This window comes from Phalangium opilio, unplaced genomic scaffold, assembly GCF_054372755.1.
Source record: "Phalangium opilio isolate 3A_F unplaced genomic scaffold, DU_Popi_V2 ptg000246l_1, whole genome shotgun sequence".
Classification (NCBI taxonomy): Eukaryota; Metazoa; Arthropoda; class Arachnida; order Opiliones; family Phalangiidae; genus Phalangium; species Phalangium opilio.
The window spans coordinates 1,986,617-2,058,705 of NW_028324225.1; the positions used below are offsets into that span (position 1 = coordinate 1,986,617).

Here is a 72,089-nt window from a genome sequence, read left to right on the forward strand (position 1 = left end):
AGCCACCAGCGGCAGGTGATGAAATCCCAGATATTAGAAGCCACCAACCGCAGGTGATCAAATCCCAGATATTAGAAGCCACCAACGGCACGTTTCAAATCCCAGATAATAGCAGCCCAGATGGCACGTTTCGAATCCCAGATATTTGCATTCCCCAATGGCAGGTTTCAAATCCCAGATATTAGCAGCCCCCAATTTCACGTTTCAAATCCCAGATACAAGTAGCCCCCAACGCCACGTTTCAAATAGCAGATATTAGAAGACACCAACCGTAGGTGATCAAATACCAGATATTAGAAGCCACCAACCGTAGGTGATCAAATCCCAGATATTAGAAGCCACCAACGGCAGGTGATCAAATCCCAGATATTAGAAGCCACCAACCGTAGGTGATCAAATCACAGATATTTGAAGCCACCAACCGTAGGTGATCAAATCCCAGATATTAGAAGCCACCAACGGCAGGTGATCAAATCCTAGATATTAGAAGCAACCAACGGCAGGTTTGAAATCCCAGATATTAGAAGCAACCAACCGCGGGTGATCAAATCCCAGATATTAGAAGCAACCAACCGCGGGTGATCAAATCCCAGATATTAGAAGCAACCAACCGCGGGTTATCAAATCCCAGATATTAGAAGCAACCAACCGCGGGTTATCAAATCCCAGATATTGGTAGCCACCAACCGCGGGTGATCAAATCCCAGATATTAGAAGCAACCAACGGCAGGTTTGAAATCCCAGATATTAGAAGCAAAACACCGCGTGTGATCAAATCCCAGATATTAGAAGCCAGCAATGGCAGGTGATTAAATCCCAGATATTCAAAGCCCTTAACGGCAGGAATCAAATCCCAAATTTTAGAAGTGCCCAACGGCAGGAATCAAATCCCAGATATACCCAGCCACCAACGGCAGGTGATCAAATCCCAGATATTAGAAGCCACCAACGGCAGGTTTCAAATCCCAGATATTAGAAGCCACCAATCGTAGGTTATCAAATCACAGATATTAGAAGCCACCAACGGTAGGTGATAAAATCCCAGATATTAGAAGCCACCAACGGCAGGATTCAAACCCCAGATATTAGAAGCCATCAACGACTGGTTTCATATCCCAGATATTTGCAGCCCCCAACGGCACGTTTCAAATCCCAGATAATAGCAGCCCCAACGGCACGTTTCAAATCCCAGATACATGCAGCCCCCAACGGCAGGTTTCAAATACCAAATGTATGCAGCCCCCAACGGAAGTTTCAAATCCCAGATATTAGCAGCCCCCAACGGCACGTTTCAAATCCCAGATATATTAGAAGCCACCAACGGCAGGTGATCAAATCCTAGATATTAGAAGCAACAAACGGCAGCTGATGAAATCCCAGATATTAGAAGCAACCAACTGCAGGTGATGAAATCCCAGGTATTAGAAGCAACCAACCGCGGGTGATCAAATCCCAGATATTAGAAGCCACCAACGGCAGGTGATGAAATCCCAGATATTAGAAGCCACCAACGGCAGGTGATGAAATCCCAGATATTAGAAGCCACCAGCGGCAGGTGATGAAATCCCAGATATTAGAAGCCACCAACCGCAGGTGATCAAATCCCAGATATTAGAAGCCACCAACGGCACGTTTCAAATCCCAGATAATAGCAGCCCAGATGGCACGTTTCGAATCCCAGATATTTGCATTCCCCAATGGCAGGTTTCAAATCCCAGATATTAGCAGCCCCCAATTTCACGTTTCAAATCCCAGATACAAGTAGCCCCCAACGCCACGTTTCAAATAGCAGATATTAGAAGCCACCAACCGTAGGTGATCAAATACCAGATATTAGAAGCCACCAACCGTAGGTGATCAAATCCCAGATATTAGAAGCCACCAACCGTAGGTGATCAAATCCCAGATATTAGAAGCCACCAACCGTAGGTGATCAAATCCCAGATATTAGAAGCCACCAACGGCAGGTGATCAAATCCTAGATATTAGAAGCCACCAACCGTAGGTGATCAAATCCCAGATATTTGAAGCCACCAACCGTAGGTGATCAAATCCCAGATATTAGAAGCCACCAACGGCAGGTGATCAAATCCTAGATATTAGAAGCAACCAACGGCAGGTTTGAAATCCCAGATATTAGAAGCAACCAACCGCGGGTGATCAAATCCCAGATATTAGAAGCAACCAACCGCGGGTGATCAAATCCCAGATATTAGAAGCAACCAACCGCGGGTTATCAAATCCCAGATATTAGAAGCAACCAACCGCGGGTTATCAAATCCCAGATATTGGTAGCCACCAACCGCGGGTGATCAAATCCCAGATATTAGAAGCAACCAACGGCAGGTTTGAAATCCCAGATATTAGAAGCAACCAACCGCGTGTGATCAAATCCCAGATATTAGAAGCCAGCAATGGCAGGTGATTAAATCCCAGATATTCAAAGCCCTTAACGGCAGGAATCAAATCCCAAATTTTAGAAGTGCCCAACGGCAGGAATCAAATCCCAGATATACCCAGCCACCAACGGCAGGTGATCAAATCCCAGATATTAGAAGCCACCAACGGCAGGTTTCAAATCCCAGATATTAGAAGCCACCAATCGTAGGTTATCAAATCACAGATATTAGAAGCCACCAACGGTAGGTGATAAAATCCCAGATATTAGAAGCCACCAACGGCAGGATTCAAACCCCAGATATTAGAAGCCATCAACGACTGGTTTCATATCCCAGATATTTGCAGCCCCCAACGGCACGTTTCAAATCCCAGATAATAGCAGCCCCAACGGCACGTTTCAAATCCCAGATACATGCAGCCCCCAACGGCAGGTTTCAAATACCAAATGTATGCAGCCCCCAACGGAAGTTTCAAATCCCAGATATTAGCAGCCCCCAACGGCACGTTTCAAATCCCAGATATATTAGAAGCCACCAACGGCAGGTGATCAAATCCTAGATATTAGAAGCAACAAACGGCAGCTGATGAAATCCCAGATATTAGAAGCAACCAACTGCAGGTGATGAAATCCCAGGTATTAGAAGCAACCAACCGCGGGTGATCAAATCCCAGATATTAGAAGCCACCAACGGCAGGTGATAAAATCCCAGATATTAGAAGCCACCAACGGCAGGTGATGAAATCCCAGATATTAGAAGCCACCAGCGGCAGGTGATGAAATCCCAGATATTAGAAACCACCAACCGCAGGTGATCAAATCCCAGATATTAGAAGCCACCAACGGCACGTTTCAAATCCCAGATAATAGCAGCCCAGATGGCACGTTTCGAATCCCAGATATTTGCATTCCCCAATGGCAGGTTTCAAATCCCAGATATTAGCAGCCCCCAATTTCACGTTTCAAATCCCAGATACAAGTAGCCCCCAACGCCACGTTTCAAATAGCAGATATTAGAAGCCGCCAACCGTAGGTGATCAAATACCAGATATTAGAAGCCACCAACCGTAGGTGATCAAATCCCAGATATTAGAAGCCACCAACCGTAGGTGATCAAATCCCAGATATTAGAAGCCACCAACCGTAGGTGATCAAATCCCAGATATTAGAAGCCACCAACGGCAGGTGATCAAATCCCAGATATTAGAAGCCACCAACCGTAGGTGATCAAATCACAGATATTTGAAGCCACCAACCGTAGGTGATCAAATCCCAGATATTAGAAGCCACCAACGGCAGGTGATCAAATCCTAGATATTAGAAGCAACCAACGGCAGGTTTGAAATCCCAGATATTAGAAGCAACCAACCGCGGGTGATCAAATCCCAGATATTAGAAGCAACCAACCGCGGGTGATCAAATCCCAGATATTAGAAGCAACCAACCGCGGGTTATCAAATCCCAGATATTAGAAGCAACCAACCGCGGGTTATCAAATCCCAGATATTGGTAGCCACCAACCGCGGGTGATCAAATCCCAGATATTAGAAGCAACCAACGGCAGGTTTGAAATCCCAGATATTAGAAGCAACCAACGGCAGGTTTGAAATCCCAGATATTAGAAGCAACCAACCGCGTGTGATCAAATCCCAGATATTAGAAGCCAGCAATGGCAGGTGATTAAATCCCAGATATTCAAAGCCCTTAACGGCAGGAATCAAATCCCAAATTTTAGAAGTGCCCAACGGCAGGAATCAAATCCCAGATATACCCAGCCACCAACGGCAGGTGATCAAATCCCAGATATTAGAAGCCACCAACGGCAGGTTTCAAATCCCAGATATTAGAAGCCACCAATCGTAGGTTATCAAATCACAGATATTAGAAGCCACCAACGGTAGGTGATAAAATCCCAGATATTAGAAGCCACCAACGGCAGGATTCAAACCCCAGATATTAGAAGCCATCAACGACTGGTTTCATATCCCAGATATTTGCAGCCCCCAACGGCACGTTTCAAATCCCAGATAATAGCAGCCCCAACGGCACGTTTCAAATCCCAGATACATGCAGCCCCCAACGGCAGGTTTCAAATACCAAATGTATGCAGCCCCCAACGGAAGTTTCAAATCCCAGATATTAGCAGCCCCTAACGGCACGTTTCAAATCCCAGATATATTAGAAGCCACCAACGGCAGGTGATCAAATCCTAGATATTAGAAGCAACAAACGGCAGCTGATGAAATCCCAGATATTAGAAGCAACCAACTGCAGGTGATGAAATCCCAGGTATTAGAAGCAACCAACCGCGGGTGATCAAATCCCAGATATTAGAAGCCACCAACGGCAGGTGATGAAATCCCAGATATTAGAAGCCACCAACGGCAGGTGATGAAATCCCAGATATTAGAAGCCACCAGCGGCAGGTGATGAAATCCCAGATATTAGAAGCCACCAACCGCAGGTGATCAAATCCCAGATATTAGAAGCCACCAACGGCACGTTTCAAATCCCAGATAATAGCAGCCCAGATGGCACGTTTCGAATCCCAGATATTTGCATTCCCCAATGGCAGGTTTCAAATCCCAGATATTAGCAGCCCCCAATTTCACGTTTCAAATCCCAGATACAAGTAGCCCCCAACGCCACGTTTCAAATAGCAGATATTAGAAGCCACCAACCGTAGGTGATCAAATACCAGATATTAGAAGCCACCAACCGTAGGTGATCAAATCCCAGATATTAGAAGCCACCAACCGTAGGTGATCAAATCCCAGATATTAGAAGCCACCAACCGTAGGTGATCAAATCCCAGATATTAGAAGCCACCAACGGCAGGTGATCAAATCCCAGATATTAGAAGCCACCAACCGTAGGTGATCAAATCACAGATATTTGAAGCCACCAACCGTAGGTGATCAAATCCCAGATATTAGAAGCCACCAACGGCAGGTGATCAAATCCTAGATATTAGAAGCAACCAACGGCAGGTTTGAAATCCCAGATATTAGAAGCAACCAACCGCGGGTGATCAAATCCCAGATATTAGAAGCAACCAACCGCGGGTGATCAAATCCCAGATATTAGAAGCAACCAACCGCGGGTTATCAAATCCCAGATATTAGAAGCAACCAACCGCGGGTTATCAAATCCCAGATATTGGTAGCCACCAACCGCGGGTGATCAAATCCCAGATATTAGAAGCAACCAACGGCAGGTTTGAAATCCCAGATATTAGAAGCAACCAACCGCGTGTGATCAAATCCCAGATATTAGAAGCCAGCAATGGCAGGTGATTAAATCCCAGATATTCAAAGCCCTTAACGGCAGGAATCAAATCCCAAATTTTAGAAGTGCCCAACGGCAGGAATCAAATCCCAGATATACCCAGCCACCAACGGCAGGTGATCAAATCCCAGATATTAGAAGCCACCAACGGCAGGTTTCAAATCCCAGATATTAGAAGCCACCAATCGTAGGTTATCAAATCACAGATATTAGAAGCCACCAACGGTAGGTGATAAAATCCCAGATATTAGAAGCCACCAACGGCAGGATTCAAACCCCAGATATTAGAAGCCATCAACGACTGGTTTCATATCCCAGATATTTGCAGCCCCCAACGGCACGTTTCAAATCCCAGATAATAGCAGCCCCAACGGCACGTTTCAAATCCCAGATACATGCAGCCCCCAACGGCAGGTTTCAAATACCAAATGTATGCAGCCCCCAACGGAAGTTTCAAATCCCAGATATTAGCAGCCCCCAACGGCACGTTTCAAATCCCAGATATATTAGAAGCCACCAACGGCAGGTGATCAAATCCTAGATATTAGAAGCAACAAACGGCAGCTGATGAAATCCCTGATATTAGAAGCAACCAACTGCAGGTGATGAAATCCCAGGTATTAGAAGCAACCAACCGCGGGTGATCAAATCCCAGATATTAGAAGCCACCAACGGCAGGTGATGAAATCCCAGATATTAGAAGCCACCAACGGCAGGTGATGAAATCCCAGATATTAGAAGCCACCAGCGGCAGGTGATGAAATCCCAGATATTAGAAGCCACCAACCGCAGGTGATCAAATCCCAGATATTAGAAGCCACCAACGGCACGTTTCAAATCCCAGATAATAGCAGCCCAGATGGCACGTTTCGAATCCCAGATATTTGCATTCCCCAATGGCAGGTTTCAAATCCCAGATATTAGCAGCCCCCAATTTCACGTTTCAAATCCCAGATACAAGTAGCCCCCAACGCCACGTTTCAAATAGCAGATATTAGAAGCCACCAACCGTAGGTGATCAAATACCAGATATTAGAAGCCACCAACCGTAGGTGATCAAATCCCAGATATTAGAAGCCACCAACCGTAGGTGATCAAATCCCAGATATTAGAAGCCACCAACCGTAGGTGATCAAATCCCAGATATTAGAAGCCACCAACGGCAGGTGATCAAATCCCAGATATTAGAAGCCACCAACCGTAGGTGATCAAATCCCAGATATTAGAAGCCACCAACGGCAGGTGATCAAATCCTAGATATTAGAAGCAACCAACGGCAGGTTTGAAATCCCAGATATTAGAAGCAACCAACCGCGGGTGATCAAATCCCAGATATTAGAAGCAACCAACCGCGGGTGATCAAATCCCAGATATTAGAAGCAACCAACCGCGGGTTATCAAATCCCAGATATTAGAAGCAACCAACCGCGGGTTATCAAATCCCAGATATTGGTAGCCACCAACCGCGGGTGATCAAATCCCAGATATTAGAAGCAACCAACGGCAGGTTTGAAATCCCAGATATTAGAAGCAACCAACCGCGTGTGATCAAATCCCAGATATTAGAAGCCAGCAACGGCAGGTGATTAAATCCCAGATATTCAAAGCCCTTAACGGCAGGAATCAAATCCCAAATTTTAGAAGTGCCCAACGGCAGGAATCAAATCCCAGATATACCCAGCCACCAACGGCAGGTGATCAAATCCCAGATATTAGAAGCCACCAACGGCAGGTTTCAAATCCCAGATATTAGAAGCCACCAATCGTAGGTTATCAAATCACAGATATTAGAAGCCACCAACGGTAGGTGATAAAATCCCAGATATTAGAAGCCACCAACGGCAGGATTCAAACCCCAGATATTAGAAGCCATCAACGACTGGTTTCATATCCCAGATATTTGCAGCCCCCAACGGCACGTTTCAAATCCCAGATAATAGCAGCCCCAACGGCACGTTTCAAATCCCAGATACATGCAGCCCCCAACGGCAGGTTTCAAATACCAAATGTATGCAGCCCCCAACGGAAGTTTCAAATCCCAGATATTAGCAGCCCCCAACGGCACGTTTCAAATCCCAGATATATTAGAAGCCACCAACGGCAGGTGATCAAATCCTAGATATTAGAAGCAACAAACGGCAGTTGATGAAATCCCAGATATTAGAAGCAACCAACGGCAGGTGATGAAATCCCAGGTATTAGAAGCAACCAACCGCGGGTGATCAAATCCCAGATATTAGAAGCCACCAACGGCAGGTGATGAAATCCCAGATATTAGAAGCCACCAACGGCAGGTGATGAAATCCCAGATATTAGAAGCCACCAGCGGCAGGTGATGAAATCCCAGATATTAGAAGCCACCAACCGCAGGTGATCAAATCCCAGATATTAGAAGCCACCAACGGCACGTTTCAAATCCCAGATAATAGCAGCCCAGATGGCACGTTTCGAATCCCAGATATTTGCATTCCCCAATGGCAGGTTTCAAATCCCAGATATTAGCAGCCCCCAATTTCACGTTTCAAATCCCAGATACAAGTAGCCCCCAACGCCACGTTTCAAATAGCAGATATTAGAAGCCACCAACCGTAGGTGATCAAATACCAGATATTAGAAGCCACCAACCGTAGGTGATCAAATCCCAGATATTAGAAGCCACCAACCGTAGGTGATCAAATCCCAGATATTAGAAGCCACCAACCGTAGGTGATCAAATCCCAGATATTAGAAGCCACCAACGGCAGGTGATCAAATCCCAGATATTAGAAGCCACCAACCGTAGGTGATCAAATCCCAGATATTTGAAGCCACCAACCGTAGGTGATCAAATCCCAGATATTAGAAGCCACCAACGGCAGGTGATCAAATCCTAGATATTAGAAGCAACCAACGGCAGGTTTGAAATCCCAGATATTAGAAGCAACCAACCGCGGGTGATCAAATCCCAGATATTAGAAGCAACCAACCGCGGGTGATCAAATCCCAGATATTAGAAGCAACCAACCGCGGGTTATCAAATCCCAGATATTAGAAGCAACCAACCGCGGGTTATCAAATCCCAGATATTGGTAGCCACCAACCGCGGGTGATCAAATCCCAGATATTAGAAGCAACCAACGGCAGGTTTGAAATCCCAGATATTAGAAGCAACCAACCGCGGGTGATCAAATCCCAGATATTAGAAGCCAGCAACGGCAGGTGATTAAATCCCAGATATTCAAAGCCCTTAACGGCAGGAATCAAATCCCAAATTTTAGAAGTGCCCAACGGCAGGAATCAAATCCCAGATATACCCAGCCACCAACGGCAGGTGATCAAATCCTAGATATTAGAAGCAACAAACGGCAGTTGATGAAATCCCAGATATTAGAAGCAACCAACGGCAGGTGATGAAATCCCAGGTATTAGAAGCAACCAACCGCGGGTGATCAAATCCCAGATATTAGAAGCCACCAACGGCAGGTGATGAAATCCCAGATATTAGAAGCCACCAACGGCAGGTGATGAAATCCCAGATATTAGAAGCCACCAACGGCAGGTGATGAAATCCCAGATATTAGAAGCCACCAACCGCAGGTGATCAAATCCCAGATATTAGAAGCCACCAACGGCACGTTTCAAATCCCAGATAATAGCAGCCCAGATGGCACGTTTCGAATCCCAGATATTTGCATTCCCCAATGGCAGGTTTCAAATCCCAGATATTAGCAGCCCCCAATTTCACGTTTCAAATCCCAGATACAAGTAGCCCCCAACGCCACGTTTCAAATAGCAGATATTAGAAGCCACCAACCGTAGGTGATCAAATACCAGATATTAGAAGCCACCAACCGTAGGTGATCAAATCCCAGATATTAGAAGCCACCAACCGTAGGTGATCAAATCCCAGATATTAGAAGCCACCAACCGTAGGTGATCAAATTCCAGATATTAGAAGCCACCAACGGCAGGTGATCAAATCCCAGATATTAGAAGCCACCAACCGTAGGTGATCAAATCCCAGATATTTGAAGCCACCAACCGTAGGTGATCAAATCCCAGATATTAGAAGCCACCAACGGCAGGTGATCAAATCCTAGATATTAGAAGCAACCAACGGCAGGTTTGAAATCCCAGATATTAGAAGCAACCAACCGCGGGTGATCAAATCCCAGATATTAGAAGCAACCAACCGCGGGTGATCAAATCCCAGATATTAGAAGCAACCAACCGCGGGTTATCAAATCCCAGATATTAGAAGCAACCAACCGCGGGTTATCAAATCCCAGATATTGGTAGCCACCAACCGCGGGTGATCAAATCCCAGATATTAGAAGCAACCAACGGCAGGTTTGAAATCCCAGATATTAGAAGCAACCAACCGCGGGTGATCAAATCCCAGATATTAGAAGCCAGCAACGGCAGGTGATTAAATCCCAGATATTCAAAGCCCTTAACGGCAGGAATCAAATCCCAAATTTTAGAAGTGCCCAACGGCAGGAATCAAATCCCAGATATACCCAGCCACCAACGGCAGGTGATCAAATCCCAGATATTAGAAGCCACCAACGGCAGGTTTCAAATCCCAGATATTAGAAGCCACCAATCGTAGGTTATCAAATCACAGATATTAGAAGCCACCAACGGTAGGTGATAAAATCCCAGATATTAGAAGCCACCAACGGCAGGATTCAAACCCCAGATATTAGAAGCCATCAACGACTGGTTTCATATCCCAGATATTTGCAGCCCCCAACGGCACGTTTCAAATCCCAGATAATAGCAGCCCCAACGGCACGTTTCCAGGGGCGCCGATCACTATTTCTCCCAGGGGGGGCTGGGGCCCGAGGCAACACCAGGAAGCTCAGCCAAAATTTTTAATTCAATATGAATTATGATTTTATAGGAGAAAAATTGTGTTTTTATACTAAATATAGTACTAAAATTATCATAGGTAATCCTATTTTTGCTTAAAGTATGTAGAAAATTCTCAAAAAAAAGTCGGATTTTACTTTCAAAAGAAAAATCTAATGAAAATAGTATGGATTAAAAATCCAGAGCGAGCGAAGCGAGCTCCGCAATTTTCGCTGTCAATAAATTTGATCCCGATGAAAGCGCTCAATTTTGATAAACTTGGCGCATAACTATAAGAAAACATCGACTAAGTCGAGAGTATAGATTGTATTAGAACCATTCATGGAATTAAAAGATAATATAGGAAAGGTTCAAATATGTAGCATTTTATAGTAATTAGAGAGCTGCAACTCCGTGGAAGAACTCCGAAACCCGCTGGGTTCCGCGTTTAAGCGATGGGAACTCCAGGAGTTGGAAATGTTTTTCTGAGATAAAATTGGAGTTGGGTGGCAGTGGAAGTTTTCGTGTGCGGAGTTGGGAGGCACTGGGAATAATGATATTTATAATTTCGGAGTTGGGAGGCACTGGGAATAATGATATTTATAATTGCGGAGTTGGGAGGCAATGGAAAATTATCTTAAAACATGGAAATCTACAGAGTTGGAAAACTTAAGTCTGCCAAGTTGCAGGGCTCCAATTTAAAAGCGGACCTTAGCGTTGTTTGTCTTTTGAAGCTTCGTACGAAATTCTTTTTTCACCCTTAACCCCACGTGACACGCCCCCTCAGTGAGTCTCTCACACAATGGGGCCGCGGGCGCTTTCCTTTTCTCTTAAACCCATTGACAAGAGTCTCCTTTCTAGCTTTGAGGCATATTAAAGTAAGGCAGTAGGCATATTAGCAGGCACAACTTATAACAGAATGAACTCTAGTGTTAGTATTTCTTGATTCGTGATGTTCGTGCCCTTGTCCTTCAAAATAGCATTTGAGAAGCGAATCAGTCCGATTTTAATTAAGTAGCTAATTTAAGAAACTAAGCGTAAAATATGACTCAACGACAACGCGTAGCGCCTTTTTCCCCAAATCTTAAGTTTTAAAGTCTAGAAGAATTTTATGAGTAAATATTATTCCTTATTTGAAAATCATAATTTATAAGCACTCGTGATATCAATCTCAGGCCTAGTTTGAAAGAAAACTAATGAGCTACACGTTTTACTTGAACTTTCTATTTTTCCAATTCTAAAGAGTAAAGAAATCTTCCAAAGACTAGAAACTAGAAAGGTTTTAATGGACGAAGTTAGAAGGAGTTGGGAGGAGTTTAAGAAATTTTAATTTCCATGGAAGGAATTGGGAGGTGTTTAAGAAATTTTATTTTTCATGGAAGGAGTTGGGAGGAGTTTAATAAATTTTAATTTTCATGGAAGGAGTTGGGAGGAGTTTAAGAAATTTTAATTTTCATGGATGGAGTTGGGAGGAGTTTAAGAAATTTTAATTTTCATGGATGGAGTTGGGAGGAGTTTAAGAAATTTTAATTTTCATGGAAGGAGTTGGGAGGAGTTTTACATTTCGCTTGGCGGAGTTCTGCGGAGTTGAAACTTTTGATTATGGCATTGGGAGGAATTGGAGTCATTGTTGTGTATCGCCTTGGAGTTGGAAGGAGTTGGAGGTTAATATTTTCATTTTGCAGCTCTCTAATAGTAATAGCTGGGCTCCCTGAAACACCCAAAGAGTCCGTCTGGTATTACCAGCCCCAAGACTCCATGGAAAGCCATTCGTGTCACATGCAAAGAGGAGAGAGAAACGCGCTTTATAAAATCAGACGAAAAATGGGAAAATAGGTGGTAGTAAAAACAATTTTTGGTACGTTTAGTTTTAGGACGCACATCCTTTGCGCATGGGGAGATTGACCTCCTCGTCTTATCTCTGTGATCCCCTACGTCAACTATGCGCGAGAAAGCTTCGCTCAGGCGCCGCGGTGTACCGTAGATTTACCCCCGTTTTCACCACGCATGGATCACGGCTGCCTATTCTCTCTCCGTCTTTCTCTCCTCTTTCGAAATTATCGTCACATGAAGATTTTGTCGCGTTAATTTGTGTAGCATATGGCACGATTGGCGATCTTAACGCTTTAAAAGTGAAATTCAACGCGACAAAAAAATTCATCGCGTTAAAATATTTTCAACAAATATTATTATTATATTATTATTTTGTCGCGTTAATATTTAAAGACACGCCCTCCAGAATTCCGTTATATGATTCACAGAAATATTTTCAGCGGAAATATCCGTGGATTGATTGGTTTAAAATTTTGACACGACCGAAAATTTTTGTTGCCTTCAATTTAAATTTGAACGCGTTGATTTGAGTTGCCTGAAAACATTGAGCACCTACGTTCTGAATATAATCTTGCTACTTCCATAATAAGTAGAAAATGATTATTAGGAATCGTAAATAGTGAATTAGACTAAAATAACTCGATTATTTCAACTAGAAAAGGCCATTATTATTTTCCTTATACTGTCAAAAAAGGGAGCGTGGGGGACCAATCTCGGCGAACTCACAGTGTCACCCAAATTAAACGAGGCTTCCCAGAGGGGGCTCAGCCCCCTCTGATTTTTCCCCGTGGGGGCTCGGGCCCCCACTGCCCCCACATGATCGGCGCCCCTGCACGTTTCAAATCCTAGATACATGCAGCCCCCAACGGCAGGTTTCAAATACCAAATGTATGCAGCCCCCAACGGAAGTTTCAAATCCCAGATATTAGCAGCCCCCAACGGCACGTTTCAAATCCCAGATATATTAGAAGCCACCAACGGCAGGTGATCAAATCCTAGATATTAGAAGCAACAAACGGCAGGTGATGAAATCCCAGATATTAGAAGCAACCAACGGCAGGTGATGAAATCCCAGGTATTAGAAGCTACCAACCGCGGGTGATCAAATCCCAGATATTAGAAGCCACCAACGGCAGGTGATGAAATCCCAGATATTAGAAGCCACCAACGGCAGGTGATCAAATCCCAGATATTAGAAGCCACCAGCGGCAGGTGATGAAATCCCAGATATTAGAAGCCACCAACCGCAGGTGATCAAATCCCAGATATTAGAAGCCACCAACAGCACGTTTCAAATCCCAGATAATAGCAGCCCAGATGGCACGTTTCGAATCCCAGATATTTGCATTCCCCAATGGCAGGTTTCAAATCCAAGATATTAGCAGCCCCCAATTTCACGTTTCAAATCCCAGATACAAGTAGCCCCCAACGCCACGTTTCAAATAGCAGATATTAGAAGCCACCAACCGTAGGTGATCAAATACCAGATATTAGAAGCCACCAACCGTAGGTGATCAAATACCAGATATTAGAAGCCACCAACCGTAGGTGATCAAATCCCAGATATTAGAAGCCACCAACCGTAGGTGATCAAATCCCAGATATTAGAAGCCACCAACCGTAGGTGATCAAATCCCAGATATTAGAAGCCACCAACGGCAGGTGATCAAATCCCAGATATTAGAAGCCACCAACCGTAGGTGATCAAATCCCAGATATTTGAAGCCACCAACCGTAGGTGATCAAATCCCAGATATTAGAAGCCACCAACGGCAGGTGATCAAATCCTAGATATTAGAAGCAACCAACGGCAGGTTTGAAATCCCAGATGTTAGAAGCAACCAACCGCGGGTGATCAAATCCCAGATATTAGAAGCAACCAACCGCGGGTGATCAAATCCCAGATATTAGAAGCAACCAACCGCGGGTTATCAAATCCCAGATATTAGAAGCAACCAACCGCGGGTTATCAAATCCCAGATATTAGAAGCAACCAACGGCAGGTTTGAAATCCCAGATATTAGAAGCAACCAACCGCGGGTGATCAAATCCCAGATATTAGAAGCCAGCAACGGCAGGTGATTAAATCCCAGATATTCAAAGCCCTTAACGGCAGGAATCAAATCCCAAATTTTAGAAGTGCCCAACGGCAGGAATCAAATCCCAGATATACCCAGCCACCAACGGCAGGTGATCAAATCCCAGATATTAGAAGCCACCAACGGCAGGTTTCAAATCCCAGATATTAGAAGCCACCAATCGTAGGTTATCAAATCACAGATATTAGAAGCCACCAACGGTAGGTGATAAAATCCCAGATATTAGAAGCCACCAACGGCAGGATTCAAACTCCAGATATTAGAAGCCATCAACGACTGGTTTCATATCCCAGATATTTGCAGCCCCCAACGGCACGTTTCAAATCCCAGATAATAGCAGCCCCAACGGCACGTTTCAAATCCTAGATACATGCAGCCCCCAACGGCAGGTTTCAAATACCAAATGTATGCAGCCCCCAACGGAAGTTTCAAATCCCAGATATTAGCAGCCCCCAACGGCACGTTTCAAATCCCAGATATATTAGAAGCCACCAACGGCAGGTGATAAAATCCTAGATATTAGAAGCAACAAACGGCAGGTGATGAAATCCCAGATATTAGAAGCAACCAACGGCAGGTGATGAAATCCCAGGTATTAGAAGCAACCAACCGCGGGTGATCAAATCCCAGATATTAGAAGCCACCAACGGCAGGTGATGAAATCCCAGATATTAGAAGCCACCAACGGCAGGTGATCAAATCCCAGATATTCAAAGCCCTTAACGGCAGGAATCAAATCCCAGATTTTAGTAGCCTCCAAAGGCAGGAATCAAATAACAGATTTTAGTAGCCCCCAACGGCAGGAATCAAATCCCAGATATTTGCAGCCCCCAACGGCACGTTTCAAATCCCAGATTATAGCAACCCCAACGGCACGTTTCAAATCGCAGATACATGCAGCCCCCAAGGGCAGGTTTCAAATCCCAGATATGTGCAGCCACCAACGGAAGTTTCAAATCCCAGATATTAGCAGCCCCCAATGGCACGTTTCAAATCCCAGATACTAGCAGCCCCCAAAGGCACGTATCAAATCCCAGATATTAGAGGCCCCAAAGGAACGTTTCAAATCCCAGATATTCACAGATATTAGAAGCCACCAACGGCAGGTGATGAAATCCCAGATATTAGAAGCCACCAACGGCAGGTGATGAAATCCCAGATATTAGAAGCCACCAACGGCAGGTGATGAAATCCCAGATATTAGAAGCCACCAACGGCAGGTGATGAAATCCCAGATATTAGAAGCCGCCAACGGCAGGTGATGAAATCCCAGATATTAGAAGCCACCAACGGCAGGTGATGAAATCCCAGATATTAGAAGCCACCAACGGAACGTTTCAAATCCCAGATATTAGAAGCCCCCAACAGCAGGATTCAAACCCCAGATATTAGAAGCCATCAACGACAGGTTTCATATACCAGATATTTGCAGCCCCCAACGGCACGTTTCAAATCCCAGATAATAGCAGCTCCAACGTCACGTTTCAAATCCCAGATACATGCAGCCCCCAAAGGCACGTTTCAAATCCCAGATATTCACAGATATTAGAAACCATCAACGATAGGTTTCATTTCCCAGATATTTGCAGCCCCAACGGAACGTTTAAAATCCCAGATATTCACAGCCCTTAACAGCAGGTTTTAAATCCCAGATATATTAGAAGCCACCAACGGCAGGTGATCAAATCCCAGATATTAGAAGCAACCAACCGCGGGTGATCAAATCCCAGATATTAGAAGCCACCAACGGCAGGAATCAAATCCCAGATATTCAAAGCCCTTAACGGCAGGAATCAAATCCCAGATTTTAATAGCCTCCAACGGCAGGAATCAAATCCCATATATTAGAAGCCACCAACCGCAGGTGATCAAATCCCAGATATTAAAAGCCCCCAACGGCAGAATTCAAACCTCAGATATTAGAAGCCATCAACGATAGGTTTCATTTCCCAGATATTTGCAGCCCCAACGGCATGTTTCAAATCCCAGATATTTGCAGCCCCCATGGCACGTTTCAAATCCCAGTTACTAGCAGCCCCAAAGGCCCTTTTTCAAATCCCAGATATTAGCAGTGCCCAACGGAACGTTTCAAATCCCAGATATTCACAGCCCCCAACGGCAGGTTTCAAATGATTTGCTCATCATTAGTAATTGGTGGAACAGTCTTTTGTTTCAGGACACAGGATTTCTTAGAGTTATTACCCTGAAGACTAGCATCATTCTCTTTAGGTTCTTCTAAAATTGTATCTAGTCGTGTTTTTTTCCCTAATGCATATTTGAGATTCATTTTGGTAATCTCGGAATAAGAAGGTTGTTTCGTACCAGGTACTGACCAGTAAGCCGCTACACCAGTGACAGTTTTGATTTCTCTGTAGCGAACTGCATATTCCATATAAAATAGCAGCGCAGCTACATGAGTGCAAGACTCGGCAAGGCCTGCCATACACGTACAATGGGCTGAAATAATTTTTCCCTTTTCAGAGATGATAACCCATGGTTTAAGGGGAGTTTCCCTTAATCGCATGACCTAAGAAGAAAATTATAATTCTTAATCGATACCTTTTAATAGAAACTTAGTACTTAAAGTAGTTAGTACGAGCATTTTATTGACGAATGTGTTGACTAAAAGGTCCCTCACGTACCCACAAACAAATAGATAATAAGCGTAAATACCCTTATAGTTTTTAAATTGTTCTTTAGTAAAAGGGGAAATACCCTCAACAAGATACAAATATATATCAGGGAATGAAGTTGAAGGTAAATATTGAAATGTTTCAATTTCACTTGGGTTCACTCTTATACATGCATTTGCTTTTAAAACATATGGATCAACATTGTCAATTACCAAAATCTTCGATTTGTATCTTTCTTTGGCACTTTGATCATTTAAATTATCAAAATATGTGGAAAACTGTGCCATTTTTATCACAAACAGCACAACTAAGATAATATTACAACGCTCTTAATGGCCTAGGCTTAGAAAAACTGCACAAAATGGCGACCTGCAAGCTATTACTAAAAATTTAAAATGTATACTCCTTGGTTTTTTCTAGGCAGACGAAAAATTTCAAACTCCTTTCCCCCACTGAAATAACTCTATTGTAAAAATAACTTTATACTTAAGTGAAGCACCACAGGGTGCAACATATTTTTCCGCGATTGACAATACGCTTTGAATAGTCACACCAAAACCCAAGATGGCCGTTTTCCTAACACTATTAAATATCAAGTTTTCTTCTATATCCGTTAAATTAAATAAGTTTTTTGTTTTAATGAGACCTTTTTCTGTTATTTCTAGGTTTGAAAGACGAATCGGTGCTTTGAAACCTTTGGACATTGGGTTTCTAGAGTTTAAAAACATCAAACATTCTGTACAAGGGAAAGTGAGAAAATTTTAAATGATGTATCTAAAAAAAGTAACTTGTGGCTATTTCCAAGAATAGGACCCACTTCTCGGATTTTCTTCTGGTTTGGTTTTTTTGATAGATTATGAGGCGAAAAAAATTATGCCGTAAAAAGTTTTCCCCGGAAATGATTAGTTAAAAAGTTATCGCAAAAAGAAAATTGGCATATATTAGCGTATATGTGGAGGGTCCCGGCGAAGCCGGCAGCCGATAAAATGTGAACCGCGCATGCGCGCTTGTATACAAAAAATAGAGATATATATTGCCTCAAGCACTCCAGATTTCAGCGATGTGGAAGCATGGTGGTTATAGCGGTTGAACTGTCAAGCGGAGGAACTTTGTCTAGGCGTTAATTTTAAATGTCTTTTTCCATTGGCACCAGGCAGTTTTCCTACCATTTCGTCTTCACTTCTCAGATAAGAAAATATCGGTTTCTATGATCGCCCTTTTTGCCCGTTTCTCACCAAAAATTCACTGATAACGGCTGGTTTTCATTTTCAACAATTTTAAAGACTTCACTCCTATTTGTTATTTCCTGCGAATTTTAGGGCAGAAGATGGTTTCTATTTTCTTCTCCAATATTCGCACCTATTTGCTATTTCCTGCCAAATGTACCTTTCTTATTTCACTGAGAGTTTCATTTGTATCCAAATTTTCGTGCTTGCCAGTTCTGCTTTTTCGTATTCCATATTTTATTTTGCAATAATGTCCAGTTCGAGTTCAAGTTCATCTTCGGAATATGATGGTGATGAACAATTTTATCAAGATGTCGATGAAGAAAGCGTTTTCTCTCTTTTTGAATTGCACGACATGTGCAAAGACAAGCTAGGTACTATTCCTTGGCTGCAAGAAAAGAATATCTTAGCTAAAAGCCAAACATGCCCAGCTTGTGATACTGAAATGCAGTTATACGCAAGAGAAACGGCGATTGATGGTTATGAGTGGCGGTGTCGAAAAAAAAGGAAAATGGCCAAATCGAAGTCGAAGAAGGCTTGTGACACAGTGAAAACTGTCAGGGTGAATTCGTTCTTTGCGAGATAAAAACTTGCATTCCGGGAGATTTTGCTCATAACGTACTTTTACGTGTATATTATTCGACCGCAATCATTCGTCTCTCGTCAGCTCTATGTTTCTCAAAACATCCTTGTGGATTGGCACATGTTTTGCCGCGAAGTTGCCTTCAACACGATCCAAAAGTCAGAGCATAGGGGGCGTCGGCAAAACGGTCGAAATTTGGAAAAAGGATATACCACCGAGGAAAACGTATGGAGGGTCAATGGGTTTTGGGCGGCGTTGAACGCGAAAGTGGCAAATTTTTTATGGTGCCCGTTGAAAAACGCGATTCGAACACGCTGCTTCCAATTATTGAGAACTGGATTTTACCTGGGACGACAATTTTGACTGATTTCTGGAAAGCTTACGATGGGCTCGACGAGGCAAAATTCCAGCATCTCAAGGTTAATCACTCTTTGCACTTCAAAGACCCTGAAACACTGGTTCACACGAACCGCATAGCCCAAATCCGCGAGTATATTACTGATGGCGGCTGGCCAAAATACCGAAATCAATTGCTTCCAGTGGCCATGACATTCTGGCAATATCAAACAGAACTCCACGAAGAAGATGGGTTATTATACAGAGGGACAAATCTGTTGGTGCCTAAAGCTCTTCAGCAAGACTTATTAACCCGAGTTCATGGCGCCCATCACGGGATTAACTCGTCTATTGCTAGGGCTAAACAAAATGTTTTCTGGCCAAACATGGTTGCAGATATTACATCATATGTTCAAAACTGCACTATCTGTCGCAGTAGAGACCCGATGAAGACGAAACAGCCACTAACACCTCATAGCATACCACAATATCCCTGGCAAACTGTAGGGACTGATCTCTTTCAAATCAATTCCAAGCTTATAATCTTAATGATTGACTTTTATTCAAAATATATCGAAGCTAAAGAACTAAAACTGACCAATGCACAAGCCATCATAAATTTCATGAATCCACTATTCGCAAGGCATGGAGCACCTCAACGTTTGGTATCTGATAACGGGCCACCCTTTAATTCTCTAAAATTCAAAGAATTTCTTCAACAATGGCATATCGATCACGTTACATCAAGTCCACACTTCCCACAATCTAATGGGATGTCCGAAAGAGCCGTACAAACCATAAAAAATTCTCTTTACTACAAGGCACAACAAGAAGGGAAAGATTTACTCTATGTCCTAATGGAGTGCCGGACAACTCCTAAAAGTAATGGTTTTTCTCCGGCAGAAATGTTGATGGGGTCGTTTCACACCATTAACAACGCATAAAGACAATTTGAAATCACACTATCCTACAAGACGCATCGATGAAGGGCTGAGAGACAACAACGCAATCATGATACGCCGATCAAGTCATCGTTCATCATTGCCACCTTTATATATTGGTCAGAAGGTTCGCTACTACGCGGCACATCGTACATGGTTACCCGCAAGAATAACAGCACATGCTCAAGAACCACAATCATATCACATTCTGACAGCGAAAGGTCAAAACTTTCGCCGAAACAGAATACATCTGCGTCCGGATTATAGTCAAACGAAAACTAACCCCGCTATAACACCAATAGCTGCAGAATTCAGACACTAATATACCATAACGCCACAGCAAGGATTGGACAATTTCCAGGACAGAACCAACAATTAACGCATCAGAATCGTGTCCAGCAACAATATCAAAATCTACAATCAAAACAAACGCAACTACCAAGTTCAGCACAGAACCACACAACTCTGATAACACTACCACAACCTGAACCAACTCAAGATGAAGTAGCGGTTACAATTCAAAATATCCCGGAACCTCAACAATTACCCACTGTTTCGAAGAAATTCCAGATTCATAATCGCATTCAACAACAAGCTGCGCTTACATCAAGAATTAAACCAATCAGAACACAATTTACCAGAAATACAATACCCGGGAACTCGCCTTGTGTTCCCTACCGGCAACCTTTCCCGCAACAGCCCATGCGAGAAGATACTATGCCTAAACAAATAAACAATCAACAAGAAAGAAAACATGACTCAGTATCAAGAATACGTCGACCTCCACAAAGATAATCGCTAAATTAAAGAAAAAATTATTATGAGATTCCTAATGACAGAAAAAGTGTTAAATATAGTTAGTGTTTAGTTTGAAAACAGGGAGGCTATTCTCTAAAAATCGAAAATCATTCGGATCACTCCGAATCCTTATGATTCGGATCGGGCTCATTCGGAGTGGACCGAAAAAACCGTATTCTCTAACCCCAATCCTTATCGTCATTCGGATACTTCGAAAATTTTCTCTCAATCCAAATGGACGTCACTTCCTCTTAAGCCACGTGGTACTTTTTGACGCCCACTTTTTCTTTATTGGACAATTTTATTTGGCGCGCTTTCAAATTGAAGGGATGGAAACTTTGGTTTTTCCCATGGAGTGGAAATTTTGGGAAATGGTCTTGGAACACATTCAATACAAAGCAAATTTTCTCTTTTTCGATTTCTTTTCTTAAGATAGAAACAAGTGTTTTTTTCCCTTTTTTATTTATTTATTTATTATTTTTCTTTGATAAAAATTTATTTATTCTTAAATTGCTTCATAATATTCTTTTAAAATGGGTATTAAAGAAGAAGCTAAACAACAGTTAATAAACGTTGAATTTTGAATGAAACTTAGCGCAAGTTTTAGTAGGGTTAAATATGAGGCAATGAGAACCTAGAATAACAACGTTTATTAATCGCAAATTATAATCCAATTGTGTGTATCTCGTGAGATTACGATAAATTCATTAATGTAGATCATTAGCTCTCTATCAATGGTTACACACCTACCAAAATTTAATAATTTAAATAAATTCTAAACGAAATAACCGAATTTAATCTAGCAATTATTAATAATTGATGCAATTGGTCAAAAATACGTGGCTCTAACTTACAAGCCCCGGCAGAAAAAATATTAAAATGAACAATTAAATCTGTGTTAAGTAATTGGATCTAGCGAAATTATCCCTTAAATGTAGGATAAATTCAACGACGTTTTTTTACCTAAAAACCGTCGATCTACCTTGTAGATTTCGCCAAGGCCCGCCAAGGCCTAAAGCCATTTCCCGCTTTAACCTAAAATTTTGCCCACGCTTGATTTTAAGTCTCGAAAAACCTTTTGAACTCGTAAATCGCGACGGGCAATGCAATTACCATGTTCAAATCGAAAACAATGAAGCTTGAGCTGAAAAAACAAAGCAGCCATACTAAATAAAAATATGAACCGCTGCTAAGGTGCCAGCAAAAAGGTACGGGGAAAAATACTAGAAAACTCCGGCGAAAGTTCCGCAAATCTAAGATTGATGGAGGGAAGAGAGGCGGTAAAATGTCCGAATGCGCGATTCGGCCATCTCTTTCGGCTGCCGAATGATTCGGAGAAGTTATCACCGTATGATTAGGATAAGGTTCTTACAGAATAAGAGAAATTGACTCCGAATGAAAAGATTTGGATCGAAATTCCTCCAAAAGGACCTTGGAGAATAGGGTCCCAGTGACTGTTAAAAAATTTTATTTTTGTTAAATTTTTACAATTATTATTAGAAAAGAAGGACGTTATAATGAGGTCAAAGGTCAGAATCAAGTAAGCCAATGGGGAGCTGTGACGTAATAAAGGACCTTGATCTCAGGAGGTAACCTCATAGAGCATAGGGGCATAAGGTAGTCAGTCACGAGCTAGCCAACATGCTGTATAGTCGAGTAAAGAAATATTTAATCTCAAGTTAGTAGCACAACTTAACACTGATATTTTAAATTCAAACCAAAAGCATAGGCAACTCAATCACGCGCATACTGGGAAGAGGCGCGTACTTGAAGACTCTTGTAAACATGATTTTTGATCTTTATTATCCATTAATTGTAATCTTAACTCTTGGTTACGTTGTAGAGTTAGTATGATAGCAATTTTTCCAAATTGTTACAGGTGAAAGTCCCACATTTTTAATACTATTTTGGCTAAGGCTTAGGTTCCACGTATGATAATGGCATTGGATTATTTTAGCCTAATGGCCCTAATCTATGCGGCACACTTCCTTTATAGCTCTCATACTAGTTATCTTTTCATTAGTAGCCAAAAGATTGACTTAGTTTGCATGGCTTTTATCTGATTTTGAATATTTTGCTTTTTAATTAATTTTAAATTTTTTGGTTATATTTTTTTCTTTTATTTTGCTTTTAGGTACCAGGCCAAGAAGCGCCGCTAGAGGCAGCGCGAGTCGGCGTGTACTGAACTCGAGACTCCGTCTGGCATCAAAGAGGGTAGAAAGAGGGGGAGTAGAAGGCTTGGCTGGAGTGTTCTCGCTTTGAAAATTTACCTCTAAGCTTCCGGTGTGCGCGGCTGCGCGCATCTTTCTCTGCCCTCTTATTGGTTGAAATACGGTGAACCGGATATTAGGAGGGAAATATAACAAATAAATAAAAAAGAAAAGCGAGAACATCCAAAATGCCTTGCCAAAGCCGCTAGCTTCAACTCCCCCTCTTTCTACCCTCTTTGCTGGCATTGCCTCTTTGTTGGCGCCAGAAGAAATAACCTAAGGCGGTCTGTCGCCTTTGTATTGATATCTCTGAACAGTGTTTAATGGAATAGTTTATTATAAAACAAGAACGGGATTTTATAAAACATATTTTATTGCAAAGTCAAATCCACCACTAGTTTATTCGCCGGAGTCGCATCTCGCTACAGGGATGTTAATCATGTTGCCAAGTCTTTTGTAAATAGGAGTAGGACCAATTTTTTTTAAACCGAAAGTCATTTTTTATTATCGCTACCACGACAAAAAAAAAAGAAAAATCATATTATTTTTGTAAAATGTCCAAATGAATTTATGTATAATTAATAACATTGCTCACTGCGTTTGCGATTTCGAAATCCCCCTGCCTATCGGCTACTATGATTTCTAAGAGTGATTCTAATAATAAGCAATAAAGTGTCATTTAAAAAATAGAAATGTTATGTAATTTTAATTGAGTAAAACTATGTTTTATTCAAAATTAATACGTTAATTAGCTTTAATTGCTCATATTTATTTTATCGCCTATTTATTATAAATTACTCTAGGCTCTAGAGTAGGCAACTGACGTGATTGTAAAATGCCGGAAGTGTTGATACACTAAATTACTGCCTGTTTTGGACAGGTATTTTTCTAATGATTTGTTTTACGGCGCTGGGGTTGCCATATAAGCTCTAGAGTAGGTAGCTTGTCGAAAGTGTTCATACACTATTTTAACGCCTGTTTTGGACAGCCATAATTTTGTAGCGGGTTATTGGAATGAAATAAATCGTAACGAAGTCATTTAAGTATGATTAACTTTGGTAATTAATGATTAAAGGTATGTGAAGGCGTTTGCATTAGAGGATGATGCAACTTAATCGGTATTAAGGGAATTCTCAACTGAATTGATGTTTAAATTAGAATATTAATAAATATGGACTAGAAATGGGGGTAAATATGGACTTGAAATGGGGGTAAATATGGACTTGAAATGGGGGTAAATATAGTCTTGAAATGGGGGTAAATATGGACTTGAAATGGGGGTAAATATGGACTTGAAATGGGGGTAAATATGGACTTGAAATGGGGGTAAATATGGACATGAAATGGGGGTAAATATGGACTTGAAATGGGGGTAAATATGGACTTGAAATGGGGGTAAATATGGACTTGAAATGGGGGTAAATATGGACTTGAAATGGGGGTAAATATGGACTTGAAATTGGGGTAAATATGGACTTGAAATTGGGGTAAATATGGACTTGAAACGGGGGTAAATATGGACTTAAAACGGGGGTAAATATGGACTTGAAATGGGGGTAAATATGGACTTGAAATGGGGGTAAATATGGACTTGAAATGGGGGTAAATATGGACATGAAATGGGGGTAAATATGGACTTGAAATGGGGGTAAATATGGACTTGAAATGGGGGTAAATATGGACTTGAAATGGGGGTAAATATGGACTTGAAATTGGGGTAAATATAGTCTTGAAATGGTGGTAAATATGGACTTGAAATGGGGGTAAATATGGACTTGAAATGGGGGTAAATATGGACTTGAAATGGGGGTAAATATGGACTTGAAATGGGGGTAAATATGGACATGAAATGGGGGTAAATATGGACTTGAAATGGGGGTAAATATGGACTTGAAATGGGGGTAAATATGGACTTGAAATTAGGGTAAATATAGTCTTGAAATGGGGTAAATATGGACTTGAAACGGGGGTCAATATGAACTTGAAATTGGTGTAAATATGGACTTGAAACGGGGGTAAATATGGACTTGAAATGGGGGTAAATATGAACTTGAAATTGGTGTAAATATGGACTTGAAACGGGGGTAAATATGAACTTGAGTGCTCATTTAATTGTAAAGATAAGGTTTATCTTGATTAAGTTTAGTTTTTAGGTTTATCTCGATTAAGTTTAGTTTTTAGGTTTATCTCGATTAAGTTTAGTTTTTAGGTTTATCTCGATTAAGTTTAGTTTTTAGGTTTATCTCGATTAAGTTTAGTTTTTATGTTTATCTCTATTTAGTTTAGTTTAAAGGTTTATCTTGATTAAATTTAATTTAAAGGTTTATCTTGATTAAGTTTAATTTAAAGGTACATCTTGATTCAGTTTAATTTAAAGGTATATCTCGATTTAGTTTAGTTTAAAGGTTTATCTTGATTAAGTTTAATTTAAAGGTTTATCTTGATTAAGTTTAATTTAAAGGTATATCTCGATTCAGTTTAATTTAAAGGTATATCTCGATTAAGTTTAATTTAAAGGTATATCACGATTAAGTTTTTTTAAAGGTTTATCTCGATTAAGTTTAGTTTAAAGGTTTATCTCGATTAAGTTTAGTTTAAAGGTATATCTTGATTAAGTTTAATTTAAAGGTTTATCTTGATTAAGTTTAATTTAAAGGTTTATCTTTATTTGGCTCTAAAATAATGTCAATAAATAATTCATCTTAATAGCATTTTTAGTGGAGTTTTTGATTCTTATATTACTATAAACTTTTGAATTTCGAGCCTATTAATGTACTTTGAAGATAATTGAAATTAACTTAAGTGTGAAATAGAAATATGGGGCTTTATCAACAGCTATACAGTTTTAATATTAATTAAGTAGTTCATTTAAAAGTTATTCGAGTTTTTATCCAAAATATGTATATATTATGTTTAAATTCACCCTAATTATACTTAATTGAGTTGAAATTAATGAAGGATTGTGGTTTGGCAATATTGATTTAGCTTAGAAATTGATCTTGTTTAGATGAGTTTTTGATTAGTTCCAATTTGCGTTAACGTGAAGATTAACAATAAAATATGTTGTAACGGGGAGCCTGCTACAAGGGATCACTACAAAGATTACAATGTTAATGAATGATGTGATTTCATAGTTTCGCTTAAATACCAGTAATTAAATCAAATACCTAAACAATTCATAGCAATTCTGACAAATAAACAAATAGCAATGAGGACTGTGGAAATAGCGAACGTAACCCTCTGTTTCCCACATGGTTACGTTGAAAAAATCTCCACATGTAATTTATTTGACTAATTAAATTACGTAAAGACAATGTTCTCCTGGATTAACCAGCACCTCTGTTACTTATATTTCTGAATTAAACAATCCACTCTTGGTAACAAATAAGTTATAAAACGAAATATCATATACGGACTGTTGCAACAGGAAAAAATTGTTTTAACGAATGATGTCGTCCTCTACATTGGTTGAGTTTCAGGAATTATACCACACACCTTCACAATTAGTAGCATTTTAGTGAGATTAACAAATAATAAAACCTGTATACCTCAAAGGAATGTTGAATTAACTGCTATGGAAACAGTTATTGTAACGGTTGCGGAGCTTCTGAAATTTTAATAATACTTCTAAAATAAAATAAAGATAAGTCCTTCAAGCAGCAGCAGCTCTTTTTCTACAACATGCTGTTACTATCCTAAAGAGTAAAGATCAAGAAGCATCACTATTATTAAAATTATCCAAGTCTGTAAACCAAAAACGTTGCAACATAACCTTCAGCTTAAAAACACGAGAGCATAAGCCAAACTAGACGACACTGGAGGCTCGGAAGCTGGGTAACTGGGTTCTCCCGAGTCCCGACCATAGACGTATTAAAAGGACTCATATATTGTTCTATTTCTATGGTCCCGACTCCCGACTCCCGAGAATCAAGAATATATACAAATACAATACATAAGAAACCTAAGCCTTGGTCTTAAAGAACATCCAAAAACCAATATCTTATAATATAATGAAATCAATTACCTTTAGTTTTATACCTGGATTGCTTTATTAAACAAAATTTTGACCTGATAGCAAAGTGTTTCTTAGCAAGAGTGTTACAGAAAATTTATAAAATGAAATAAAAACTTTGAGCCGGTAAAATACTAAACAAGCGTCGACTGCTCAAAACAGGTTCAACCATGGAGCCTGTATCTTTTTAAGATTCAGGCTCCATGGTTCAACTTCCACAGAATGAATCAAACTGAAAATGTCAACTTAACTTGTTATTACGCACAAACCTAGGCCCTCCCTTGTTCTCAATATGCTTGATGATTGAAGAAATGGGTATCAGCGCGCTAACAGGTTAACCTGACGTTTAACTCAAGAGCCGTACTTCAGTAATTAACTAAAATTAACATACTTAGACTTAATTGTTTCTGATTAGACTAGCCGATCGCACACCCTGAATACTTAATTGTTAAATTAAGAGTATTCCGAAAAGTAACTTCGCTCTAGTTTTTCAGTTAGAGGGAGTTAAATATCACGAAAAACCCCATGTTAATCTCCATAGAAAAATTGGTAAAAGCATGTGAGTTTTGCTTTAACGTTACAAAAGAGTATCAAGTCATATCTACAAGGGCCTACCAGCCCTGTAGAATAAAATTTTAACTTTAATTGCAATTACCCTAAAATTTTAATGTACGCGCTTTTGATTTATTTTTAATGATCATTTAAATTAATTTGAAAGTGGAATAGGAAACTACTGTGGCTGTACGAAAAACTTGTGATGTTTTAATCTTATTTTGAGCGTGGTTCATGAGAGTGGATTAAGCTTAAAATTTATTTGAATGTTTTACCCTAATTGCAATTTTTAGTGCAGTTTAATATTTTTGCCATATATTCTCCATTATGGCACCCTAAATTTTTGAATTTCGCGGCAATGTACTTTAAAGATAGGTTAAATTATCTTAAGTGTGAAATTGAAAATATTGGGCTTGGGTAGTTTTAATCATAATTGAAGAGTTTATTTAAAACTTATTTGAGCTTTTATCCAAAAATGTATATTTTGGTTTAATTTCACGTTAATTATATTTAATTGAGTCAGGAATAGATAGACTTTTTTAAGACGGAATTGGTAACAGGGTTATTCGGGTGCGCGTCCTAGTCCATGACCCCCTTACCCGTGACGGAGGGGTATGAAAGAAGAGGCGGGTCTTATTTTTGTTATGGCGTTGTATGTATATCCGGGTCAAATAAACGTCGTCTGCCCCTTCGTCTGCCAAGTTGGAATGGGCTCGGATTGTAATTTTTGAAATAACATTGTTTAAAAATGGAAGTTACACAAGACATAGGGCTTGCAACTGAAAAAAAACGGGGAAGACCCAAGAAAATTAAAAGTGAGTTAGAATTGAGTAAAAGTCTTCATAGATATTACAGCACGAACAGGTTTTAACCAATAATAAATGAGACACTTAATAATTTATGCTGGGAAACTTTTTTTTTTGAATCTATAAGTTTAATCATTCATAATTACGGTTTTGGTTTTTGTCGAGTGCGGTCGCTACTTTTCTCGCTCCCGTGAATAGATATTAAGCCTCGGTTGCTTAAAACCAATTTTTTTCGGTCGGCTGTTTTGCCGCGATTAAAATGGCAGCATCAATTTGCTCAAGTTGCCAAGGCGCGATAACTACCTGAACCAGACAAGCACTTGTCGAATGTAAGGAATGCGAACAGGAATTTCACGCGAAATGCGTTAAATTATCAAGTGATCAATCGACTTCCTATTGGGACAAGCAAAAGAATTGCTCGTTCGTGTGTGCATCATGCAAACAACCTTCAGGAAATCACCGAAGAACCCCATCAAGATCAAAGGTTGGTTCAAGCGATACGCATATATCAACCGAATTATATCTGGATATTCTAAACGAATATCACCAGACCAACAGTTTAACTAGAGCCAAGAGGAACATTTTAGATGCCATTTTATCTGCACTAGAGCTACATACTGATAAAGTGACATTACTGGAAACCGAGGTAGCCAAACTAAATTTAGACAATGAGCGACTTAGATCGCAAAGGCCATCATTAGCTCCAAGACCTGGACTACCCAATCTTTTACTCCAAAATATACCGGATCCCAATTTTTTACAAACAATTACTTAAGTGGCTTGACAACTAATTTATCTAAAGGGGGTAATCTATCTACAGGTCAAAGAGTTATAAATACCAAAGTAACTGATAAGAGTACGCGCAATAGGCATAAACAGTCAAACGGAACCAATACAAGGCCTACTGTACTAAAAGAAAAAACACTGACTGGCGGAAAGCAGAACAAAAAACTTAAAGCCATAATGCCGTTAAACAAAGGTAACCATAAAAAAGCTATCTTTGTCTCCCGCCTGCCAATATGCACAACAAATGAGGACCTGCGAGACTATTATAGAAGACTCTAGTTTCAAAACTGTAACTTGTCTACGAATTAACTCTAAACATCCAGATAAGTACGCGTCATTCTATGTCACGGCGGATGATGACGAAATCGAGCTGCTATATGACCCCGTAAACTTTCCTGAAGGCAGTTTTGTCAAAATGTTTAGGGGTCCATTGCACGACAGCATGATCTATAATTTCGAGTCTGATGTGACCACAGTCAAGCATCATACTTCACTCATGGTTTCAAACACACACATCACTTTTTATTATCAAAATGTACGAGGTCTTAGGACCAAACAAGAAGAATTTTATGCCAACTGTTTATTTCAAAACTACGATATAATTGCTCTAACTGAAACCTGGCTTAGTTCCTCACATTCTTCATCGGATTATTTTACCACAAACTACAATGTCCTCCGTACAGATAGAGCGGAGTCATCTAGAGGCAGTGGGGTCCTCGTAGCAATATCTAAACACATAAAATTTTTAACGAGAACAGACTTAGAACAGAACTTTGAGGCAGTCTGGGTGGAAATAGTTAGTGCAAATAACAAGAAACTCTTATGTGGAACCACATATATATCCCCAAATAGTCCCGCTTCACTGTATAACGACTTGGAAACACACCTTTCATCAAAGTTCTTAGAACATCAGGGCGATATCTTATTTATGGGCGACTTTAATGTACCAAACGTCGACTGGAACTTAGGTACAATATCGGTTTGTAGACCGTCTGTTAAACCTAAAGCAAGACACTTACTAGACCTGACATCTGCGAGCAATTTATCTCAGCTTAACCAAACTCCTAACCATCGAGGAGAAATATTAGATCTCTTTTTTAGTAATTCACCGAACATTCGGATACCAGTTAATGCGGCTCCACTTTTACCCATTGACAAATATCATCCGCCATTACAACTAGCTTACCAAAACTTTAAACTCATGCCGGTGTCCCCTCGCGGTAGAGCTACTTTTATCTACAAAAGAGGCGATTACTTTAACCTTTATACTATGTTAAAGAACAGTAATTGGGACCTGTTGGAGGAAATAGATGATATTCCGGAACTAATTTCAGTAGTCACTTCAAACATTATCAGCGCTATGGAAAAGACAATTCTCATTAGTAAATCGGGGAAAACTGGTCCCACTAATAACAGGAAGAACTACCCTACTTGGTACTCAAACGATCTACGTATCGCAATAAGACGGAAAAAGTACTTTCACGGGAAAGATAAAAGACAGGCAAGACCACAGGATTTTCTAAACTAAAAAAATACAGACTGGAAGTCAGGCGCCTTTTGAAACGAGACAAGGCGACTTACGCCAAGACGATCCATGACTCAATTAAGAAAGATCCTAAGTTATTTTGGTCGTACATAAATTCTACAAAGGATTCGGCTACTGGAACTATACTCCTAAAATAATTACGGACAACCATGACATCGCGCAACATTTCGCGGATAGCTTTTCTTCCATCGCGTACGATAATACCAATCCCAACTATGCTATAAAGGACAATGACAATGCTCGACATCTATCTTCTTTGACAATATCTCAGAAGGACGTTCTAAGTGCTTTTGGAAAACTTAAACCAAAAACGACATCCGGACATGACGGAATTCCAAACTTCTTAATCAAAGGTTGCAAAGAAATATTATGCGGTCCACTAACGCGTATATTCAACTTGTCTTTAAAACAAGGCATTTTCCCGGAACTGTGGAAAACTGTGGTGGTTTCACCTATATAAAAATATGGCTACAAGGGAAACCCTAAAAATTATAGACCTGTATCTCTATTATGTTCGCTCGCCTTGGTGTTTGACTATATTGTCCAAGGATATTTATACAAATAGTTTTCTCCAAATATCAGCGTTTCGCAACACGGCTTTGTAAAAGGACGGTCGGTCGACACTAACCATTTAACATTCTTAAACTATATTGAGCCGATAGTAAAATCACGTGGACAAATAGACGCAATTTACATGGACCTATCTAAAGCGTTTGATAGGGTGTCCCATCACATTTTATTAAAAAAATTAGCCTCATTCGGGCTAACTGGGTCTACTTAAATGGTTTCATAGCTATTTAACAAACAGGAAAAACGTATTGAAATGTAACAATGTGTTGACTGAGGTATCCTTCAACATATATATTTCCGACTTACCAAATCAAATAATAAATTCAAAATTGCTTCAGTTTGCCGATGATCACAAGGTAGCGAGATCCATAACTACCACAACAGACTGTAAACTACTACAGGAAGATCTACACAATTTTCATAAATGGTGTACAGAAAATAATATACCTATAAATGAAGATAAAACTAAAATAATGACGTTCACGCACAAACATATAACAATTGATTTCGATTACAAGATTAATAATGAATCCTTGGTAAAAGTGGACAGTATATATGACCAAGGTCTAGTTTTTGATTCTAAATTACTCTATAATGAGCAAATAAATTATGCATCGACGAGAGCCCGCAGAACACTTGGTGGAGCGCTAAACATATCTAGGAAATTAAATTCCCCATTGTGTTTCATCAACCTCTACCAAACTATTACGAGACCCACCCTACTCTACGGATCATTGAGTTTCTCTCAAACATGTAAGACAAACCTAGCGAAGTTAGAAGCCGTCCAGAGGAAATTCATATATTATTATAAAAATTATTTTACACGATTAAAATCTTATCATTATAATGAGTTACTAATGACTATCAACTTGGATACAATTAGTAACATTCTTATAAAATTGGATATTCTATTTTTATCAAAATTAATAGGAAACCGTATTGATTCCTCAGAATTATTATTGGATATACACTTTAACATCCCGCTCAAATGTACGCGAAAACATAACACATTTTATAATTGTATAACAAAACCTACTCCCTTAGGTCGCATAACGAGAAATTTTAATAACCACGGCTCACATATAGACATTTTTACGCAATTCTTAAAATTAAAAGATTTAGAACTGTAATATTTTATTTTTTTAATGATTTATATATATTAATATATATATTTATATATTATATAATGTAGATATTATCATTGTATTCATCACTTTTGTATTTAACTGACTCGGGCAGAATCCAACCCCAAACTATTTTAACATGTGCACTACCTTGTAGTTACTTTCCTGTAATGTTGTAGTTCACAATAAACAATAGTTCAATTCAAATTCAATTCAAACACTAAGCTCACAAAACTCCTGACCATTCACTAAGCCTTTGTTAACTTCATCAAATTGGTTTACAAAATCATGAGGATAGTAGAAATGATTGGCTTAAGAAAGAATTAGCGAACACTTTTCACCTTCACAGATGAACTCCAAATCCAAAACATCGGAACCAAATTCACTAACTACCTTCTTAATTGCTATTAAAAACAATTCCCGAATAATTTCCGGACCCTCGCATTTAGACGGCTCCATTTTGAACCCCTGTGAAGACGCTTATCTGTACAACCATAGCCCACTCGATCCGCGCTCTATAGCTATAGCGCGAGCAGCTTGCGTCGTGACGCGCGTGATCGAGTGGGCTATGGTACAACGCAAGAGGGGTCGTAGTCATGGCGACAGAGGTAAACAGGAATTACGTATTTTTGGCCCTCCCCGTCAGCAACGTCACCAATACGTAGTTTTTGTGGGCCAATAAGATAATTTTATTTTTTGGTTACGTGTTGAAGGAAGGGACTATATGATAGTCTATGAGTCGGACTGAAGTAAAGGCCAAACATTGCTTATTCCGTCTTAAAAAAGTCTATCTATCCCTGATTGAGTTAAAATTAACGTAGGTTTGTGTATTGGCAGTGTACATTTAGGTTATAAAATGAGTTTAAATGTATAGTTCACCTTAATTGCAAGTTTTCGATTCTCATTTTACCCTAAACTTTTGAATTTCGCGCCCATTAAGGTACTTTGGAGATAATTTAAATTAGCTTAAAAGCCGGTTTTCACGGGGCGAAAATCGGGGCGAAAACCTGCCGCCACCGAAAAAACTTCAGCGCGCCGAAACGAAAAGTCTCTTTTCGCCGGAGTAGAGTGGAGCTCTAGTTTTTTGGCCGCCGAATATTGTCGCAGCCAATAATAGGGCCGTATGATCGTACGTCACTCGGACGTCATTTCTCGATCTTTTGGGGTTTTTTTTTGGTAAAATTAAAATGGCGGCCGCGATGAAGTTGAGAATTTCAAAAAAGGATGTGAACAATGAAGATTTTATCGAAGAAGTTCGAAAACATCCATTTCTTTACGATGGAAGTAGTAAAGACTACAAGGATAATGTCAAGAAAGACAATTGTTGGAGATCTATAGGGGAAAAATTTGGGCTATCTAGTAAGTAGTTTTCATTGAGTGAATAGAAATCATATTTCCAACCGCTTCTCGTGTGTCTTTTTAAATTTATGTTGCTAATTAGCTTTGTCTAAAAATAGGAGATGATGCAGCTTCAAAATGGAAGGGTTTGATAGACAGGTATATGAAAGAGAGAAGGGTTTTCCTTTTGAAACTCAAGAGTGGTAGCGGCTCGAAAGATGTTGTTACACCTAAATGGAGGCTCTATGTGATTTTGGAAGGGTTCTTGGAAACCTCTGTCGCCCACAGAGAGTATGATTGAAATTGTACATAATTAAAGTGAATTCAAAATTATAATACTATAATTTTAGAACTACGAGTAATTTTGAAGAGCAAGCAATAATAATTGACGAAAGCGAAATTGTCATCCAAGAAAACCAAGATTGTTCTTTGTAGGTTTTTATTACCTACCGATATATCGGTGCATCCCTATATACATTGCCAATTATTTCTTAGAAGAGATAAACTCGGGAAGGAGGGAATGAAAAGGGGGAAGTTACGATTTTTCAAAGCACTCTCTTTAAGATTATAGGACCCTTCCATACACCCTTCTTCCATGTTTTAACAGGGTTCAAATTTTTCATGTTGTTCGAAATTCAGCTTCAAGTGACCATATCTATGGCCTAGGCCTGCTATCTGAGAAGAATATTGGAACACCGTTAAATATAACTGAGCCAATGGTAGAAAATGAAGAATCTTCTGAAAATAGTGCAGTTTGGGCTACAACTGCTACATTACCGCTAAGTGGAACAACACCAGTTTTAGATCAACCTTCAAATTTCACAAATACAGAAACTGCATCATTTTTGATAAATGAGCGCACCTCGGAATCAGAGTGCCTTACACTTGAAATGGAAGTATATTCTCAGAAAAACTAGCCCAAGAATTTTTAAGTTATCAGATGGAAAACTTAGATACATGTGATTGGTCCTTGGAAATTTTGCACGAATCTGAAGTCAATGTACATGGTTTAAAATGCCTAAGATTTAGAAGAAGTGGGAATAGTTTATATGTAGTTGAATTATCGAAAAATCTTACACCAAACATTTTTTGGCAATACAATAATTCCTGCCGATCATTTGGTTTTCTCGTCGAGTTCTGTAAAATTCAGCAACTCCATTACGTGTTTCAAAGATCTGCTGGATGTCTTACTTGAAATTGAAAATTGGCAAACTTGCCAAGGCATTGATGGAGAATTGTTTACGTATTTTAAAGACAAAAATCTATAGCCTGTATATGTTTGCATGGTAACCCAATCAATTCGATCCCAAAATTGTGAGAAATTATTTTTTAGCCAATTTTCAAGACTTTGCCGGTCTTGCCGGAAAACGAAGATTGTTTTAGAGAATCGAAACTGAAAAGTAAAATTCTTTGGAAAACGTGCCAATTTTCGTTACATCACGGGAGAGCAGATGAAATACAGAGTTTAAATATTAAATAAAAAATAAGGCGTTAAAAAAGGAATAATGTACTGGAATTGAAGGTAAAGAAGAGCTTTAAAAAGGATGGAATTTTTATGTCTGAAGAGGCAAGTCTTGATTTTGAAGAAATAATCAGAAAAAATCCATTTGAGAGCAAATCGGTTTTCCAAAAGTTATTGATGCGCGAACAATTGAAATTACTCCAAACCAAAAAATCTAGGCCAAGAAAATGGCATCCAGCAATAGTACAGTGGTGTATTTCGATAAAAGCTAGGTTCCTTGTGCATATGAAGCCGTGCGTCAAGTAATTTCATTGCCTTCTCAGCGAACACTTTATAATTACTCTGTGGACCTAACTACAAAAAGTGGATTTAACGATGCCAATCTCTTGGAAATGAGAGGAAAAATTGATATAAAAGATTTGGACGAACACCAAAAGTATTTCACGTTAGTCCTTGACGAAATTCAAATAAAACAGGACCTGGTATTCAACAGCAGTACAGGAGAATTAATTGGAGCTGCAAATCTTAATGAATTCCGAAATAAAGTGATTGAATTAGAAAATAACATTAAAGGAAAGGTTGAAATTGCAAACACAAAACTTGGCAAATCACATTCTCCAGTTCATGGACAGAGGACTGACGACCAATTTTAAATATCCATTCGCGTTTTTTCCTTGTGGAAATCTACTCGCAGAAGAGTTATATTCCATAATTTGGGAGGGGATCGAGAATTTACAGGCAGCGGGATTTCGAATTATCGCTGTGGTATGTGATAAAGCTTCCACGAATATGAAATAAATTAAAATTTGTACGGAGATTGATAGAGAAGTAAACAATCACAGAGTGGGGTATAAAACCAAGAATCCTTTCAATAACTGTGAACCTTTGTATTTCGTGTCGGATGTTTGTCACATAAAACATCTAAAAATGGACTAAACAACAGTGGTAAAATGAAGAAACACAAAGATGGTTCAGTTAAACCAATCAGACTTTTTAAAAACAAAATGGAAAACATTTGCTATGGCAGCATATAGTTGATGCTTATGAAATTGATTCAAAGTCCTTGCTAAGGTTAGCGCCTAAGTTGACATACAATCATGTGTATCCTAATGCACACAGTTGTATGAGAGTAAAGCTTTCAACCCAAATCCTGAGCAGTACTAGCGCCAACGCTGTCGAGCAATTGGTTGGAGATAATGCGGAAGAGACTGTCAAGTTTTTAAGACTTTTTGACGCTTTTTTGACATCTTGAATATTTCTAACACCTACGCATTCTTTACAAAGAAGGAACCTGAATTAGAACCATTTAAGAACTTAACCAACTGGCGTTTTAAGGTATTAAAGTACAAAAACTAACAAAATGTATAATTCCAGAAATTTTAAGAACTATAAATTATTTCTAGTGGCTAGAGGATGATTTTCTCGGTTACTTAGACAAATGGGAATCTGAAGAAAGCAAAACGGAAGTTGAAGATTTCGACAACAATAAAATGCTACCTAGTAGGGAAGATCTTGAAGATTTCTATTTTCATTGTCTCTTAAAGGTGCATCAGACTGCACAAAAGGAACTATCTTATCACAGGTATATTTAAAAAATCATATGCTAGTTTTGACAAATATAACAACCCTCCCCTATCTTGAGTTGCAGTCCACTGGTGATATGCTTCGGTTGCATCACTCTTCTTAACTATGCCGTTTCTTGAAAATTGTGTGCCTCTGTAGAGGCCAATTAATTGGTTCACTGTGTACCGTGCTATCTGAAGAATTATTTTCAATTCTTTGTCTCTTGCTGCATCACTTAAGTCTGACTTTTTGATTTGTGTTTCTTCGACCTTCTTAGCGAATTTTTCTTTTTCCAAATAATTAGAATAAAGTTCATTGAAAAGACGTTGAGGAAAAATTGAAGTCAACACACCCTGATCCTTTGGTCCAAGCAACCTAAATGGCTCCATTTGTAAAAAAGACTTTTTTAACTCCTCGTCAAATTCTCCGTTTGTAAAGATCCCGTGTCTTTTACTGTAAAATTTTCTTTACCTAAAAACCCCGGTTTGTCATCCATAAAAACTGATAAAAAGTCGAATCTTCTTCTGAAAGCCCTGTAATTTTACTTTTCTTGATTTCTTCTAAAGGGTCCTAACACGAGAGATATTATTTTTGATTGGGAGCTAACATTATAACATGACACTAAGAACTTTCAACAATTGACTTCGGCCTCCCAACAAAAGTCACATTTTGTAAATCTGAAGAACTACAAAGAATAGCCCGTAGATTTTCTTTTAAGTACTTTTCATCAAATTTAATGCCTGAAAAAATAATAAAATATTATATTAGCACGCGCTTTTTACAAATTTGTCAATAGATAGTTGGCAGGGTTCATACAAACCTGGAAAACAGGGAAAACCTGGAAATATCAGGGAAATAAATAGTTGACAAAAACCTCAGGGAAAACTCAGGGAAATTTCCAATTTTTAGTAAAATTCAGGGAAATCAGGGAAATTTGCGTCAAGCAGGGGCCGAGTAATATACTCTGTTGTTCGTGAACATTCCCTCCATAGGATTAACATTACACTATACTTTGGAGGCTCATAACTCTGGTTCTACAAAAGATACGGGGATGTCCTTTGATTATGTAATAGTCATATTTGCCCCCCTCCTTCGTTAATATTTGCTCCATGGAATACTCCATATACGGGAAAAACCTGGAAAACTCAGGGAAACTTGTTTTCCAAAAGTTGTTTGAACCCTGAGTTGGGTACTGGCAAGCTGGCTCCCAAGTTTTGTAAATATTCACTTACTTTCTTCAATTTTTTTTTCGTTGGGCCTTTGTGCGTTTCTTTGAATTGTATTTTTTGATATAGGTATGATCTACCGAAATATCCATAATTACGCTTTTATTCTTGATTTTATTAAAGAGAAATCTGGCATCTCCACTGGTAAGGAAAATGCACGTGTCACGGTCTCCTTGACAGACCAAGGGCCAAAATCGTGCATTTTCCAACCGGTTTTAACATATTTTTTTTTATTATTTTTCTGGGGCGAGATGGCGCGAAGCAGTGTATCCAATGAATGATGTCATATTTCTTACCAGGATATTTCCCCGTTTTCGAGCCCCCCCTCCCATACGGATAGGGAGTGGGAAAGGCTTTACAAAAGGACTTCGTACCCAGGGACAGGCTCCAACGATCCCCGTTGGCTTCCAGCAGCCCGTTTTATAATATAATTGTAAATTTTAATCTTTAAGCAATAAATGAATTTTTACACTACGGACTCTTCTTCCGTTCTCTTGTAGCAAGCCCGAGTGGCCGTACCGACATCCTCTACCACGGCCGATACCACGGCCTCGGGGTGGCATGATATCCCCACGTTCTTGGGGTGGCACGATACCACGGCCTCGGGGCCTTCCAGGTGGAGGGATCGGCCCAGGGCCTTGGGGCCTTCCAGGTTGTCGACCGATCGCCGCCCCACGACCCCGGGCGGGTCGCCCTATGGCTCTATTAGCACGTCGGCGGCCTCTTGCGCGATTACCTTCATCCCCATAAAAGAGTTGAACTGTTACCGTTGTATTTTCGGTAAACGTAAATTGGCGATGCATATTGGAAACAAGATTTTGAAATAAAGACATTTATTATTTTGGTACTAACCTATGTTTTACTCAAGGACTATTTTCACATTAATGGAAGCATATTTTAATAGTGAAAAATATTAAAGGGGGTAATTAAGCTAGATTACCGTCTGCTGGTAATTAAGCTATATTATCGACTGCTGGTAATTAAGTTAGATTACCAACTGTTGGTTATTAAGCTAGATTACTGACTGCTGGTAATTAAGCTAGATTACTGACTGCTGGTAATTAAGCTAGATTACCGATAGCTGGTAAATAAGCTAGATTACCGACTGGTGGTAAATAAGCTAGAGTGGGGTGGCGTAGCGGTTAGCGCTTTCGCCTCGCAGCAAGAGGATCCCGGGTTCGATCCCGGACTGTGGCACCGGGTGAAAATCTGGGAACAAATCCTTCTGCGTAGAGTTTGCAAGTTCTCTCCCCGCTTGTTAAAAGGAGTTTTCCTCCGCGGTCTAACCCGGTTTCTCCTTTCCATCAAAACTTGCAGAGGTTAACGGTAATAGTTCGTATTGGGCGCTGTAGGTTAGCTGTGGCATAGGGGCTAGCCACCACCCCTCTACGCATTGTAAAGGGACCCACCTGTAAACAAGCCACAGGCTTAGTGTGGAAATCCCTTCATAGACAAAGCCTAGATTACTAGATTACCGATAGTTGGTAAATTACCTAGATTACCGACTGCTGGTAATTAAGCTAGATTACCGACTGCTGGTAATTAAGCTAAATTACCGACTGCTGGTAATTAAGCTGGATTAGCGACTGCTGGTAATTAAGCTAGATTAGCGACTGCTGGTAATTAAGCTAGATTAGCGACTACTGGTAAATAAGCTAGAATACCGATTGCTGGCAATTAAGCAATATTACCGACGGCTGGTAATTAGCTAGATTACCGACGGGAGGTAATTAAGCTAGATTACCGACGGGTGGTAATTAAGCTAGATTACCGTCTGCTGGAAGTTAAGCTATATTACCGACTGCTGGTAATTAAGCCTGATTACCGACTGCTGGCAAATAAGCTAGAATACTGATTGCTGGTAAATAAGCTAGAATACCTATAACTGGTAACTAAGCTAGATTACCGACTGCTGTTAATTAAGCTATATTACCGACTGCTGGTAGTTAAGCTATATTACCGACTGCTGGTAATTAAGGTAGATTACCGACTGCTGGTAGTTAAGCTATATTACCGACTGCTGGTAATTAAGGTTGATTACCGACTGCTGGTAATTAAGCCTGAATACCGACTGCTGGTAAATAAGCTAGAATACCGACTACTGGCAAATAAGCTAGAATACCGATAGTTGGTAATAAAGCTAGATTACCGTTGGCTGGCAATTAAGCAAGATTACCGACGGCTGGTAATTAGCTAGATTACCGACGGGTGGTAATTAAGCTAGATTACCGACGGGTTGTAATTAAGCTAGATTACCGACGGGTTGTAATTAAGCTAGATTACCGTCTGCTGGTAGTTAAGCTATATTACCGACTGCTGGTAATTAAGGCAGATTACCGACTGCTGGTAATTAAACTAGATTTCTGACTGCAGGTAAATAAGCTAGAATACCGATTGCTGGTAATTAAGCTAGATTACCGACTGCTGTTAATTAAGCTATATTACCGACTGCTGGTAGTTAAGCTATATTACCGACTGCTGGTAATTAAGGTAGATTACCGACTGCTGGTAATTAAGGTAGATTACCGACTGCTGGTAATTAAGCTAGATTACCAACTGCTGGTAAATAAGCTAGAATACCGATTGCTGGTAAATAAGCTAGAATACCGATTGCTGGTAATTAAGTTAGATTACCGACTGCTGGTAATTAAGCTAGACTACCGACTGCTGGAAATTAAGGTAGATTACCGAATGCTTTTAAATAAGTCATAATACCGACTGCTGGTAATTAAGGTAGATTACCGACTACTTTTAAATAAGTCATAAAACCGACTGCTGGTAATTAAGCTAGATTACCGACTGCTGGTAATTAAGCTAGATTACCGACTGGCGGATATTAAGCTAGATTACCGACTGGTGGTAAAAAAGCTAGAGTGGGGTGGCGTAGCGGTTAGCGCCCCATCCGCCGCAACTTGCGGGCCCGCCAGCCCCACCCCTCTTTGTCTTTGTGGGCCTGTTTATTAATAACAAAACTATAGAGTACGTATAGCATTTGAAAATTTACATCGTTTAGCAATGAATGAAGTACTATACCATGTGAACCCCAGCAATCGCGTTCTAGGTGGCCGCAGCGTTGGCAGTGGTTGCATCGGCGTTTCTTGCCGATGCCGCCGCTACGGCCACGATTTTCGCCGCACCCGACGCCCGATTGGCCCTGCTCCCCGGCCCCTTTCGGGCCCACGCCCTCTTCTGGTCCCACGCCCCCTTTCTTGCTCCATTTCCCTGGTGGGGGTTCCCCATTAAAATTCACTTTCACGATGCAATTTGTACCGCTGACTGTGAAATATCGATCCATTTGAAACTAAATTTGGAAATAAATAAAGGCTTTTTAAATAAGATTTCGTGGCAACTCTGGTGTGGAAGATCAAAGATTTTTGCGAAAAATTATATGGAAAGTACTTACTACGGGTATTTATACCCTCTTCAGATGAGATGTAAAAACCTCGATCAATTAACCAAAGTTGTTTCATTAACTGTGATTAGAGTTACACACGAAAAAGATTCAATGTAATTTTTCAGTACACCTCGTCGGAAGAGGGTATTAGACGAGTTTAACAACCTGGTATTATTAACCAAATTTGGTTTTATGAACTATGAAATGACTTAAAACGTTATACATGTGAAACACTTAATACAGTTTATGAAGAAAAACTTTGGTTTATTAAAGCATAGCGCGGCTCCAGTGGATCCCATACAAGTTGACCTTCCTTACCAACTCCAGTTTTGGCTTGCATGTATAAATCGCGCCCACTAGCCTTTGCCAAGCCGAACCCGGGGTTTAGGAGGTAAGTCCCCTTGAAGGAAATCCACTGGAGCCGCGCTATGCTTTAAGCCATGTTTTTATGTCCTCTTTAGCGCTAAGTTACATTGAAATTTTTTCCCGTGAAAGAAAAACCACAGTTTATCAAAATATCTTTGGTTTGTTTCACGAAGGTTTTAACACTTCATGCCACGAGGGCATGACGCGGCATGATTCATGCTCTCTTCAGATAGCTACAACGGACAAAGTAAGCAATGCCCATTAGCCAAGGCTTAATGTCTATCTATATGGTCAAGAAAACATTTTCAAAGATTTGAAAGTAGTTATATAAACTATGTATCACGTAAAGACTGAAAAATAAGATATTCTCAGCATAAAATTATATAATTTGTTTGTCCAAAATGGAAATGACTGTGTTCAGCAACCATTAACAATACACCGGTTTACTACGGCACTATTATTCTCTCTAACCTGCCATTTAACTACTTTCTTGGTAGGTCTAGCTGAACGTTTTCCAAAAAAAAAACCGCGAGGAACCGTTAGATGCTGCAGAGATTGTTTATTCGCTAATAAAAGTAATAGTTTGGTGTTTAAAGCAACATATAAGGGAAAAAATAGGGAACCGATATATTTTATTGCTTTTCTTGAATTAGAATTTAGAAGAAACCACATAACGGTTTTAAAAATGGCTGTTTAACAAGTTTTTCCGGTTTCAAGCGACTTCTCACGGGAAAAACGATAAACATATCTTTCACAGAACAAACAAAACTAACTTAGATTTCTGCTGGATTATGGATTATAGTGTAATTATTTGAAGTCAATTTTTCCTTCTGATTTGCAATTGAAAGTTATTCGTGAACATAACTTAAAGGGTATTTGGCGTCAATATTTTCAATTTTGTAGAAGGGAAATTATCATATCTCAACAATTTTCATTAAAACCTTATCATCAAGACCACCAGAAGCGCGGGCGCTCCTCTGCTTCTGATATAGTAAGCAATAAGTATACAAAGCTAAGTAAACTCTATCTTCATAGGTAAAAGTTTCCTAGATTATACAAAATCCCCCTACTGCCCTGTCATAATATCCTATCATTGTGAAAATAAAAAGATAAAAATACAATATCAAAAAACTCTAAAAAAACTAAAGGCTTCCTAATCCGCGGAGCGAATTATAGTCTAATTAGGTCCTTGACTTTCATTCATTTCAGGGTTACAAATAGGTTGAGTTGTTAGTGAAAATAACGTAGAAACGTTGCTAATATATAACCATTTTTGATTTGGAACTGCTTATTGGTGGTGCCGCTGACATTCGCTATTGCCTTTCAGTTTGCCAGTATTTAAATTTTCGGTTTCATTAGGTTAAGTTAGAAATATTTTGGAAACAATGATATGCCTTTTCCAAAAGATTGATCTTTATCTTTATTTATTTCCCAAACAATATTAAAACCTTTTCCAAAAAATTATGATGTTTACAATTATTTAGTTACGATATATTATTACACCTTTACCAAAGCTAATTTTACCCTAACTTTACTTCAAAAAGTTTAATTTAACGGTTTATCTAGTGTTGATTTACTTTATAATACGAGATAATAATATAATATTAAATTTAATTGTATCCTGGTATGAGATTTGGAAATGTTTTAGCGGGTGTTTCAATTTCATATCGATTTTTCCGTCATTGTCGTCAAGGGTCACCAAAAAAACTATTATTTTGAATTAATTTCACGTTAATAATAGTTATTAAGCTCTCTTACTAGAGTTAATTCAGTTTATTACATAAGTTCAACAAGAAATTATCCTTAAATGCAAAGCTTAGTAGTGCGTTTGATCCTAGCGGAACATTCATTACCAGAAACTTTCAAATTTTGCGCCTTTTCAATACTGGGAAAAATGCTTTCTAGTGATAATTTAAACAATTGTAAGTATTAAATAGGAAAATGGAGTCTGGGTGAAAGATAAGTGTAGTTTCAACTTTAATCTGTTAGTTTAATTTAAACCAATAGCAATATATTGGTTTAGCCAAATATCGGTACCGATGGGCCAATACCAGTTTAAACCAATTCCAATATATCAGTTTAGTCAAGTATATGTGCCGGCCCATCTCTATTCTTTAGGTAGGATCACTCGCACACACATAGCAACACTATCCTGAATATCATTATAAAACAGTTATTGCAACGGCTGCGGATCTTCTGAAATTTTGAATTATTTTAAAATAAATTAAAGATAAGTTCTTCAAGTAGCAGTTCTTTTTCTTAAACATACCTTCGCTTCGCTATCCTAAAGATCAACAAGCATCACTATTTGTAACATTAACCTAAACTGTGAACCTTCAGTTCAAGAAATGAGAGCCTAAGCCAAACTAGACGCTGGAAGCTCTGGAGCTGGGGGTTCCCGCCGTCTGCCGAGAGTCGAGAAAAACTACGTTCGAAATCTAAGCCTTGGTCTTCCAAAAACCAAAATCATATAATATAATGAAATTAATTACCTTTGTTTTTATAACTGGATTGCTTTTTTCAACAAAATTTCGACCTAATAGCAAAGTGTTTCTTAGCAAGGGTGTTACAGAAAATTTATAAAATTAAATAAACATTTTAAGTCGCTAAAGTACTAAACAAGCGTCGACTGTTCAAAACTAAGTTCAACCATGGAGGCTGTATCTTCATAAGATACAGGCTCTATGGTTCAACTTCCACAGAATGAAGCAAACTGAAAATGTCAACTTAACTTTTTGCAAGGCACAAAGCTAGGCCCTCCGTTGTTCTCTATCTTTTTGAAAATTGAAGAAATGGGTATCCGCGCGCTAACAGGTTAGCCTGATGTTTAAATCAAGAGCCGTACTTCCGTAATTAACTAAAATTAACATTCTTAGACTTAATCGTTTCTGATTAAACTAGCCGATAGCACACCCTGAATGCTTAGTTGTTAAATTAAGAGTACTCCGAAAGGTAACTTCGCTCTAGTTTTTCAGTTGGAAGTGGTTAAATATCACGAAAAACCCCATGATAATCTCCATAGGAAAATTGGTACAATCATGTGAATTTTGATGTAACGTTACAAAACGGTATCGTCATATCTACTAGGGCCTACCGGCCCTGTAGAATATGGCTTCTTTACGATGTTTCAGGCTCTGTTTTTCCGAATAGCTATTACCTACCTGAATTGAGAGAACTTGAGATCCAGTGCAGAACAAATCGTATCTAACACGAAATTTTGACGAAATTTTTATTCGCTTTAGTTGGAGAAAAAAATGTTTGTTTAAATGTTCATTGTTAAAATAAACCTCCAAAACTTAAGGCCAGTCTGGAGCTGATTCGCCCTTTTTATTTAAACGCAATACGTAATAATCAAATAATATCTCTCTTCCAACAGGAGTATCGTCACTTGCTTTAAAAATTATGTGGGTTTTGCCATTTTTTTTATACTTTTTAGGAATTACATTTGCATTCTGTTTCCGTGTATGATTGATACTTGGACCGAAGTTCTCACGTATAACTTTTACTTTGATAGCAAGTCTTTTATATTTGTCAATAAAATAAAACAGGTTGTTATTTTCTTCTTGCGAGTTATGGAAAATGTCTTCGGCCTCTTCCTGAGTCAAAATATCGCAGGGATAGTCACATTTAACTTCCCCAATAAAATTATACATTTAGCTTGTAAATTTTGAAGGAATTGAGAACCTAATACGAACCTTTCTGAAACGATTTGGTAGTGTAAACCCCAATGCCTTTTCCCTCTGATTCTCCTTTGGACAAACCAGGCCAATTTTGAGACTTGATTATATCATCAATATTTTTTAGGTTACGTACACTACGAGATTTCTGAAAACCATTAAGAGTTTAATAACATATTAGATCATAGAACGAGGGGCATTTTTCAATATAATTATAATTTATATCTCTGTTTCATATAAACAAATATTTTCATTAATTTTGATCATGAGTTAATAATATGTTAGCTTCCTATAAGTTACTCAGGCAATTCTTTTTTATACTCCAGCGTTTTCTCCCGCGCCACCGGCTTCCCAATTATATGCGACGCTCTGCGGCCGCCACGGGAACAAAAATCTTATTTTCTCTTCTTTCCGGTTTTTCCCCTCGAAGCGCGTGTAGTGGAAGCCAGGGCCGGAAACAAGCACAGGACACTGGACATTGTCCAATAAAATTTTAAAATGTCCTATATTTTTTTAATAACTAATGGGGTCACAGGACGGTTGACCAGTAAATTTTTTATTGCTTGACTATGAAGGCGCCACACAATTTTTTCGCACTGCAGTGGAAAATGTCCTATAAATTTTCCTGTCAAAGGGGGCATCACTGGACACAAGTCCTATTAGAAATTTTTCTTATTTCCGGCCCTGGTGGAAGTTAGCCAATGATATCGGAGCTATTTAAGCAGCCGAATATTTCGCTCAGTTGCCTCGGTTAAGAAAACAGTTAAGAGATCAGAGGATTGGATTTAGTGTTGTATGATTTTCTCGTTTCAAGTCTTATCTTTAGCATTCTTTATCAATATCGGCAAATTGCATTGAGTTCCTGCATTTTTTTGTCTCAGTACTGACACAAACGTCATGATTTAATGTTAAATTGTTAAAACATAAACATTCACGATTAAAACACTCCCTTGGTGAAAAAGCAGCCGACGACTCGAGGTCGAGGAGCCGTGCGAGCGGGATATTTTTTTCGATAAGGGAGAGCGCAACATTCGGATTTTTTCCCGCGCGGGCGAAATGAGACGAAATCGCTGGATACATTACGCCTATGGAGCCTGAGTAACTTATAGGGAGCTAACATATTATTAACTCATGTTTTGATGTAAATTCGTGTCCCTAACATTTATGGGCTATATTTCAAATGGTTGCCTTTTCAATGGGTGGGGACTAGCGCCTATTCCACGCCTACTGACAGTAATCTATAGTATAAGGTTTTATTAAAAAAAATAAACTTGGCAATTCAGTGTTGAAGAATCCATAAAATTAAGGGGCTATATCAATGGATTCCCAAATTAATGCATTGACCGCTAAACATCATTAACCTTAGCATTTGTTGATATAAAGGAGAAACCAACTGTGTAGTGAAACTACATCAACAAGAGAGAACTTGCAAACTGCCCAGAGGAGCTTTGTTTCCAAGTTTTTCCTTCAATGAAAAGTCCGGATTTGAGCCCGGGACTCTTTTGCTAAGAGGTGAAAGCGATAACGACCCAACTTTTAAAATTCGGATTAACTGAATATTATGAAAAAATAGTAATTGTTCATTAAAACCATGAAAATCTTTTTCTGATAACATAATATTTCACTGCGGTGTTATATGTAACCCAAAAAATATGCATATAATAGCAGTTTATAAATTATCATGAATAAGTCATTTTTTATTTCACTTACACTTTGTTTTTCAATTTCTTTCACACAACGATTTAGTGTCTTAGCGGTCATGTAATTTTCTTTCCTCAATTTTTCCGTCACTTTGGAAACCTGAACATTTTCTGTCCCAAATTGAAATTTATTTACCGTAAATCTTAGGGAACAAAAGATTTACAAATTAGGTATTACTGAAACCCTCAAGGTTTGCTGAGCATAGCACCATGAATCCTTGATGGAATTTTCCTGATGTTTTAAAATATTTGGCAAATTTTGTTTTTTAAATGTTTATTTATTTCCTCAAATGAAGGAAATGTACTTGTTGTTGGAGGAGGAAAAATTTTAACCAGCTTCCTTAACTCTTGGGTGTCACTGGAGTCGCTTCCGGTTCCGGATGGGTCAGGGTTGTTTGCTAATAAACATGTTTGTTAGAATTGAATTTAAAAATTTAAATTTTTGAACATATGTAATGTTATGTTTACATTCTTCACTGGAATCTGATGAAGATTGGGTTCCACTTAACGGGAGTGTTCTGCCTTGCTGTCCGCATCCGGTGGCCCCAACATTTTCTTCTAAATTGACGTGATTAAAGACAGTAAGAACTTGAGTTGAAAACTACATCAATCTATCGTAAACTTTAGCCCCGCAAATAAGTTCATTGAAAACATTTCTACAATACTGGCGTTTGAGTCTAGTCTGTAATTTCTTTTGGCTGTTTCTTCAGTATGTGCCAACAAGGCGGACAGCTTTTCCCTTTTTTCTTTCGGCATATGCTGTGCTGCTGATTGATACGTCTTTCTGCAGTCTGTTAAGGTCATGCGATTAATGTTGAAATGCTCAAGAAAGCTGGAAATAAGAGTCGTTGAAATGCTTTAGATCAAATGTTAGAATTTAGCTCATATAAAGCTGGAAAGAAATCTTGAATTTAAAAAGTCACAGAAAAATTGATGGCAGTATAATGTGTCTTTTAGCCCGCCTTATAACAAAGGCTACACCAATTGAACTTTTACAAATAGAACTTCAACAAAGTTTACATACAGCGCAATTTCTTTTGAACCATTATGGACAGGCGACCCTTTCGATAAGACCAAAAAAAGTCAGTTTTTTCAGAACCTTTGATTTTTGGGCGTATGTGTTTGAAGTAACTATAATTAAAGGGATCGTAATTAAAATTAATTCTTCAAGAAGTAGTTAATACTTACTTATCCAAAAGATTTTTTCTTCCATGTTGAGGACCAGTTTTGCGCATTGCGTACTTCCCGTTTTATGCTGTTTTTACCTCCGTCACGGAGAGGTTTTACACTGGACGTGTCTTTGTGTGTGTGTGTGTCAGGCTGTTGCTATTGACTTACACCCCAGGAGACCGCGTTCGCAGTTTCCGAATCGAAGCAAATGTGTTGGCTATTTCCGGACCGCATTCACAGTTCGCGGAAAATTCAAAACTTGAGGCTATCCACAATTCAACTGGTCACTATTACTTCATCTGACTAGTCAATTGTCCATTCCACTTGAACACCAATCTGTATTCATTAGCTTCTAACACCACCATCTTCTGGGCGTTGGTTTTGTCTATCCCACATAGACACCAGTCTATACTTACTGGCTTCTAACACCACCATCTTCTGGTCATTGTCCATTCCACAAGGACACCAGTCTGTACACACTGGCTTCTAACACCACCATCTTCTGGTCTTTCTTTTTGTCCATCCCATATGGACACCAGTCTGTACACCTGGCTTCTACACCACCATCTTCAGGTCTTTGTTTTTGTCCATCCCACATGGACACCAGTCTGCACACCTGGCTTCTACTCCATCATCATCCTTAAGGTTAAGACATAGGTGGCGATCAGCCAGGGTTACGAGAAACGTCCGGCCTTCCAATGGAGGAGCTTCCACCAAAGGTTCACGCAATTGCGCTGTTCTTATCCATAGCTGCGATTCGAAACCCTTATATACTACCTATTTGAGTAAGGCGGAGTAACCGGCGTATGCTTCATTTCAAATGCCAATATTAGTCAAGTCTCTCAAGAATATTTAATTGTTCTTTATCAACACGATGTAACGCTCAATAAGGCGAACAACTAACGAAGAGAATATTTAATATTAATTACATTTATTTTAATATTAAAGATAATCTGGGAACACGGCAGTGCTCCCCGCCAAGCCGAGCACTGACATCCCTTTCTCGAAGCAACTCACGGCACTTTTAAGACACTGTTACTTCGTGATGGGTATAGGTCTGAAATTTTGCTTGCCACGAGGACTGTCAATCCTAGCAATAGTTTCCAAATTTCAAGTTCATACCCTTTATACTTTTCGAAATATCGAAGGTGAAATCTACCTTATTTTGTCACTCACTCTCTCACCGATCATCAAAATTCTAAGGTACTTCTAGGGTAGATAGAAACTTAAAATTCAGGATTTAGTTTTCATTTCTTTATAAAGCACAGAAAAATTAAAACATCCCGAAATTTTTATAAAATTCTTCTTTAGTTCTTTATTTTAAAACTAGATGGCGCTGTCGTCTTTTTAACAGAAATGGTGTGTGTTCTTGTTGAAAGGACGTAAATGTCGTAACTGATGCTACATTCTTATAATAGGATATAGCGTACTATCTGTTTTTGTATATTCCTTTGGGGTAGAAAGGGGGAATTCAGCGTAAATAGGGACAAGCGTTACCAATTATGAATGAATGAATGAATCAGTTTATTGTGTGTAAAAAAAGCCTTGCGGCTCACGAGATTACACACGCGAGCATACACAATATCACAGACAATACAAATTTAAATATAAACTTCACAGGTGGTAAAAAAAACGCTCTGTTATTTATATCTTATAGGAAACAATTTTAGTAATTAAAATAAAAAAAATATTAGTCTATAGTCTAAACTAAATCAGCGTATTTACATGAGAAAATGTCCTGTTCTTTATCAAAGTTATTAACAGTTTTTTGCATTCGTTGTAAGGGATTCAGTATACGCGTGGCTTCACAAAAGGTTTTATGATAGCGATGCGTTCGCGGCACTAAAAACTGTAATTTTTCCAAGAGTGTAGGTAAGTTTATCTTATTACGAACTAATTTAAAAATGAATTTTACATCATTTAACCGACACAAGTAATCAATAGTTTTAAGATCAAGGATACCTAGTAATGTGTGATAATCATAGGGAGCTGTACTAATGAATACCTTGTGACAATATGCCACGAATTTTCGTTGGACACATTCTATTTTTGCACGTAGGTAGTTAGCACAACTCCCCCACGCTAGACAACCATATAGTGCGCGAGAACGAACCAAAGCGAGGTAAAGAATTCGAAAATGCTTTAAAGATTTTAGTTTCTTGCAAATTTTGAGACTGACGGATAAAGTCCGCCGACATAGACCTACGGTCTTGCTAATGTGGTCTTTAAAATATAGTCCTCGGTCAAATTGTACACCGAGGTCTTTCACGGTTGTGCGATGAGGAATAACCACGTCCGACAGGAGGTATGAGGTAAGTATTTCACGACCAACTCTCCTCGTGAATGTTACGTGAATTGACTTGTTAGGGTTAACCGCTAGGTTATTATTGGAGCACCACTTAGCAATCGTATTTAGATCCTGTTGCAAAAGATTGCTGTCAAGTTTAGAATTGATATGCTTTGAAATTTTGTTATCGTCAGCGAATTGAAGTAGACAAGAGTGACGGACCGAAAATTGGCAAACGAAGTACAACGAGAGGGTCTTGTTTTAATATAACTACCGAAGTATAACGAGAGGGTGTACAAAAAGAAGTGAGATCCTATGGAAAACATTAATATGTACAAAAATGGACAAAGCCTCGCCTCGTGCCCTTTCCGCCGTAAAAAGCTCTGAGATCCCATGTAGAGCGAAGTCTGCCTTTTAGTTATTATTCAATCGCCAATTGAACAATTATGTTACAAATTAAGTCCTTTTCCTAATTAATAACCAATATTCTCTGACTCCTAATTAATAACCAATATTCTCTGACTCCTAATTAATAACCAATATTCTCTGACTCCTAATTAATAACCAATATTCTTTGACTCCTAATTAATAACCAATATTCTTTGACTCCTAATTAATAACCAATATTCTTTGACTCTATCATTATTATACATCTTTGTTCGTATTAAAAATATCGTGACTTGGCAATCGCATGTAATTACCTTATAAACGTGTACAGACTGTTAAAAAAGTCTTTGCACGTTGCAGTTTTCGCACATATTTTACTATATTTCAAAACTATTCAAGCTAGCGCTCTGGAATTAAGTGCCTTATAAATGTTTTGCATTTCTCTTTCATATTTTACCCGTTCCACTGTTGCCCTTTGCATACTTACACCGGAAACAGGAAATGTCAAAATATAAATTTTGAAAATATTGCATTCTAGAGGATATATATGCGATTTTCGGATTCCTTGGGGTCGATTCATATTTCAAACGTTTTCACCAAATTCAATTCGGATTAATAGGTCACAAGTAAACAGCCTTTATTCAAAATACGGCAACTTTGGTTAGAGTGGCGATAATTCATAATCGAATATCGAATCTTTGACGCATTAATGCTTGTTAGATGTTATGGCACTTTATGCATATATGCATGATTGGTTTTGTGGCGCAATACTTTGAAACTACTCAGACGCTAGTAAAAGGGATGGTGAAGTGGAAAATATAATAATTTTTTCTTATGACACCGAACGATTTTTAAACGACAATTAGTTTTTAATTTCATGGATAATTTTAAATAAGCATCTCCGACTAATCGCGTAGCACCCGGTCCTTTTATTAACAATTTTCTCTTGGCATGCTCCGAGTTGAATCAAAATATCGTGAGATTGGAAAAAATTTGCGCTATATGACAATTGTGGCGCGAGACATGGAGTGTGCCACGAGAATTTTGTTAACAAAAAGACAAGGCGTTACGGGTTTGGTCCGAGTTCCTTATTTAAAACTATTCCTAAAATCTTAACCTAATTTGAATATTAAAATCAATGGCGAGTATTTCCTGAATTTTTCATTATGCAGACTGGTCTCATGATTAGTAGAAGAATCAATAAAAAAATTGCTTTATTTTCCACTTGCGCCTCCCTTTAAGAGAAAACTCGCGTCTTTTGAAGAGGAGAAGCGGTTTAAAAATATTGTTATTTGGGTTATGATATCATAATATTTAGAACTCATATTAATTACGTCTAGGTCTTCAGCCCGACTCATTGCAGCTTAGTGAAAATCTCATTCATGATGGCATATGCGCTTCACGTGATCCCTTGAAATAGACATATTCGACTATTCCATATAAGAAACAACTTCAGAGGAGATGGCGTCTATGCTCGGAACGTTCGCTACGCGATTGAGCTTCGCTAAACGGAGCCTGGGGTTGCCTATAGCCTCAAGCGTTGATCGCAAATATCAGGCCATTGAAAGATTTTTATTTTAGAAGCAGAAATAGAGAAGCGAGTATGTCCCGGACCCCTTCCTCGAGACGGTGGGATATGAAAGAAGAGGTGAGTCATAGCGACAGAGGAAAAAAGGAATTACGTATTTTTCGCCGTCCCAGTCTACAATATCATAAGAACCTAGTTTAAGTGAGCCAATCTGAAATTTTTAACTTTTTATTACGAGTTGGAGGGAGGGGCTCTATACTAGGCCATGAGTCGGACTGAATTAAACACTAACCGTTCTCTATTCCTACTTCTAAAATTAAATATATCTCTGTTGAGGCTTAATAATAAAGCCGACCGCAACCAAAGCATGGGCAAAGGCGTATATCACAACTGACGTTCAAAGCTAGCGATGGAAAAGCCCAAAAATTAAATGAAAAAAAAATGAAAGCCGGTAACAATGATCACAACTGAAGCTAACGAGCCCGAACGGTAAAAACTTGAAGTTGGTCTCTGCGCTTCTGGTCTGCTACTCCTTCTGTTAATTTTCTATGGCAAAAACACTATTTTTGGGCATTGAGGGGTAGTGAAAAAAAAAACAAAAAAAAAACCTCAAGTCACTTACTTGCCCGATCATTTATATAAATATATTACACAGGGCGTGATAAATGCAGTTAAGGAGTGATTAAGATATTAGGGAATTTTGTGTTTTAAGACTTTATATGAAGGAAAGAAGACATGCCTTTTTTGAAGAATTTTTGGAAAACTTTTATTATCTTTTTTAATAATTAGTAAAAAGTTAAAAAATATTAATAAAATTTGGAGATAAATTTTCAAATAACAGGACTTAATTAAAGATAGCTCGTTTGCTCTATTGAACTATTTATTACAAACAAGACTCTCACTTTCAGTGTTAATTGTAGCTTTATATTTTACTTAACCTCCCCTAGCCCTTAAACACATTTTTAAATTTTTATTAAATGGCAGAAATAAACGCCAGAAATCTTGCAACACATGGGTTGGCCAATTGTCCTTCTGAGCCTGAAACCATACACTAAAACAATGTTTTAAGTTAGACAAGAATAATTGTTAGCTTATTAATTATATTAATACCGGTCACGATTAGGGCTGGTTAATCTTACGGAGAAAAGAATACCAGCGAACAGCGCGGATCTGTAGAATACTACTATGCTTTACCTCCTAATTTCATTAGAGTTTATGTCTGGCTTTTAGAATAAGATTAAGATGTGTTTAAAGGAAGGAAGAAGTGAAAAATCAAATGATTTTTTATCGATTCTTCTACTATTTATAAGACCATTCTGCATAGTGAAACATCCAGGAGATATCTCAGAATGATTTTAAAATTCAAATTATGGCCAGATTTTATGGACATATTTTAAATAAGGACCTCCGACCGAAAGCGTAATGCCCTGCCTTCCTGTTGACAAAATTGTCGTGGCACGCTCCATGCCAAATGAAATCTATCGCGAGATTTAATAAACGTTGCTCGCGAGCGATGTGAAATCGTGGTGCGTAATATAGAGCGTGCAACTGAAATTTTGTTAACAGGAAGCCAGGGCGTTAAGCGATTGGTCAGAGGTGCTTATTTGAAATTATCTATAAAATCTGAACCTAATTTGAATTTTTTAATCATTCGGAGACTGTATTTCCTGGATGTTTCACTATGCAGAATGGACTTATAATTAGATAAGGAATCGATAAAAAACACTTTATTTTCCTCTTCATTCTCCCTTTAAAGGCTAGGGGAGGTCCAATAAAATGTCAAGCAATAACTAAAATGAAAAGTGACTGTCTTTTTTGTAAAAAATAGTTCAATAAAGCACACGAACATTCTTCAATTTGAAACTCGAAGGAAGTCTTGTTATTTGAAAATTTTCGTCCAAAAATATTATAGATATTTTTCAACTTTTAACTAGTTATTAATAAAGATATTAAAAGTTATCCGAAATATCTATAAACAGGCTCGTTTTCTTTCCTTCACAACCATGAGTTAATAATATGTTAGCTCCCTATAAGTTACTCAGGCAATTCTTTTTTATACTCCAGCGTTTTCTCCCGCGCCGCCGGCTTCCCAATTATATGTGACGCTCTGCGGCCGCCACGGGAACGAAAATCTTATTTACTCTTCTTTCCGGTTTTTCCCCTCGAAGCGCGTGTAGTGGAAGCCAGGGCCGGAAATAAGCACAGGACACTGGACATTGTCCAATAAAATTTTAAAATGTCCTATATTTTTTTTAATAACTAATGGGGTCACAGGACGGTTGACCAGTAAATTTTTCCAAAGTTTTTATTGCTTGACTATGAAGGCGCCACACAATTTTTTCGCACTGCAGTGGAAAATGTCCTATAAATTTTCCTGTCAAAGGGGGCATCACTGGACACAAGTCCTATTAGAAATTTTTCTTATTTCCGGCCCTGGTGGAAGTTAGCCAATGATATCGGAGCTATTTAAGCAGCCGAATATTTCGCTCAGTTGCCTCGGTTAAGAAAACAGTTAAGAGATCAGAGGATTGGATTTAGTGTTGTATGATTTTCTCGTTTCAAGTCTTATCTTTAGCATTCTTTATCAATATCGGCAAATTGCATTGAGTTCCTGCATTTTTTTGTCTCAGTACTGACACAAACGTCATGATTTAATGTTAAATTGTTAAAACATAAACATTCACGATTAAAACACTCCCTTGGTGATAAAGCAGCCGACGACTCGAGGTCGAGGAGCCGTGCGAGCGGGATATTTTTTTCGATAAGAGAGAGCGCAACATTCGGATTTTTTCCCGCGCGGGCGAAATGGGAAGAAATCGCTGGAAACATTACGCCTATTGAGCCTGAGTAACTTATAGGGAGCTAACATATTAGTAACTCATGGTAATAGTCATTGCGAATGAGCTATAGAATTTGGGGATGGATTTTAAGTTTAGCCTTTTGACGTGGCAGTCAACGGAGTCGTTTTATTGGCGTTAATATGAAACATTATGCTTTAGGTTTTTAGGATACGTAAGATGATAAACTAAAGTATGAATGTTAATACTGTTTCAATGCTGACTGCCAATCTGTTCGAAAAATACGTTAACTTGTGGAATTTGACCCATCGCATTTCATGCACAAAATGTACACTTTCCTAGTCGCGAAGTAAAAGACTAGTGCTTCGGCAGTTTCTAAAATCCATAATGTTTTTGAAAAGTATAAAATTTTTAAATCAAATTATTTCACAATAAAACAATTAACGCAGTGGAATTTGATCTTTGTCAAAACACTGAGTGTGTTTCAGAAATTTTAAGCCCCTATGAAGAGCAAAATACTGGGCAACATGTTTTGGACAGAAAGTCGTGCTCACGTGCGAATCAAGCGGTCCCTTTTTTGGGTATCACAAACACATGGCCTTAAGTTCATGCACTCAAAACTTCTTGTATGAGAAAAATTTCAACCTTTAACCATCTATGTAAATAAAGTTTAGAAATTCTTACTCGACGCCATCCAGTTGTTCTTTAAATAATGTTGATAAGTGTTCTTTTATCTCTTCTTCTGTCCAATCCTTTTCGAACGATACGCAGTCCTTCACAAAATGTTTCCTGTGAAGAAGTGTTTTTAGGTAGCCTCGCGGTACTTTACACGCTGGTTCTGGTAAGAGGACAACTTCGTTTACAAATGATTGGTATTTTGCGGCTGTCTTCATTCTGTCAAATATGAAAACCATTTAACATCCAAAACTAAAATATACTTTCCTTCAAAACAATGCTTTTTGAGCAGTGAATGCTGATTTTTTAGGTTTATAGCTCGAAGAAGTAAATTTCTATTCTATTCCATAAGTTATAAATATAATTTGCTTGACCTTAGGTGATTCTTGAAAAAATATAGCCTTTAAATTTCATTTTTATGACGTATTTTCCATAGTTTTGAGCCATCCAATCGCTGAGAAAAAGAGCTATTGGATTCTTCAGCTAAAATACCAATTCCGTTTTCCATGGACCGTTAGTAATTTCACATCATATATCAATATTTGAGATCTTGCGGCAAATTAATGCATTTTTAAGATCGCTTCTATCAAACTACGTGCAAAACGGCATTAGTATTATTTTAAAACCATCCCATCCTGTTTTAAGATCGATGACGCACGCTTTTGTTCACGTGTAAAATTATATTAACTAAACGCTATTTCCATAGACCACTGGCCCATATGTTCACGGGGCCAAGGTGCTCGCACTATATAAGCAGTTCATAGAATTCGGTATAAAATAGTCAGGCTATCGGCAGAAAATTCTAAGAATTGGAAAACTAACATTTGAATCAATGGGGGAGGAACCCATGTAATCTAAAACCGGTTTTACCAGATTTTTGCAACATACAGTTAACGGCAAAACAATAAGCAAAATTCCCCTTTCAAAATAAAAGGGGGGGACGTAAAAGGACGCCGGGCAATTACGCCTCTCCTCAGTCAGAAAATACGGAATTTTCGTCATTCGCGTCGCGCTGACGTGAGTTTGCAAGAACCAATGAGATGCTGGTTGTAATTTGGCGGGGATTAACTCCGGACCTACGTTTGGACTGGAGATAAAGCTAGAAATGTGTTGAATTTATAACTTCTCCCTAATAAACTAGATATCACTTCTTGCTTTAATAAATAGCGCCGAAATTATAGTAAAAAAATGAAAAATACTTTCTTTCCTAAAACCACATAAAATATTTCGTATCCTGCCTGTTAATGTGAGATTCTAGCTCCTTTTACATGTTCATTGAATTGCAACTATAGCGTGAGCAACTTGCGCCCGTGAGACCAAAATCAAATTGACTATGCTATTTCTTGTGGGATCTGCAAATGTACTACAAATTGTAACAACGATATGTATGAATTCTACGCCTTATGTATTCACAACTAGGTCCAAAGGCTGAACACCAGATCTAACGTAACAAAAGATTGTTTGAGGTGGCTCTAAAGCGAGTCGGAAGTAGATAGGTCTCGTGAGGAAAAGGAACGTAAATAACTAAGGGACTCCGGAGAACCTGGAGTCCACTTGCAGAAACGAAATGCAGTTAACTCACAATGGTGGGGGGGGGTCACAAGTCACAGTTTTTCTCTCCTTAAATGGCACCTAATCGAAATACCTTGTGAAACGTAATAGCTACGAATCCATAACACATAGTACTTTTACATATCTATGCCTCCAACGTCGTTTGCTTAAGCCTTACATAACAATTTAATTTTAGGCCGAGAATATGTGCTTACAAACCCGTACTAAGCCTCTGCGCCCTTTCGCCATAGTTTCGCAATTATTTTTAGAACTGCCCTAAAAACTAGGTATTTTAAAAATTACATCTCCTTTGAGCTTTTAACGCTACGGTACAAAGTTGGATAAACTTATATACCTTTTTTGACAAGGAGCTGATGAATCTGCGCTGTACGACCTCCCAGACCTTAAATGGCGATATTTACTTGAACTTCTTGTCCTGCTATTTCCAGTGTAATTGAATTGTGGTGCACGTGACGAACCGGCGCTTTCATTAACGCCGCGGTAGTTGTTAGAGGCGAACATTGTTCTTATTTCTCGTCCCAAAGCTCCTTCGTTATCTGGCGATTCACGTGGTCTAGCCATTGTTCTCAGGTTTGTAACGTTTGGTCTTAAAGTAACAGCGCTTGATAACGTATTGATATTTTGTAAAATATTTGAAAGAGCGTCTCTAACCGCAGTTTCGTTTGAAACATTACTCGCTAATTCAGTTTTAGAATTGCACGACATGATACACACGTTCCACTTTCAAACCAAGGCATCTACTGCGTAGCAACGGAAAATTTCTCGGTGTGGTGAAATTTTTACTTTCCCACGGTCGTTGTTCGGTCCATACCCATTAAATGATTTCGAGGGTATATTTTATGTCTTTTGAAGCAAGTTTTTACGCATGCGCTATATTTGATACTCTATTTTTTGTATGTTTCTACTAAGTGCTCTGAAATAGTCGGACAATGCCGGCGTCAGAAATTTTGGAAATCGATTAAATTAAATTTATATCATGAAATTTATTTGTTTAATTGTGCTCTGCGTAACCATAAGTAGTGGAAATGTAATTGAGGATTACTTCTACGAACTTTCAAGGACATTTGAATCAGTTTTTATCCAACGTGATAGCCATGAAGTCAACGTCTGTGAACGTTTTTACAGAAAACTGCAATCTCATGATCTCATCATAGAATCCTTGCAACTTTAGCCTTGTTATTACGGCAAAATGGAAATCATCAAGAATCTGATTTGTTAGAGTGGATTAACTTACTATTAGGTACATTGAATTCCTTCATTGACGAATTTAAGATCCGAATGGATCAATGTGAAGAGATGATTTGTGATGAATATACTTGTCAGGTAATACATCGTGGTTCTGTTGGTCGGCCACGCTTAAACATTACGTATGATCAGCTTCTATTCTGCAGAAATAGACTTTTATTATCGTGGACTAAGACGGCCAGTTTTCTTGGAACCAATGTTAGGACATTGTTACGGCATAGGGAATATTTAAACTTCAATAGGCATGTTGATATTTCCAACGAAGAATTAGATCGACATATTTTGGCATTACTAAGACATACGCATAATGTTGGAGAGACCTACGTAATTGGTGGGTTAAGAGCTCGTTCCCTTCGAATCGAGCGGTACAGAGTGCGTGAAAGACTGAACGTATTAGATCCAGTGGGTAGAGCTATAAGACGCCGATATCCAATTTTGAGAAGGTCATACAATATTAAAGGCTCTAACGCACTTTGGTGAGTAAATGTTGAGTTAGTTCGTCGATAGAATTTTGAAATTTTTTTGTAGCATACATATGATTGAGTAAAGCTGGATTCCCACTCGACAGAATGGAACCCGGCAGAATGGGGGTCGACCGAAAAATCTTTACGCCGAGCCCGACGGAATTTCCGTTTGGCCGGGCGTAAGTTCTGTTCTATTTTATTGGTCGTGTTCGGCGTTACGCCGGTGTCTCAGCCAATGAAATTACCCCACTGACTACGTCATAAATTTCAAGAGCGCACGCATACGCGAGATAGATTGATAGCCGCCAATTTTGTGGTTAACCAAGGCTTATAGGAAACATGCCACCAAGAAACAAAAATGAAACTAATGAAAGTAAACAGAGAATAGATGTCAATAAGGAAGACTTTATTGTGGGGGTTAGAAAATATCCCTTCTTGTACGATCTAAGCGGCAAAGGGACAAACATACCAATTCAGAGTGCGAAATAGATGTTGTGGAAAACACTCAAATCTGTCACGTGACCCAAAAATATCTACCGCCAAACTCAAAATCCAGTCGTAGTGTGAACGGGCTACCGCCGGACGCCGGCTTAAGTTAAAATTTCTACCGACGGATGCGTGATTTCCGCCGGTTTATTTCGGTCGAGTGGGAACCTAGTTTTAGTGAACTAATTTCACCTATACCGAATGCTCATCGCACCCGAAATCATACAACTGAAACCCATAGATGCAATTTGATGGCTAAATAAGATTGCCATAAGTAATATAGTTTTTTTTCTGATTATATGGATATTTTCAGGCACATGGACACCAACCACAAACTATTAAGTTGGAGATTTGTTTTCCATGGGTGTATCGATGGGTTTAGTCGATTGATTATATATTTACACTGCGCAACAAATAACAGAGGTGACACAGCGTTGGCGTGTTTCCAAGCTGGTGTAGAGTTATATGGACTTCCTCATAGAGTAAGGGGTGATAAGGGAGTGGAGAATTTGCAAGTTGCGAGATACACGTTGAGGAACCGAGGTCTAAATAGGGGAAGTTTCATAACAGAACTTTCAGTTCACAATCAAAGGTAAGGTTTAAAATTTTAAATCCACCCTAATTTAAAACGTCCTCCAAAAGGTTACATTGACCAGTAAGGTAGAAAACGAGTATAGGTAAATTGACTCCATATAGATAATTGGGTCTGTCCATCATTAGACTAAAACACTATTAAAATTTTCAAGGATTGAAAGGCTTTGGGCTGAAGTCAACCGACTCATTTCAGCATAGTACCGTGAAATATTTATGTTTTTGGAAAATCAAAACCTGCTGAATATTCACAACGACATGCATGTTTATGCCTTACATTTTGTATATCTTCCTCGTTTAAGACGATCCTGCGCAACTATGACCCAGCAATGGAACAGCCATTCACTTAGAACTGAAGCTAGGTTTTCTCCCATTCAGCTGTGGTCTGCTAGTAGACTAGACCAGATGGAAATTGAATCAGAGTTTCAAGATTATTTCGCTAATCCAGGATTCTATGGGGTCGATAATGATAATCTAAACACAACTGTTGAAACAAACAATAATGTTTTAGTACATAATATTAGTTTTCGCTTAACTCGTCGACATGAAGAAGAAATAGTCTCACTTTTTGACCCGTTATCAGAAGACGAAAATCATGGAATTAACATATACATAAGAGTTCTCAACTACATTCAGCAAAGGTGTGGTCAATAACATATGACCAACATATTTGAAAAACATTTAATTTTACCTATCTAAAATATATTTAAAAGATGTTCGTTAATAGTTAAGCTAACAGCGCCTATGCTATGTTATTTTTTCTTTTTTTTTTCGTAGAAATTAGAAAATTTTCGTTGCGTTTTATTACCAATTTTTTTCCTTTGTGACTATTAGTAATTAAATTGACGTTCATGATTAGAAATAACGCACAAGTGATTCAAAATAATTTGAGTGCACCCATACTTAATTTAGGTGAAAGACGCCATACTCAATTTGTCATTTTTCAATTCCATTGGGTACAGTTACTACCATAGGACGATGCTTAATATAAACATTAATCCGTTTTCTCGAGGTATACATTCGTTTTTCTCGACGTATACATTTGATTTTCTCGACGTATACATTCGATTTTCTCGAGGTATAAATTCGTTTTTCTTGAGATATACATTCGTTTTTCTCGAGATATACATTCGTTTTTCTCGACGTATGCATTCGGTTTTCTCGACGTATACATTCGATTTTCTCGACGTATACATTCGATTTTGTCGAGGTATACATTCGTTTTTCTCGACGTAGACAATCGTTTTTCTCGACGCATACATTCGTTTTTCTCGACGTATACAATCGTTTTTCTCGACGCATACATTCGTTTTGTCGAGGTATACATTCGTTTTTCTCGAGGTATATATTCGTTTTTCTCGACGTATACATTTGATTTTCTCGACGTATACATTCGATTTTGTCGAGGTATACATTCGTTTTTCTCGACGTAGACAATCGTTTTTCTCGACGCATACATTCGTTTTTCTCGACGTATACAATCGTTTTTCTCGACGTATACAATCGTTTTTCTCGACGCATACATTCGTTTTGTCGCGGTATACATTCGTTTTTCTCGAGGTATACATTCGTTTTTCTCGAGGTATACATTCGTTTTTCTCGACGTATACAATCGTTTTTCTCGACGCATCCATTCGTTTTGTCGAGGTATACATTCGTTTTTCTCGAGGTATACATTTGTTTTTCTCGAAGTATACATTCGTTTTTGTCGATGTATACAATCGTTTTTCTCGACGCATAGATTAGACTTTCTCGACGTATACATTCGTTTTGTCGAGGTATACATTCGTTTTTCTCGACATATACATTCGATTTTCTTCAACGAAAACGAAGAAGAAAAAAAGTCCAGTAAGACCATTTTGCCCAACGCATCGCCATCTACTAAAATCCTTGGAATGTCGTGGAACCAAGATACAGATCTATTTGGTTTCGAAATTGAACCAATACTAGCACTAGTACTGGAGTCTAAAGGCACAAAAAGAAGCGTTCTATCCTTTTCAGCGAGAATCTTTGATCCACTCGGATTTACAACGCCTTACATAATCAGAGTGAAGATTCTATTCCAATTATTGTGGGTGGAAGGACTCAATTGGGATGATGAGATAGAGAAGTTTAACAAAAAACTCTTTAAAATTTGTAAGACTTTGTCCTCTGAACTTATGGACTTGCGATTAATCAGCGTTCCCCGACTATACGCCGTACCCTCAAATGGAAAAGAAGTTATCGAAACTCAAATTCACTGCTTTTCTGATGCGTCAGAGGCTGCGTATGGTGCAGTTTTATATTTAAGAGTTACCTTAAGCTGTGGGAAAATCTCGAGTCAACTAATCACGTCCAAGTCGAGAGTGGCTCCTTTGAAGAAACTTCGAATACCTAAACTAGAACTTATGGCAGCGTTAATTGGCGCCAGGTTGACTAATCGAGTCAGACAAATCTTAGACGTACCACATGAAAAAATATTTATGTGGTCAGACTCACAAGTAACACTTCATTGGATTCGAGGCATTTCAAGGAAATGGAAACCCTTTGTCGCAAATCGCGTTGATGAAATTCAGAGCCTCTCAAATCCAACTTCGTGGAATTACTGCCCTGGCAAAGGAAATCCAGCTGACATATTAACGAGAGGAATTTCCGTTGTTGAATTAAACAAAAGCGATCTATGGTGGCATGGTCCATCGTGGATAATCCAAGAGAAAAGGGATTTGTCGGACAAACAAATTCACGAACTTGAAGAACAAGAACTCGAAGAAATTGATCTTGATAAAAGAAAGCGATACAAAGAGGTCATAATTATGACAAGCGGCGTAGTAGAAAAGTCAAAATCTATCTGTGACATCAAGCGATACAGCAAATTGGATAGAGTTTTACGCGTAACAGCATGGTCGTTTAGATTCATCAGAAATTCTCGCAATCCAGCTGAACGAGATTTAAATCTAACAGCGAAGGACATGACTCCTCTAACCACGGAAGAAATAAAAGAAGCGCAGGAATATTGGATTCATCAAGTTCAAAGAGAAAACTATTGGCAAGAACTTGAAGACCTCAAAGACACAGGAATTGTAGAAAAAACGTCTAGTCTCTTACAATTAAACCCTTTTCTCGATGAGAAAGACATCATTAGGGTAGGAGGAAGACTCCAAAAAGCCAATCTGAACTTCAATGAAAAACATCCAATAATCTTACCTAACGGACATTATCTTTCTGAATTGATTGTAGACAAAGAACATTTGACGGTTAAACATTCAGGAACTGCTTCTACTTTAGCGCAATTGAGAGCAACATATTGGATAATTAAAAGTAGACAATTGGTTAAAAAGCGCCTAACCAAATGCTTGTTATGTCAAAAATGGAGAGCCAAACCTATAAGAGAGATCACCGCACCTTTACCAAAAGACAGGATATATGAATCAAATGCCTTCGAAATAACGGGTTTGGATTTCGCAGGACCTCTTTTAGTCAAAAGCGAACAAGGTTCTAGCAAACCAGAGAAAACGTATATCTGTTTACTGACTTGCGCAGTCACAAGAGCGGTTCATCTTGAACTTGTGACTGAAATGAGTACAGAAAAACTGCTCTTAGCACTTAGAAGGTTTATATCGAGAAGAGGTATTTGCAAAACTGTATATTCGGATAATGCAAAAACCTTTAAGCGAGCTCAAAAGGATTTGACAGAAATCTGGAAAACAATAAAAAACAACGAGGTCATGGAATTTTTCGGCCAGAGGGGAATAGAGTGGAATTCATCCCTTGGTGGGGAGGCTTTTATGAAAGAATGGTCAAAAGCGTTAAAATAGCGATTAAAAAGACCTTGAAAAGCGCCTTCCTCAAGTTTGAAGAATTATACACGGTACTGGCTGAGATTGAAGCCGTCCTCAATTCACGTCCGCTGACGTACCAGATGAATGAAGTAGGAGAGCCCATAGCCTTAACACCAGCGCATTTCTTAGTAGGCAAAAGGCTCACCAGCCTACCTCCAAATTCAAAACTCGAACCTACGAGCACCATTTCCAGAGATACAGCGATTAAAAGATGGCAATACCAAGAAAAGCTCCTCAACCATTTCTGGAAAAGGTGGAAGACTGAGTACTTACTCGAACTGAAATCCATGCACAACGTTAAGCACGCTACCCCAAATGCAACAGTTTCCGTGGGTGACGTGGCAATTTTAAAAATTGAAAATCAGCCCAGACAATTATGGAAATTAGTTAAAATAAAAGTGTTTAAAAGACGCGATAACAAGATTAGATCTTGCAATTTAAAATTGCCTAATGGTAAAACTGTAAAAAGAGCGATTAACATGTTACATCCTTTAGAGTTAAAGTAAGCGAAAAGTTGATGAACTAAAATAAGTAGTTCATGGTGGGGAGTGTAAAGAAAGTTTAATATTATGGTGGTGGACAATCTTGTTTTCGGCATATTTGACACTTTAAATCTATTGACAACCCTTACCTTGTATACCTAGCGTAAAAACCCCCCATATACCTTAAAGTGGGACAGGTCCTATTGTATACCTAGCGTAAAAACCCCCCAAATACCTTAAAGTGGGACAGGTCCTATTGTATACCTTCCCTGATAATAGAAATTTTGTAAAAAAAAAAAAGGAAGAGTAAAAGCGTTGTAAAGAGGCAGAGCGTAGAAGAGTTCGGAAGGGTAAAAGTTGTAACCTTTAAGAAATAAAACTGTTTTTTGATATTTTCACCTTTAACTCGGTTCATTATTTAAATACTCTAATGCATCTCTCCAGAGTAGCGTAGCGTAAAATAATAAGAAAAAATTACAGCAACTTTAAAAGTGCGTGGAGACGTTTTGCCCTCCGTGTCTGGGTGTGTCTTTTCATCAGTAAAATACGTTATGCATGACTTTCAATTCTTTACCAAGAAGGATTGCCATTTAACTGCCGTGCTCGAGGGGTCGGTCATTCACGAAATCCCGTACGCTACCCGTGAAATCGGAAATAAATAACAAAATCAGTAATCCAGAAAGAAATCAAAAGTATTTTTGATGATTTCAAAAATAAAAAGTCCGAATTTTGTAAAAAAAATACCTAAAATCAGTTAAGAAATCGCCAAATCCACTATTTGAGGGTAAAATCTCCAAATCAGAGGAAATTCTCAAAATCCGACGAAATGAAGATAAAAATCGCAAAATCCGAGGAAATCACTGGAAAAATCGCCAAAGCCGACGAAATCACGGAAAAAATCTCAAAATCCGTTGGATTTTTTTGAATTTTGAAATCAAATAAAATCCGACGAAATCAAACGAAATCGGATAAAATCAAATTGGATTTTGAAATCCCGTTCTGATCTATGTTAATCTTTGCTTACCATAATCTTTGATATAGCAACCTACATATTCTAGGAGAGCGGTCGCTCTCTTAGATAAGACTTGATACTGCCTGTAATGCTAAAGGAGGATTCTTTGATTGGCCGTAACCTTTTTCGTATTGTGTTTGCTGCTTTGAAATTTTGCCAGTGAACTAAAATTTAGGCCCTAATTTTGTGGTTAAAATTTCAAAGAGATCCAACTAATAGTTAATTCTATAAAGAAAAAAGTTGTTAAGGGTGGTTTTAGAATCCATAAAATTAATCCGACATTTTGTGAAAGATACTATATTGTTCCATAGAGATAACATGGGATTTTTTTGAAAAATGACCTTAATTGGGATCGTGTATAAAGAAAACTATTCATTCGTTACGTTTGGGAACCATCTTAAATGAAAGATAACAGTCCATAGATGTGCCTTTGCTTAGTTTCATTAAGATAAATTAAGTTTAAGTATTGATTTTTATCATTATTAACACATACCTTGACTTACGTTGTTTTGGGGATTGGAATTACGGCGTTTTACCACTGTTAGAGACAAGCATTTTAGCCCTAATTTTTTATATTGGACTTACGGCGTTTTTGTCGTGATTCACGCCGTTAGAGGGATATTAAGCAAGAAAAACATGGCGTTTGAGCTCTTGTAGGTGGTTTGCCCGGGTTCTTGTGGGTACTTGTGGATGCTTGTAGGTACTTGTGGATGCTTGTAGGTACTTGTGGGTGCTTGTAGGTACTTGTGAGTTCTTGTGGGTTCTTGTGGGTACTTGTGGGTACTTGTAGGTACTTGTAGGTACTTGAGGGTTCTAGTGGGTAATTGTGGGTGCTTGTGGGTACTTGTGGGTTCTTGTGGGTGCTTGCAGGTGCTTGTGGATACTTGTAGGTGCTTGTGGGTCCTTGTAGGTACTTGTGGGTGCTTGTGGGTGCTTGTGGGTGCTTGTAGGTACTTGTGGGTACTTGTGGGTGATTGTAGGTACTTTTGGGTGCTTGTAGGTACTTGTGGGTGCTTGTAAGTACTTGTAGGTACTTGTGGGTACTTGTAGGTACTTGTGGGTGCTTGTAGGTACTTGTGGGTACTTGTAGGTACTTGTGGGTGCTTGTAAGTACTTGTGGGTGCTTGTAGGTACTTGTGGGTACTTGTAGGTACTTGTGGCTACTTGTAGGTACTTGTGGGTGCTTGTAAGTACTTGTGGGTGCTTGTAGGTACTTGTGGGTGCTTTTAGGTACTTGTGGGTGCTTGTGGGTACTTGTAGGTACTTGTGGGTGCTTGTGGGTACTTGTAGGTGCTTGTGGGTACTTGTGGGTAGTTGTAGGTACTTGTGGGTACTTGTAGGTACTTGTGGGTGCTTGTAGGTATTTGGGGTGCTTGTAGGTACTTGTGGGTACTTGTGGGTACTTGTAGGTACTTGTGGGTGCTTGTAGGTACTTGTGGGTGCTTGAAAGTACTTGTGGGTGCTTGTAGGTACTTGTGGGTACTTGTGGGTACTTGTAGGTACTTGTGGGTGCTTGTAGGTACTTGTGGGTGCTTGTAGGTACTTTTGGGTACTTGTGGGTGCTTGTAAGTACTTGTGGGTACTTGTGGGTGCATGTAAGTACTTGTGAATACTTGTAGGTACTTGTGGGTACTTGTAGGTACTTGTAGGTACTTGTGGGTACTTGTAGGTACTTGTGGGTACTTTTAGGTACTTGTAGGTACTTGTAGGTACTTGTGGGTACTTGTAGGTACTTGTGGGTACTTGTGGGTACTTGTAGGTACTTGTGGGTACTTGTAGGTGCTTGTGGGTGCTTGTAGGTACTTGTGGGTGCTTGTAGGTACTTGTGGGTGCTTGTAAGTACTTGTGGGTACTTGTAGGTACTTGTGGGTACTTGTAGGTACTTGTGGGTACTTGTAGGTACTTGTGGGTGCTTGTAAGTACTTGTGGGTGCTTGTAGGTACTTGTGGGTGCTTTTAGGTACTTGTGGGTGCTTGTGGGTACTTGTAGGTACTTGTGGGTGCTTGTGGGTACTTGTAGGTACTTGTGGGTGCTTGTGGGTGCTTGTGGGTAGTTGTAGGTACTTGTGGGTACTTGTGGGTACTTGTAGGTACTTGTGGGTGCTTGTAGGTATTTGGGGTGCTTGTAGGTACTTGTGGGTACTTGTAGGTACTTGTGGGTACTTGTGGGTACTTGTAGGTACTTGTGGGTGCTTGTAGGTACTTGTGGGTGCTTGTAGGTACTTGTGGGTGCTTGTAGGTACTTGTGGGTGCTTGTAGGTACTTGTGGGTGCTTGAAAGTACTTGTGGGTACTTGTGGCTGCTTGTAGGTACTTGTAGGTACTTGTGGGTGCTTGTAGGTACTTGTGGGTGCTTGTAGGTACTTGTGGGTGCTTGAAAGTACTTGTGGGTGCTTGTAGGTACTTTTGGGTACTTGTGGGTGCTTGTAAGTACTTGTGGGTACTTGTGGGTGCATGTAAGTACTTGTGAATACTTGTAGGTACTTGTGGGTACTTGTGGGTACTTGTGGGTACTTGTAGCTACTTGTAGGTACTTGTGGGTGCTTGTAGGTACTTGTGGGTACTTGTAGGTACTTGTGGGTACTTGTGGGTACTTGTAGGTACTTGTGGGTACTTGTAGGTACTTGTAGGTGCTTGTGGGTGCTTGTAGGTACTTGTGGGTGCTTGTAGGTACTTGTGGGTGCTTGTGATTACTTGTGGGTACTTGACCCGGGTGCTTGTCCCGGGTACTTGTGGGTGCTTGTAGGTTCTTGTTGGTACTTGACCCGGGTGCTTGTCCCGGGTACTTGTGGGTGCTTGTAGGTACTTATGGGTACTTGTAGGTGCTTGTAGGTGGGCGTCTCGCGTTTCAATAAATGATTGGTAGGAATTGTATTATGTTAATTACAATAAGAATACAAACTTTTATTGATTTACGCTTTTTTTTGAAGTATCATTATAAATAAATGTCTGATTGAGCTAAAGTTATGGTCCCCTTTATATATGTTTCTGCTTAGTGTAGATTTTGAAAATGAAAAACAGTTTCTTAACATTCTTAATTAAAATGAAGACTGAAGGAACAGATATTAACCAAAAATGTCTTGATTAGAATCAAGACCTAAAAAGTATCGATAAGACTGAGGGTATCACTTGTCTGAAGGATCAGATATTAATTTTTCTTTTTAATTGAAACTTATATGCATGCTTAAGAAAAAACAACGTTCCAATACCGTTTTCCGTTCAAATAAATTATTTTACTGGTAATCAATTTCAAAAATTTACTTATCTCGGCTTTTCGACCACAATTCCATTCCCCGAAAACATTTTATCATTACATTAATTACTTTTGGGAGATAACGTGTCAAAAAAACCTATAAAACAATAAAAAAAACTGTAATAGCGGTCTGTTTAGCCATGACAACAACCTTTTAAAAGTTACAAGGACTATATAACCCTTTCGAGACTAACAGGACCTGAGCAAACTGTAGCTTAACCTGCTACTAGTACGACCAGGGAGAATTGATGTAAACTTGAGTTGAAATTTCATCATGTGCGACCTGCGGCACAGAAATTCTCCCATAGTCCCAGTGTGTGTAGAACATAATTTTTTCGCTGTTATCTGCCAAAATCAATCTTTCTAGGTAGTGGCGCCTCCTCACTTGAATTTTTCACGATATATTAAGGTTTGAACGAACAAAATTCTAGATTACTATTCTCACTACCATGTCCCTTTGCTACCTTGAAGCAAACTTTCCTCTCTTTTTGCTGCTCATTACCGGTGCCATTCTCTTGAATTTCTGTTCGTTATAACTACTATGATGAGTTTATTTCTTTCAAACCAAAATATAAAAAAATTGATTCTTTTTCCTTTTGTGCTACTTAGAATTTACAAATGTATATAACGTTGTGCCGTGCCATATCAAATAGTCTCTAACCATTGTTAGAAACTAGAGAGAGAAATTGGGCAGTAACACTGATCATGCCCTGAACTATGAGAAAGAACAGTACCACGGTTCACTAAAGTACACTCGATATTACATTATTTTGCAAAACAGCGAGTAAAAATGTTACTGTCCCTATTGAATTTGGCGCCATTAGTTTTAGAATAATAAAAATGTTCCACTGGGAAGCGTGCCTGTCACGAATAGGGATGTAACGTCTATAGGAACCTTTTAAAACGCAAAACCATACACGTACTCTCCCAAAAGTAATTAATGTAATGATAAAATGTTTTCGGGGAATGGAATTGTGGTCGAAAAGCCGAGAAAAGTAAATTTTTGAAATTGATTACCAGTAAAATAATTTATTTGAACGGAAAACGGTAATGGAACGTTGTTTTTTCTTAAGCATGCATATAAGTTTCAATTAAAAAGAAAAATTAATATCTGATCCTTCAGACAAGTGATACCCTCAGTCTTATCGATACTTTTTAGGTCTTGATTCTAATCAAGACATTTTTGGTTAATAATGTAAGATTTGTATAATTTTTTTTTTAAATCAAGCTACACGTCTCAATTTTCTTTAGTCGGCAGAAAGGTTAACTTCACCAACCCTTTAAGTTTCGTTTTGATTGTTAGAAAGTTAGCTGTTGGCATGATATAATTAATGATGTAAGGGCAATCTATAATGCCGCGCTGCTAGAGGAACAGCGGGACGCCACGTACGCTTAAATGGATTATCCACAAATAATGGAATTTACGTTGCATTTATTATGTTAGCGGGTTAGGCAAACACAGAACTTCTATAAGTTTAGATAAAATTATTCGTTCATGATCATTACAAGACTGACTCTGAAGCGCTCGCGGGCCAGCTTATATGTGTTGTTTGTTATCTTATCAGACTAGGTGTCTTTGTCTATTTTTACTTTACCTCTCGTTGCGGGAGGTTTACATTTACATAAATGCTATATTATAATATCTTTCCTTTTCGCATTAAAAATAAACAACTTACTTAATGACATTTAAAAACAATTCGTTGAATTTTAAGTTATGATTATGATATTATACATTTTATAATTGTCCTTATTAGTTTACGATTTTAATTTCTATTCTTATGCCAATTTAATTATTAAATCCTGCTTGATATCGCTGAGGTGGACGACTATTTCGCTTAGGTCTTACAGGAAACGGCGGTATTGCGTTTGGGATTGGAGATGGTGGTATATTTTGCGGCAATTGTCTGATGACGGCTTGTGGTTGATGATCCTTTGTCGCTGCTTTTGTGACTCTGTTTCCTCGGAAAGCTTCCCTTGGCGCATTGGACAATGCTTGTCGAGTTGTTATTGCTTGTCGTGGATCTTGGTCTTGTATGTGTTCTTTCGACTGCTGTGCTTTTGGTTTTTGTTGTGCAAGGCTCTGAGACACGTGTGGATTTTGTTGTGACGGGACATACGCAGGGCGTAAATGATGTCGGGTGCGTCGTAAGATTCTGTTATTCTCGGTCTTGATGATATAGAAGTGTGGCTCAACGGCGTTGTCTATGATGGTTGCTTTTCCCCATTGACGTGGTCCTTTGAAATGGTAGACATCTGCTCCTACGTCGAAGTACATCGGTTGTGGATTGCGTGCAATTCGTTGACCCCGGGTCATTCTTGTTTGTCGCTCTTGCAATGAAGTTTGGATGTTTTTGATGGGAAACTTGGGTTGTAGCGTTTTCGTTGAAGTTGTTAACGGTGTGCGAATGCACCGGCCCATTAGCATTTCTGCGGGTGACGGAAGGTCTCCTATGGGGGTCGCCCTGTAATCCATGAGTACTTTTTGCAGGTCCTTTCCGTCTTCTTGCGCCTTGATAATCATGTTTTTCAAGGTTTGAACCGTTCGTTCCACCATACCGTTTGATTGAGGGTGATGTGGGCTAGATGTTAGGTGCCGTATTCCCCACTGCTGAACGAAATGGCTGAAGATGTTCCCATTGTACGGGGGACCGTTGTCGGATATGAGCTTCTGGGGTGCTCCGTGGCGAGAAAACTGTGGGTTTGGAAAGTTTATGACCGCTTCGGTGTTTGTAGACTTCAGTTCCTGCGCTTCCACAAACTTGGAGAAGTAGTCAACGGGGATTATTATCTTCTTATCGGCCACTTGAAAGATGTCGGTGGCCGTGATTTCCCATGGTCGTCGCGGTATTTCATGTGGTGTTAGAGGCATTGGGATATTAGTCCGCCCCCGTCTTTGGCATGTTTCGCATCGTCTTATGTGGTTTGTTATGTCGATGGTCATCTGTGGCCAGTAAACGTGTACTCGTGCCTTAGCCAGACACGCCGTGATGCCTTGATGTACAGAGTGGATTTCGTTGAGGATA

The 72,089-nt window shown here is 38.9% G+C and overlaps 2 protein-coding genes across 2 annotated transcripts; both read left to right on the forward strand.

The window, feature by feature from the left end:
* Positions 1-33,761: 33,761 nt before the first annotated feature.
* Positions 33,762-34,347, forward strand: LOC149611322 (uncharacterized). Its single transcript, XM_089858474.1, has 3 exons — positions 33,762-33,933; positions 34,032-34,203; positions 34,263-34,347. Exons 1-3 carry the CDS (start codon positions 33,762-33,764, stop codon positions 34,345-34,347), a joined length of 429 nt encoding a protein of 142 aa, XP_089714600.1.
* Positions 34,348-62,398: 28,051 nt separating this feature from the next.
* On the forward strand, positions 62,399-64,827 carry LOC149611323 (uncharacterized). The gene is made up of 2 exons (XM_089858475.1): positions 62,399-64,109; positions 64,298-64,827. Exons 1-2 carry the CDS (start codon positions 62,399-62,401, stop codon positions 64,825-64,827), a joined length of 2,241 nt encoding a protein of 746 aa, XP_089714601.1.
* Positions 64,828-72,089: the final 7,262 nt, after the last annotated feature.

What these genes read in the sequence shown, in the direction of transcription:
- LOC149611322 (XM_089858474.1), top strand. Translation starts at nt 33,762, where the DNA reads ATGGCGGCCGCGATGAAGTTGAGAATTTCAAAAAAGGATGTGAACAAT. An exon ending in GGAAAAATTTGGGCTATCTA is followed by an intron (nt 33,934 to 34,031) that starts GTAAGTAGTTTT and finishes GTCTAAAAATAG; the next exon opens with GAGATGATGCAGCTTCAAAA. An exon ending in ACCTCTGTCGCCCACAGAGA is followed by an intron (nt 34,204 to 34,262) that starts GTATGATTGAAA and finishes CTATAATTTTAG; the next exon opens with AACTACGAGTAATTTTGAAG.
- LOC149611323 (XM_089858475.1), top strand. Translation starts at nt 62,399, where the DNA reads ATGTCGTGGAACCAAGATACAGATCTATTTGGTTTCGAAATTGAACCA. An exon ending in AAGGTTTATATCGAGAAGAG is followed by an intron (nt 64,110 to 64,297) that starts GTATTTGCAAAA and finishes GCGTTAAAATAG; the next exon opens with CGATTAAAAAGACCTTGAAA.